General features: G+C 45.8%; 3 protein-coding genes, 2 non-coding genes and 3 pseudogenes across 5 annotated transcripts; 3 read left to right on the top strand and 5 right to left on the bottom strand.

Annotated features, from left to right (window-relative positions):
- Window positions 1-16437: 16437 nt before the first annotated feature.
- LOC123168830 (disease resistance protein PIK6-NP-like) lies at window positions 16438-22989 on the top strand (annotated as a pseudogene).
- Window positions 22990-23106: 117 nt separating this feature from the next.
- On the top strand, window positions 23107-24218 carry LOC123168831 (uncharacterized). The gene is made up of 2 exons (XM_044586696.1): window positions 23107-23360; window positions 23478-24218. Exon 2 carries the CDS (start codon window positions 23519-23521, stop codon window positions 23957-23959), a length of 441 nt encoding a protein of 146 aa, XP_044442631.1. The 5' UTR covers window positions 23107-23360; window positions 23478-23518; the 3' UTR covers window positions 23960-24218.
- Window positions 24219-24479: 261 nt separating this feature from the next.
- On the bottom strand, window positions 24480-29614 carry LOC123167966 (disease resistance protein PIK6-NP-like; annotated as a pseudogene).
- Window positions 29615-33052: 3438 nt separating this feature from the next.
- Window positions 33053-36084, top strand: LOC123167659 (2-oxoglutarate-dependent dioxygenase 33). Its single transcript, XM_044585490.1, has 12 exons — window positions 33053-33313; window positions 33600-33715; window positions 34093-34211; window positions 34324-34387; window positions 34477-34544; window positions 34788-34846; window positions 34930-35089; window positions 35173-35192; window positions 35354-35400; window positions 35516-35596; window positions 35697-35786; window positions 35865-36084. Exons 1-12 carry the CDS (start codon window positions 33163-33165, stop codon window positions 35991-35993), a joined length of 1104 nt encoding a protein of 367 aa, XP_044441425.1. The 5' UTR covers window positions 33053-33162; the 3' UTR covers window positions 35994-36084.
- Window positions 36085-36871: 787 nt separating this feature from the next.
- LOC123171620 (U2 spliceosomal RNA) lies at window positions 36872-37068 on the bottom strand. The gene has a single exon (XR_006485323.1). It is a non-coding gene; the product is annotated as a U2 spliceosomal RNA (small nuclear RNA).
- A 2371-nt stretch (window positions 37069-39439) lies between these two features.
- On the bottom strand, window positions 39440-39636 carry LOC123171621 (U2 spliceosomal RNA). Its single transcript, XR_006485324.1, has one exon. It is a non-coding gene; the product is annotated as a U2 spliceosomal RNA (small nuclear RNA).
- Window positions 39637-44030: 4394 nt separating this feature from the next.
- On the bottom strand, window positions 44031-44185 carry LOC123171644 (uncharacterized; annotated as a pseudogene).
- Window positions 44186-48213: 4028 nt separating this feature from the next.
- LOC123164877 (germin-like protein 5-1) lies at window positions 48214-49067 on the bottom strand. Its single transcript, XM_044582488.1, has 2 exons — window positions 48941-49067; window positions 48214-48856 (listed from the first exon to the last, which is right to left on the bottom strand). The coding sequence occupies exons 1-2, from the start codon at window positions 49056-49058 to the stop codon at window positions 48324-48326; spliced, it is 651 nt and encodes a 216-aa protein (XP_044438423.1). The 5' UTR covers window positions 49059-49067; the 3' UTR covers window positions 48214-48323.
- Window positions 49068-71283: the final 22216 nt, after the last annotated feature.

Raw genomic sequence — 71283 nt, 5'->3', positions numbered from 1 at the left:
TTCTACCTCAGATCCGAAGGCAAGATCTTTGTTGCCAAGAACGGGTCCTTTCTGGAGAAGGAGTTTCTCTCGAAAGAATTGAGTGGGAGGAAAGTGGAACTTGATGAGGTGATAGTCACCCCTTCCGAACCGGAAGTAGCGCAGCGCGGGAAAATGTTCCTGTGGTGCCTACACCGACTGGGGAGGAAGTTAATGATGATGATCATGAAGCTTCGGATCAAGTTACTGAACATCGTAGGTCCACAAGGACACGTTCCGCACCAGAGTGGTACGGCAACCCTGTCCTGGAAATCATGTTGTTAGACAACGGTGAACCTTCGAACTATGAAGAAGCGATGGCGGGCCCGGATTCCGACAAATGGCTAGAAGCCATGAAATCCGAGATAGGATCCATGTATGAAAACGAAGTATGGACTTTGACTGACTTGCCCGATGATCGGCGAGCCATAGAAAACAAATGGATCTTTAAGAAGAAGACAGGACGCGGATGGTAATGTGACCATCTATAAGGCTCGACTTGTCGCTAAGGGTTATCGACAAGTTCAAGGGGTTGACTACGATGAGACTTTCTCACCCGTAGCGAAGCTGAAGTCCGTCCGAATCATGTTAGCAATTGCCGCATACTATGATTATGAGATATGGCAGATGGACGTCAAAACGGCATTCCTTAACGGCTTCCTTAAGGAAGAGTTGTATATGATGCAGCCGGAAGGTTTTGTCGATCCTAAGAATGCTAACAAAGTATGCAAGCTCCAGCGCTCAATCTATGGGCTGGTGCAAGCATCTCGGAGTTGGAACATTCGCTTTGATGAGATGATCAAAGCGTTTGGGTTTACACAGACTTATGGAGAAGCCTGTGTTTACAAGAAAGTGAGTGGGAGCTCTGTAGCATTTCTCTTATTATATGTGGATGACATACTATTGATGGGAAATGATATAGAATTCTTGGAAAGTATAAAGGCCTATTTGAATAAGTGTTTTTCAATGAAGGACCTTGGAGAAGCTGCTTATATATTAGGCATCAAGATCTATAGAGATAGATCAAGACGCCTCATTGGTCTTTCACAGAGTACATACCTTGACAAGATATTGAAGAAGTTCAATATGGATCAGTCCAAGAAGGGGTTCTTGCCTGTATTGCAAGGTGTGCAATTGAGCACGGCTCAATGCCCGACCACGGCAGAAGATAGAGAAAAGATGAGTGTCATCCCCTATGCCTCGGCCATAGGGTCTATTATGTATGCCATGCTGTGTACCAGACCTGATGTAAACCTTGCCGTAAGTTTGGTAGGAAGGTACCAAAGTAATCCCGGCATGGAACACTGGACAGCGGTCAAGAATATCCTGAAGTACCTGAAGAGGACTAAGGATATGTTTCTCGTTTATGGAGGTGACGAAGAGCTCGTCGTAAAGGGTTACGTCGACGCTAGCTTCGACACAGATCTGGATGACTCGAAGTCACAAACCGGATACGTGTATATTTTGAATGGAGGAGCAGTAAGCTGGTGCAGTTGCAAGCAAAGCGTCGTGGCGGGATCTACATGTGAAGCGGAGTACATGGCAGCCTCGGAGGCAGCACAGGAAGCAGTCTGGATGAAGGAGTTCATTACCGACCTAGGGGTGATTCCCAATGCGTCGGGCCCGATGACTCTCTTCTGTGACAACACTGGAGCTATTGCCCTTGCGAAGGAGCCCAGGTTTCACAGGAAGACCAGGCATATCAAGCGTCGCTTCAACTCCATTCGTGAAAGTGTTCAAAATGGAGACATAGATATTTGTAAAGTACATACGGACCTGAATGTAGCAGATCCGTTGACTAAACCTCTCCCTAGAGCAAAACATGATCAACACCAGGACGCAATGGGTGTTCGATTCATCACAATGTAACTAGATTATTGACTCTAGTGCAAGTGGGAGACTGTTGGAAATATGCCCTAGAGGCAATAATAAATGGTTATTATTATATTTCTTTGTTCATGATAATGTCTATTATTCATGCTATAATTGTATTGTCCGGAAATCGTAATACATGTGTGAATACATAGACCACAACGTGTCCCTAGTAAGCCTCTAGTTGACTAGCTCGTTGATCAACAGATAGTCATGGTTTCCTGACTATGGACATTGGATGTCATTGATAACGGGATCACATCATTAGGAGAATGATGTGATGGACAAGACCCAATCCTAAGCATAGCATAAAAGATCGTGTAGTTTCGTTTGCTAGAGCTTTTCCAATGTCAAGTATCTTTTCCTTAGACCATGAGATCGTGCAACTCCCGGATACCGTAGGAGTGCTTTGGGTGTGCCAAACGTCACAACGTAACTGGGTGACTATAAAGGTGCACTACGGGTATCTCCGAAAGTGTCTGTTGGGTTGGCACGGATCGAGACTGGGATTTGTCACTCCGTGTGACGGAGAGGTATCTCTGGGCCCACTCGGTAATGCATCATCATAATGAGCTCAATGTGACTAAGGCGTTAGTCACGGGATCATGCATTGCGGTACGAGTAAAGAGACTTGCCGGTAACGAGATTGAACAAGGTATTGGGATACCGACGATCGAATCTCGGGCAAGTAACATACCGATTGACAAAGGGAATTGCATACGGGATTGATTGAATCCTCGACACCGTGGTTCATCCGATGAGATCATCGTGGAACATGTGGGAGCCAACATGGGTATCCAGATCCCGCTGTTGGTTATTGACCGGAGAGGCGTCTCGGTCATGTCTGCATGTCTCCCGAACCCGTAGGGTCTACACACTTAAGGTCCGGTGACGCTAGGGTTGTAGAGATATATGTATGCGGAAACCCGAAAGTTGTTCGGAGTCCCGGATGAGATCCCGGACGTCACGAGAGGTTCCGGAATGGTCCGGAGGTGAAGAATTATATATAGGAAGTCAAGTTTCGGCCACCGGGAAAGTTTCGGGGGTTACCGGTATTGTACCGGGACCACCGGAAGGGTCCCGGGGGTCCACCGGGTGGGGCCACCTATCCCGGAGGGCCCCGTGGGCTGAAAGTGGAAGGGAACCAGCCCTTAGTGGGCTGGGGCGCCCCCCTTGGGCCTCCCCCCATGCGCCTAGGGTTGGGAACCCTAGGGGGGAGCTTCCCCCTTGCCTTGGGGGGCAAGGCACCCCTTCCCCCCTTTGGCCGCCGCCCCCCCCCTTGGAGATCCCATCTCCCTGGGCCGGCGCCCCCCCCCCAGGGGCCTATATAAAGGGGGGAGGGAGGGCAGCAACCTACAGCCTTGGGCGCCTCCCTCCTCCCCTGCAACACCTCTCTCTCTCTCTCGCAGAAGCTCGGCGAAGCCCTGCCGGAGACCGCTACATCCACCACCACGCCGTCGTGCTGCTGGATCTCCATCAACCTCTCCTTCCCCCTTGCTGGATCAAGAAGGAGGAGACGTCGCTGCACCGTACGTGTGTTGAACGCGGAGGTGCCGTCCGTTCGGCACTCGGTCATCGGTGATTTGGATCACGGCGAGTACGACTCCGTCATCCACGTTCATTGGAACGCTTCCGCTCGCGATCTACAAGGGTATGTAGATGCACTCCCTTTCCCTCGTTGCTAGTAGACTCCATAGATGCATCTTGGTGAGCGTAGGAAAATTTTAAATTATGCTACGATTCCCAACATCGATCGCCATGCTCGTGGCTCCGGTGCTGCAAGCCATGCCCGAGATTAGGGGGTTATGTCTGAGCTCTGCTTTGCTTTTGTCAGTGAAGCACATGAAGGTGGACTCACTAGTGCCCTCGTGTGAGGGAGATGATTCATGTCTGTCATGTGAGCATCCAGAGGCGTCTTCTGAGTCCTTCGGGTCGGAGGTGCATGTGGTTGAGGATATTGATATGGCCGGTGTGTGCGCTAATGGGAAGGCGTCTGCGGTTTCTTGATGGATGGTGCTGAGTTTCTTGTGTTGTCGATGTGGCTTTGATTGTCCGAGTCATCGTTGTTGGTGTTCTTATGAGGGTTCTGTTGAGTTGTGCAAGTGTGGTGAGATACGATTGCTGTGTGTTAGGAGCATGTGACGGGTTGTCTATGTGATCACGGTGTTTCGTGCTTCCTGAGTAGCCTGTTTCGGGTCGTTTGTATCGGTTTTCGCCCAGTTTTCCGAAAATTAACTCGGCAATTCTCTTCTTCTTAATTAAGCGACGAGGCAAATATTTTGCCTCCGTTTTGAAAAAAAAAATTAATGTGATAAGAGGAATAATTTGAGTGGAGTTGCTGCGCTGAGGATGAACTTGAATGTTTGAGAATCCACTTTGGTATATGTGTGCCCCTTTTTCCTCATTGATGGCAGTTCATTCACGCTTCATACCCAAACAACAAGAATCCACCTCCGGCAGAGCTACTCGATCCATCTATCAGCTCTGCTTTGTAGAAAGAAAAGAAGAAGAGAAGGGTTGCTTCCATTCTTCCTTTCTATTACTAGCTTTAATGACGATTGCTAGATTTCGTAATTACCTTAGCCCAGGTGAAGAAGTGCTTGTCTGATCTATAACTGCTGGCTGATTCACCAAACCATCTTCCTTGGCAACTTTAGCATCTTGTGATGTGTAGCCAAGCCAGTGCCAGTGCCAGCCATCTTCCATCTCCATCCGGGCAGGTGCTTTTCTTCTCCTCACTTCTCTCCACAAGAAGAAAGGAGAGAAAAACATGATGTGGTTGATGTAGCAACAAGCAAGCAACAGAGTTAACATTATCACTTACCAAAGAAAACATTGTAAGTATGATGACTGATATATTACTCCATATATTACCTTAGCATCTTTCACCCACAGTCATAGCTCGTCTCTCACATACACCACACACACCGTTCCTCTCTCTTCTCTTGCGCTCTCCTCTCTTGCACTAGCTAGCTACGCAGCTCAGCCTGCGGTGCACTCAAGCCATCTCCATGTCCCTCATCACCGATGACCCCGACCGCGCCCCGAGGGACTGCACGGCGGCTAGGCGCCACCACTCCGGCAGGCGCCGGCGCCGGCTGCTGATCGCGACGGCGTCAGCGGTGGCGTTGCTGCTGGCCCTGGCCATCATGCTCTGGCTCACCCTCCGCCCTTCCAGCCCGCGGTTCAGGCTGTTGACCGCCACCACCACCACCAACGCCACGGGGGGCATGGGCACGGTGCTGCTCGACGCGTCCCTCGTCGTCCACAACCCCAACGCGCACGCCCTCGCGCTCTACGACGGCCTCCGGGCGCGAGCGTCCTACACGGGACTCCAGCTCGCCACCGCTGCGCCGATCCCGCCGTTCCAGCAGGCCCAGGGCGACGTTGTGCTCTCCGCCGCGCTCTCCTCGTCGTCCTCGGCGGCGGAGGAAACGACGGCGGGCGGGCGGTCGCCGGCGCTGCTGACGCTGCGCCTGGAGGGGCGGCTCCGGTGGAAGGTGGCCGTCTGGGTGTCCGGCAGCCGCATCCTCGCTGCCGAGTGTGTCGCCGCTGCGGTCTCGCCGTCTCAGCTCAGGGCCGTCGTCGTGCAGGACTGCCAGTGCGCCACCACCATCGAATGAACAAATCTGAACACCGAGTATATCTGCATGTATAGGTGGAGCTCAGGGCCGTCGTCATGCAGGACTGCCAGTGCGCCACCATCATCGAATTAACAAATCTGAACACCCAGTATATTTACATGTGTAGTCGTGTGCTTAATTATACTAGTAGTACTTCCTCCATGTTCTTGTACTTACTGTAGTCAGTAGTAATTAGGACAAGATCGACGGCACGTGCATGCAACCACTGCAATGGTTGCGTGCTGTCTCTTTTTCATGAAGACGAGCTTGCATATCATTCTGTTGATAGAAGGAGTCAAGAAAGAATACAAGGGATAATACAACACATAACACAAACGCAGGAGACGTGAGCATGGTGCCCAGAGCAGAGAAACATGAGATGCTTGGCCCAAAACAAAAAAAAAAAAGCACGGCCATTGGAGATGCTCTAAACTCGTTGCCCTGGCAAGCAGCCCAAACCAAACCAATAAGAGCATCTTCAATGACCGCACAAAACTCTCGCGCCCAATAAAAGTTATAGCGCGTCACTTTAGCACTTTTAATGCGCCTGGACCAACATTGTTTTAGTAGACGCTCAAAAACGCGCGCCCGAAAAGCACACAGTGCAAATTGTGAAGCGCGCGCAATCCGGAGCCCAAAATATGCTGCGCGCAATAGCGTTTTTCAGCGCGCGCCCAAAAACTTTTAGCGCTACAGCATCTGTTGGAGCTGTGCGGCGCCCAAAAAAACAAAATTTTAGTGCGCGGAGCTCTTTTTGGGCGCCTGTTGGAGATGCTCTAAGCTGACCTACGACATCTTCTTGTACCTGCTGTGGTCAGTAGTTAATTCGGAAAAGATCGACGACACGTGCATGCATTCAGTGCAATGGTTGCGTGCCTTCTCTCGCTATGTATTTTAAAATAACTCCCTGTATGTTAATAATTAATTAAAACATTATTACAGACCTTCGTTACAGAAAATGCAGCGCATGGCGGAAAACCATTAAGAAGTAGACCATCAAATCTATCAAAATTAAATTGACCAATTTCATGTGTCATCATATTGGTCTGCCTAATGATTTTAGACAACATAAAACTATCGAGAAGCTTGATGATGCCAAGCTTTTCCTTCTTCATCAATGAGCATGGATTTATTAGGACTTTCATTTGCAAAAACCACAAGCGTGTGCAATCAATTTTCAAAATAATAGCCGTGTGAAGACAAGTATCGATATAAAATTCAGCCAGGCATGCCCGAAGCTCCGCTTCTTTCTCATCGAAACACAACACAATAAAGTCCCAAGATGAGATGCATCTCCAGAAGAGTTCCTAGCCACCACACCAATGCTTGTTGCACTTATATATGCCCTCCACAAAACTAACGTCAACATTGATATTGATATGGTTAGAAGGGGGCGGCCGCCACACCACTTTATTCCCCAAAGCGGTAGTAACAGGTGTAAACCTAGCCACAACCTCCTTTCCTTTGTTATTGGAGGCCACCTCGGCATTAGCCTGGTAGGATGTAAAGAAAGACCAGTAACTATCCACAAAAATAGCAGAGCTATTGATAGATTATTTTCCTGTTCCAAAAATCAAATCATTCCTCACATGCCAAGATCAACAAAGAGGATATGCTCCCACTGAGTTGAGCTCAATTGGTCTCATAAAATAGGCAATCAGTCTAGGCCCGAAGACGTAAAAATCTCTTCCCGAAAATTTCCTACGTCCCTCGATGCCAGACACAACACACGAGGCTTAGGACAAAGTCACAAGAGCATGATAAGTACTCTCATCCTCCACCCCAGAAATAAAGAACAGACGAGTGGTAGCATGATGATGTAAAACTCTATCAACCTAAAACGCCAGGCTGTTAGTCGCTTCACGCCATCCAAAAATTCTAATCTTGTGGGATGCATGTTGGCCTTCAATGGTATTCCACAACCTCCTTTCTCCATTAATAGAGGTACTCGACTACCCTAAATTCTTTCTGATCCTTAAGCTTTAACCCTAGGTTGTACGCACTCTCCACATAGAAATAGCCCATTTTTTTCAAAATCACATGCTATGAAATCACCATCCCCTTCAGGATTGAAAATTCTCTTGTATATTAAATTGCACTTAGAATGGTTGTGGTTGAAAACAAAAGGCTGATTTTCCCCTCTTGTGGAAAGGTCGATTGTAATCCATGAGCTTTCTCTTGTAGTTCCTTCGGGTCGAAGAAGAGAAAGCGATCTTCTCCCGCAGCCACGTAAACAAAATCATACATGGACAATGATGAAGTGAACGTTGACATTACACCATTCAATGCGGGTCCTTCAGACTTCAGTCCTCTCTCATGATGCACTGTGGCATTTCTTCCGCTCAAAGGTTTTTCAATAAACAGACGTGGTCGGATTAATTGTGGCTCTTGTGTGGCGTGTCTAATAGTTTCCTTTTTAATGTTGAGTTGTGATATTGTAAGTAAAATGTGCATGGTTTAGTTCAAATGTGTTTTCTGCCTAATTTCAGTCAGACGATTAAGTAGTTTCATTGCAAAGTGCAATTTAAAAAGTCTAAAGATGTGATTTACACTTCTTGATATGCTGCCCCGATTAACTTGAAACAATCTCAAAACAAATTCGCAAACCATGAGTTCCGCAAAATTATCATATAACTTGACACATCAGAATTCCACAAAAAGGCTTACTTGAATTGCACAGATATAAAAAATAAAGACATGTGAAAATTTATAACAAAGAAACTTATGATTTATGTGAGTCCGTCAAACACAATAATTTGGCATCTCATATCATGATGGTGCACAGAAAATAAAACACATAAATTTGTGAGGAATGAAGAGACATGGAAAGTTCATTGGACTTTGAAAGCCGAAATGGAACGAGATATGAGATCGTCATACTAAGATTCAATTTGTATGACACCGATGGGTGATCAATAATGTGTAATTTACTCTAGTAGTTTTGTATGTGAGATGAAAGGGGCAACTTCATTTCGCACACAGAAACTCAAGCAACTTGCACATACTCCCTCCGTTTCTAAACATAAGCCATTTTAGAGATTTCAATACGGACTACATATGGATGTATATAGACATATTTTAGAGTGTAGATTTCACTCATTTGCTCTTTATGTAGTCCATATTAAAATCTCTAAAAAGTCTTATATTTAGGAACGGAGGGAGTATATAATTGCTCCTTCAGTTTTACATTTTTGGATGGATTTTCATTTCACATTTTTCAGTTTATTTCATTTTACATTTATTTTCCTGAGGGTATCATTTTTTCAGACAATCTTGACTTCCTGAGGGTATCTAATGAGCCAGATGGCGATGACAACAGCCCATCCGTTCGTCCGTCTAGTGAAGCAGTAGTGAAAGCGAAGATGCGGAAGCGCGACCTGGGCATATCCTCCTCCTCGCCACATTCGCCGTCTTCTTCTCGTTCCAAGTCAGCCCACTCATCTCCTCGATTGTCCTTCAGTTCCGGCCGCGATCCTCCTAGATGAGCCATTCCTCCGACTACGAGGGCCGGCCGAGCAGCACGAGGGCGACCTATCCTTCCGCGTGGCGTGGTACCACCTCTCGGACAACACTACAAGCACGACGCCGACTGCCTGCGGCTGCCGCTCGTCGCGGACCTCAACGGCGATGGCAGGCCCGAGGGCCGTGGTCCTCCTCCCCACGCACGACACCAAGATCCATGTCCTCCAGCTGCCCCGCCTTCTACAAATGTCATTTCACGATAAAAATTTGCAAGCGTTGAAACTTTTGTCAACATTTGTCACTAAAAAGTTCAGAATTTTTAGAAGTGTTTTTCTCTTTTTCTTTCAATTTTACTGTTCACCGAGCTCATATGAGCTCGGGCTAAGAAACTTCATGTCTCGTATGTAGTCCGTATTGACAGGGTGGGGCGTTTTGGAGGACGAGCTATCTGGCTCTCGTAATCTCGTCCAGCCGATTTGAGGGTGTGATGTGTACATAGGTTCTGTTGGCTTTTTTATTTATTTTGAGGCAATCATAGTTTATTTTTCTTTTGAGAAATAGGAAAACATAGTTTTTTTTAGTAACAGACAAACATAGATTTCGTTGGGTTTTTTTTTTGAGTGGTAGGTTTCGTTGGCTGCTGTGCCTTCTTTGTACGTGGGCCTCTGTTGTGTTTGATGATTGAGAAAACATGATGTGCCTCTTGGGCTACTTTGAAATTTGCACCATGTGTAACAATCGGTCAGCCCATCAGCAAAAAAATACCACTTTGTATTTATTGGCTTGGTTAGACCTCTATCATCACACTAAACCAATGTTGAGGATATCACTTATTGTTACCGTCTCAGTCAGCTATGGATTAGAGATTAGTCGGAAATCGGCCGATTAATCGATTTTATCAGTCGACTATTAATCGGCCATTTTTTGCAAATCCCAAGTTCCCAACACAAAAATATGATATATTCAACACCAAAACAGTATTCGACAGAAGTGTTACCTTGATTCCTAGCCTTTGAATCCTCCTATAATGACAAACAAAATAGGACAACAATACATATTGCGTAACAAGGTCACAAAACGGAAATAAGCATAGCTTTTGCAAACATAGTGCTATGAATAGGCCCGATTTATCGGTAGATTCCCGATAAATCGGTTGTCATAGTGATAAATCGGCCCTAACGATAAACGGTGAAGATAAGGCATAATCTTATCAGTCATCCCAAGAGTAGCGATAAATCGGATGATAAATCGCTGAATCGGAAATCGCAATTGATGGGATGGAGTTCTTCTTTTGAGGACTATATTCTCGATATATTCGTGAATACAAAAAAGGTTCGTGTATTCAAAAATTCTTCACGAACTTGAAAAAATGTTCGCAGTCTTAAAAATGTTCACCAATTTTAAAACTGTTCATGAATTTGAGAAATGTTTGTGAGTAGGAAAATATGTTTGCATATTTGAACACATGTTCATGAACTTGAAAATATGTTCGTGAATATGAAAACATGTTGTATTTTTAAAAAATTCATGAACTTGAAAAACTGTTTTTAAATAGAAAAAATATCCACGAATTTGGAAAATGTTCACAAAATTGAGAAATGTTCATGAGTAGGAAAAAAATGTTGTGTATTTGAAAAAACGATGATGCACTTCATAAAATATTCACGAGTTTAAAAATGTTCATGAAGTCATGTTCTTGATTGTGAATTGAAAAATTCTCTTGAAATAAAAATGCTTTCGAATATAAAAAAAATGTTTATTTCCATGAATTTTCACTAAATTCTTCAAAATGATAGGAGCACCCCCAGTGCAAGACGGTGGGTAAACATAACTGAATTCTGCATGTTTCTTGTTTGTCTGTTTCCCATGGGGTACCACATACATGATTACCAATTTAATTTTTTAGATGAACATTTTCTTAATACGCTATGAAAAATTTTGATGCGTGATATTTTTCAATACACAATGATTTTTTTTTTTGAAAAACACAAACGGACATTTTTAAAACACATGATAAGTATTTTTAATACACCATGGGATTTTTTTTTGAGAATCACCGGGGGGGAGTTTCCCCACCTGAATATATTACTCAAAGTGGCCAAAATGTCAGAATGGTGATCCAGTTTATAAGGAAAACCGGATCGAAAACCTTAACAAATTGACCCCGTTTATAAGGGAAACCGGGCCGAAAACCGTACAAGGCACGACCTAGCTGTCAGACGTAAGACCATTACCATGAGAGACACAAATAGATGTGGGGTGTCGTCGAAAGATCACAATACCAGGACTTTGCAAACGGCCGAACGCTTCGGCGGGCATATCAGCCCCATGGCACAACTCAGGAGCATCCACAACAACGAGTGTCATCTCAGACACGAACCTTGACTGGGGCTCCGCCACAGAAAAACGGAACGAATAGCAGTTTGAGAGGCATCTTGCGCCATCCTTGAGCAAAGATGAGTCGAGACAACACCAAGAGCACCAAGCTCGCCGCAACACAACGGTAACCATAAGAAGGTCTTGAGCAACTATTATCAACCTGAGCCACACGAGAACACCACCACCGTAGACGACGAGCTCCAATCAACCGAGACCATCCATGATGCCTCAAGGCTATTGGTGCAACCGAAAGACAACGAGCGACCGAGTCCACACCCGGATGAAGAGTCACACGCAGCCACATCATAACAGCGGCACCGCCGGCGAAGCCGAAGGGCATCAAGGAGCCGAGTCTACACCCGGATCGCTTCTCCGAGCACACCAGCGCTAGCCGGCCACGCCACCACCACCATCCAACCCGCAGTGAGCAGCCACCACACAATCCACCAAGTTGATGCCTTCAGGAAGGAATGTGACGCGAAAAGCGCTGCCATCGGCCGTTCCGGACGGACTAGAAACATGGGTTTCCCCAGGAGCCTCGAAGGGGAAGTCACCATGACAGCGATGCCTCCAAGGAGGTAAGCGGCACCCGCGGGCGTCACCATCGCCGGCTCCGGCAGGAGCAGTGGCTTTCGCCCAAGTGAGCAGACCACCTCCGAGGAGCACCGGTAGACTGCGAATCGCTGCTCCCTGCACCACCACAGAGCAAGGGTCACTGCAGCCCGGCGCCGTACATGACTAAATCCAGCCCACCGCAACCAACCGCACCTCGCGGAGACCACCAGCGGCCAACCACCAAAACGAGGCGACAGATCCATCAATGGCCTTCCGGACGCACAGCCACCGAACGCAGCGCAAGCCACCATGCCCTGCCAAGCACCATGCCGACAGGAACGGAGGAGCGCTGCCCGAAGCCAAGAACCGCCGTGGTTCCAAGCCGCGGCCAAGCAACAGAAACACCAGCGCGCCCCATGCACGCCAGCACACCGCCGGAGACCGGATCTGCCTCACTCGTAGCTGGGGCGCTCTTCGTCGACAACCCGGGCCCCCGACCCGCGCAGCACCACGTCCTGCCGCGCCCCTCGACGCCCTTGGCCGCAAGCCACCACCACCAACAGCAGCAGCACTGCTGCACCTCCACGCGCCGGAACCGGCCGCCGGCGCACCGGCCGAGCTCCACGCCGCCCTGCACGCACACGCTGTAGGCCCTGCACGGCCCAGATCGGGCCCGCAGCACCGCCCCGCGCCATGCCCTGCACTGCTGCCACCCCATGCTGCACCAGAGAACCACGAAGTAGGAGCCACCTCGCCACAGCCCGCCGGAGCGCCGCCCGAGGCCAGCCGCCACCGCGCCACGCAGATCCAGAGCAAGTTAACCACCGAGAGGGGCGCTCCTCCCCGCCGCAAGTGCACGAGGGCCAGGTCCCACCGCCGTCGGCCGCCAGCGAGCTTTGCCCGGTGGCGTGCGCCGACGGCGGTGAGGGGATGAGGAGGGGGAAGGGGACCAGCAGCGGTGGATGGGGTTTCCGCCCGAGCCACCCCTAGGAGGCGACGCGGGGGCTTGTACCATGGGAAATTTTAAGACACGATGAGCACTTTAAATATATGATGAACATTTTTAAGTACACGCAGACATTTTAAGACATGATGAGCATTATTTAAGTATACGATGAACATTGTTAAAGTACGCGCGAACATTTTTAATACACGGAAACTTTTCTAAGACATAATGAACATTTTTAAAGTACACGCAAACTTTGAGTACAATGAATATTATTTAAATCCATGACAACCGTTTTTAAAGTACATGCGGACATTTTGGAAAAATGTTTGCAATCTTAAAAATCTTCACGAACTGTGAGTTAGGAAAATGTTGTTGTTTGCGTAATGTATTGTGGATATCGGTCTAGTCGGTAATGCAGAGTCCTGTTTTAAAAAATTGCTGTCCTTTTTCTAGTACGGAAACACTAACGCCCACACATGTGGGCGTTTGCATCTCGCCCACATGCGTGGATCCGCGTTCGTTTGTGGGTGCACGAATCTTGGCATGTTTGTGGTGCCACGTAGGACTGGGCTAGTGTGTGGGCATTCATCCGGTCGCTCACACGTCCGTTTCAACACAGGGAGGGGCCGGTGTGTGGGCGTTTAGCAGTTCGTCCACATGTTTGTTTTCACTCACGCACAAGGGCTGGTGTGTGGGCATTTGCCATCTCGCCCACACCCTCGTCTCCTCTCCCACATCCAAAGCTTGTAAGCAGATGGCAACTCTCTTTTTTTTTACCCGAACATGTCAGTTACCATGTGTTTTGCAGGGTACACGGCAACTGCCTTAGTGTGCTTGTAAGCAGATGGCAATTCTCTCTTTACCCGAAACATGTTTTTTTTGCCATGTCTCTTTGTAGTGCTATACGGCAACTGCCTAGTGTTAGTAGGTGGCAACTCCTAAGGTTTTCAAATCGTGGCAACTGTAGTAAACCAGACCATACATGGCAACTGCCTAGTGTTATTAGGTGGCAACCCCTCAAGTTTTCAAATCATGTCAACTATAGTAAACCAGACCATACATGGCAAGAGCTGCAGTGTCCAAAATGGCATCCGACACTTGACCTGAGATGGCAATTGTAGTTGTCCGACATGGCAACTGTAGTTCAGCGACATGGCAACTACAGTTAAACGGACATTGAAGAGGGTCCGGACCATGGCAACTGCGGGAACGCGTGGTGACTGTCACGCGAGGTGTGCGGACCTTGAGGTAGGTGGCTGAGAGAGGTCGTGTGGGCGTTATCCATTTTGCCCACACGTAGGCGTGTGAGAGGGACCGCGAGGAAAAAAAAGAGGTTTGTGGGCGCTAGTTGTTTTGCCCACACGCTGTTCCTCTTAGACATCATACAAAACGTATGGGCAGACCTCTTAACACCCACACGTGTGACAGTTATCGTCGTTCTTTCTCGTAACGCCTTGATACATGCGTGTGTTGGATTCAGATCACGAAAACAAAGCACGTGATGATACATGCATGTGTTGGATTCGGACTGAGTAGGAAGAAGAAGCCATGACAGCGGCTGTGTTTCAGATTTGGAGTGGCTCGGATGCAAGGAAATCTGCTAGAAAAAGACTGTTTGTCAACGGCAGGGGCACAGGATGATGGGAATCCCAACGATCGATCAACCGGCTAACTGGTTCAGATGGGAACATGACGATCGAGTCAAGCTCATGTTCTGCTTTATAGTCCGATCCATGGAACATAAAGGAATTGTGGTGGCACATGTTCCCACGCTGCTTGACGACGAATCCTATTTGGTACTTCAGGCGTCCGTTACAGTGCATTTCGCAAAGGAATCGAACCCCCGACCCCTTCGTTACGAGCGGTCAACTCCAACCACAAGGCCATCCCCCCATCGGTGTACACGTACTTCGTTTTTTTTCTTTTAGTTCGTTCTTCAGTTCGGTTTTATTCTCTATATGTTTTCTTTTTCTTTTTTTCTCATTTTTTGTTTTCTTAATGCATATATTTTTTAAATTCGTGAAACTTTTTTAAATAGATGAATTTTTTTTCAAAATTGATGAACTTTTTTCAAATTTATTTACTTTTTTTCGAAATCAATGTATTTTTTAACCTTTTTGTGATTTTTTTAAAAATCAATCAACCCTTTTAAAATCTGATGAACTTTTTTTAATTGGATGAACTTTTGTTCAAATTTGATGAACTATTTTTCAAAATTCATAAACTTATTTTTAAACCTGGTGAACTTTTTTCAAAATTAATGAACTTTTTTCAGATTTGTGACTTTTTTACCTCTTTTTCAATTTTTTAAATAAATCTATGAACTTTTTTATTTTCACGAACATATTCAAAATTGCAAAAAACTAGAGGCCGGTCTTTTTCTTGAATCAGCAGTGCAGCACAGCCAACAAAAAAAAGCTAGCGAGGCGAGCGAAAGCGAACCCGAAGATAGCGATGGAGCAATTTTTTTAATGGGCCGCGACCGCTGCTGGCACCACTTCTCGAACGGGCGCCTACATCGCCCAATAGGAGCTCCCCTGCTTGACCTCCTCATCTTCATGTGATACAACTGTTCAACAGTGAACGGATATGGGCGCGTTTAAATGGTTCCTCACTAAAATGCGTGCCTGCTGCTGATCCAGGTATAAACGGGCGAACATGATAACGGCCTCCAGGTAGCTTGGCCACCAAACAGCATTTTCGGTATTGAAATCTTAAAAAAACATATTTAGAAATGAATGGAGTACGACGGAAACAACAAAAGATCAGCAGGATACATCACTGCTCAAGCCGATGTTGTTCCAGTGAGAGAAGCTGTTGATAGACCGTTCTACAACAAAACATGATCGTCTTACTCATACAAGCCTAGTGGCAGTATCCCTTCTCAGTTCATGCGTGGCAAATAAGGAGCACCCTGAGGAATAGCTTGTCTCTGACATTGAGGCCCATGCATAGTCTCCAGCCACCTTTTTTTTCTGAAACAATCGGCGCAACACCAACAAATTCCCGTCCGCTGTCGCCCTCCATCTCTGCTCCGCCGCCTGCAGCTGGCTTTGTGCTCCATGAGTCCGCTACCACGTTGTTCGTCGACCTACAAACACACAGAGGAGGAATGGGATTTTAAAACGAGACGGTAGGGTGAATTCGGCTAAGGGCTGAACACAACCAGGTCTCTTTGTTTAGCACATGTCCGTCACCACAAGACTAAATAACTAGCGTAGCGAAGAAGCTCAGTTCCCACCAATCAGGTTCAGACATTTTTTTTCTTTTTTTGAACATAGGTTCAGAGATTTTTTTCCCCTTGGAATCGAGAAGATTCACACCTACAGCAGCAGCCTAGAAGAGTAGGAAAAGAAGGCAAAAAAAGACACAGAACGATAGCAGCAGACTGAGTCAAGTCAACCAATTCTTCGCTGGCTTTCCACTCGCGTGCATGGCCCAGGAACCCAACCCAACCCACCCAACTCGGTCCGGCCCGGCTGCTCCACCACTCCCTCCCACTGACTTTTACCACCGCACACGCCGAGCAATACAAAAGCGGGAGGCGTCGGCAGCTTCCTCCTCCCCCCTTCCAAGCTGCCCACGTTCAAGTACGAAGAAATCTTTGGTGGGAAATGACAGAGCGCACAAGTCCACCTTAGTGCTATCTGGTCCGCCCTCTTCCACCCCGCCACACAGACCCCAGCCACCTCTGCTATGGCCTGATCCGCCCCTCTTCCCCTCGGCGCCTCCACTCCCCCATCCCGTCCAGCCCAGCTCCGCCGTCGTCTCCACTCCGACACCCCCTCCAGCCCCGCTCCGTCGCCGAGTTTCTTCATCTCCGCCGCCCCCTCCACCACCGCATATGCCCATCTCCGCCAACAGTGTTTGACGTGCAAGAACTAGACCAAGAAGAGAGAGAAGCGAAAGCCACCCTTCGGGCCATGGACCCCGCGACGGCGGCCATGGGCTCCCTCCTTCCCAAGCTGTTCGAGCTCCTCCACGGAGAATACAAGCTGCAGAAGAGCGTGAAGAAAGATGTAGAATTTCTCGAGAGGGAGATGAGGAGCATAGACGCCGCCCTCCGCAAAATGGCCATGGTGCCGCGTGACCAGCTCGATGACAACTCCAAGATCTGGGCCAATGATGTCAGGGAGCTGGCATACGAGATGGAGGATGTCGTTGAACACTTCATGGTGGACGTCCAGGGATTCGAGCCGGCCGCTAACCCCGACGGTTTCAAAGGGTTCATGAAGAAGGTGGCTAACTTGTTCACAAAAGGCAAGGCGCGCCACCAGATCGCCGATGCAATCAAAGGCATCAAGGATCAGGTCCAGCAGGTGGCGGATCGACGCGACCGGTACAAGATGGATGATGTTGAGGCAACTCTAGCTGCTTCAACCATCGTTGACCCTCTAGACCCTCGCTTGATGGTTCAGTTCAAAGATCACAGAGAGCTTGTTGGCATCGAGGGGCCAAGAGACGAGCTAATCAAGAGGCTGGCAGATGAAGATGATTGTGTGTCCAAGCAGCAGCTCAAGATCCTCTCGATCTTCGGATTTGGAGGACTTGGCAAGACAACTCTTGCCAGAGCAGTTTACGACAAGATACAAGCAGAATTCGTATGTAAGGCTTTTGTTTCGGTCGGTCAGAAGCCTAATCTGAAGAATGTTCTCATAGGTATTCTCCTCCGAATTGACAAAGCCTCTTGTCACAATGTTACACTGTTAGATGAGGTGCTGCTCATTGAGAAACTCCGAGAACTGCTTACGAACAAGAGGTACCACTATCATCCTAATTTGCATGCTGTGAGAGATTTTCCTCATTGCAAATGCATATTTACTACTTTCTCTGTAAAGAAATATAAGAGCGTTTAGATCACTATGCTCTTATATTCCTTTACAAAGGTAGTATATAGTTTAATTTTTAGCAGCCGTAATAAAAGGTGAGGCAGAAATGGGCGCTTCACTTTCTTGCAGATTTTCACATAGTTAAGATTCAGATAGTATCGGCATACACTTATGTGTTTTCAGAACATTTCATTTCATTTATTTACACGTAACTGAAAAATGCATGTTTACCACTGAAAAAAAAGCACGCTATAGCGTGTAGAGAATTGTCTCGCTAAATTGATCAATATACAATGTCTCGCTAAAAGCATACTATAGCGCGCTGCAGCGCTAATAGCATATTTTCAGGGACGACGCTATTTTGTATAGCGTGCTATTTTTTTCTTGATGTCTACTATAGTATATCCTTTAAGCCGGCCGTGATAAAGAGTGAGGCGGAAATGGGGGCTTCATTTTTCTGCAGATGTTTTACATCAATTAGATTTAGATTGCATTTGCATGTTCTTTATTTGACAAAGCTAATATATTAACATCGCAGAGACACCAATTACACCCAGCCTCCGCAAAAACAAAGCGTCCTAAAGACATTACACATGCACACACTCCAAAACAAATAGAAGAAGACAAAACGAAAGATCCCGCTACATTGATCGACTCCTTGTAACTGCAGCACCAACCACCACCAAGACAACACCCGAAGCCCAAATTCTCCAAAAGCGACGCCTCTTAGAAGGAAACAGTGCATAAGCGCTGTCGTCGTTCGATCATAGATTTTAGGTTTTCACCCTAAAAAAAATTCGCACTCTCAAAACAATGCCTTCAACAAGGCCACTGCTAGACACAACCAATTAAGGCCAGACCTTAAGTTTACGCCCTGAAAGCTAAGACTCTGTACTTCTCCTGTGGGCCGCCCCCACTTGTCGATGTCGCTGCTACGAGTCACGAATCACCAAGCAAAGTCCTCATCGCCTCGACTTGATCCGCCATTACCAGGCCTCAGACCTCAGCCGCCATGATGTTCTTCTCCACTGTCTTCACCATAGAAATCGAAATACCGGCATGTCCCATAATGTCAACAGACAACGAAGCTTCGGGTCACACCCTCCTGGAGCCACACGGCCTGAAATAGAGGCGCACACGACCGAATCCCATCCGATCCAGCAATCTACAGGCGTCAAGCACCCAATGGTGATCTCCGGCGGAGCCCTCTGGAACTCGTCAGCGGCCAGATCAATGTGGGCTGGCATCAAGCAGAGCATCGTCTTGGCAGGGAAAATTTTGTTTTTGCCACTCTAGATTTTGCCAATTTTCCTTATGCCACTCTAGATTTTGACATTTCACTTTTGCCACTCTTAGTTTTTGACAATTATCGCCATTATGTGGCAAAAGCAAAATAATTTTATTTCATTTTTGCCACTCTTAGCTTTTGACAATTATCACAATTGCCACTTTGAAAATTTTGCTTTTGCCACAGGAATGGCAATTGTGATAATTGTCAAAAACTAAGAGTGGCAAAAGTGAAATGTCAAAATCTAGAGTGGCATAAGGAAAATTGGCAAAATTTAGAGTGGCAAAAACAAAATTTTCCCTTAGGACCGCCGCCGGAGGGGAACAGATCTCGGCAGGGAGCCCCAGATCCGCCACCACTAGCCACCATGGCCGGCCCCCACGCTGCCTTCACAGCAGTGGTGGCACAGCCGCCGCCAGAGCCCCTGTGGCCGCCGCCCCAGCATTCCATCTCCGCCACCACGCCGGGCGCCCAGGGGCGCCGCCTCGCCTTGGCCAGAGGCCCCCACACGGGGGAGGAGGAGAGCCCGCCGAGCGAGCTTTGCTCGCCGGCCTCCTCCGGCGGCCGCGGGGAAGTAGGGGTACATGTTTTAAGCAAATTTTACCAGATTTACCTAGGGTCAAATGTTCTTGCCAATTATATGCACCTATAGTAGGAATAAATGTTTATTCATAATAAAAAATAAAAATAGATGTATTATATAAACTCTAATAGAATGGATTTAATCAAACCCTTGCGTGTATTTTGATAGTGTCTTCTATTCATCATTAATCATTTACTTATGTCTCAGTTGTCCTAAAGCACCTTGTCGTGAATTGAATAATGCCATTTTTAGTTCTTGGTTGAGACGCTTGCCATATTTTTTTATTTCCAGGATGATATTTTAGTTTTACTAATCCATGGATCTCATGCTGCCATGTCAATAGGTACCTCATCATCATTGATGATATATGGGATTTGAGTTCATGGGATATAATCAAATGTGCTTTTACTAATAGTAAGTGTGGAAGCAAAGTAATCACAACTACTCGTATCTTTGAAGTGGCAAAAGAGGCAGGTGACATTTACAAGCAAGAACCTCTTTCTCATGGTAGATCGAAGGAATTATTCTGTATGAGATTATCTATTGGCAAAAGCAAACGCCCTTATCATGAATCGGTTAAGATATCTGAGAAGATATTGCAGAAATGTGGTGGCATACCGCTAGCTATCATTACAATAGCTAGCTTGTTGGCTAGTAAACCAGTAACAGACTGGCCTGGGGTCTATGACTCTATTGGTTTTGGGAACGAAGATAACAAAGAAGTGGATACCACAAGAAAGATATTGTTATATAGCTACTATGATCTTCCATATTATCCACGGCTTTGCCTATTGCACCTAGGCATATACCCCGAAGATTATGAGATAAAAAAGGACACTTTAATTTGGAAGTGGGTGGCTGAAGGATATGTCCATGAGGAACCAGGAAAAGGACTATTTGAGGTTGGAGAGAGATACTTCAACATGCTCATAGATAGAAGCATGATCCAGGCAGTGGAGAGGCCATATTATAGCATCATATATGCTTGTCGTGTGCATGATTTGGTACTTGATATGATTCATTTTCTTTCAGAAGACGAAAGTTTTGTTACTGCATCGAACAGTAACAGGACATCTCCTCGTACCAATGCTCGTAGGTTAGCCATAAATAATGAAGTCGTAGAGCAGGATGGTTCTGTGGCTAACACGAGCATGCAACAGGTGAGGTTATATAGTGCCACCATGTGTCACTTTACTATGTTGCCATTGCTTTCAAACTTTAAAGCTCTCCGTGTGTTGGCTTTAGAAGAGTGCACTTTCATGGGAAGTGAGCGCTCTGTGAAGCTGGAAGATTCTCCTTATCATCTTAATTATCTTGGGAGGCTGATTCACCTGAGGTACCTTGGGTTCTCGGACCGGCTGGTTGGGTTCTCCCTGCCTGGGATCTCCATGCCGCTTATTTTAAAGGTCCCTGAAGAAATAGGGGATCTAAGGTTTTTGCAGGTACTGGACTTGGGCAGAACTGGCATTAAAAAACTGCCTCAAAGTGTTGGCCGGCTAACACAACTGAAGTGCCTGCGCTTTGGCGGTTCCAGTATGGAGGTGTTGGACTGCACGAATTTAACATCCCTGGAAGAGCTACAATTGCACCTTGTCTCTCCAGATTTTCTCAAAGGGCTTGTCAAGCTGAAGGAGTTGAGAAAGTTTAGCCTACACTTTGAAGAGGAGCACGAGAATATGTTGTTCAAAGATTTGATGGGACATGTTGCCAATCTGCAAAAACTTCAAGTCATAATGGTTAATTGTAGGTATTCAACTCAAAAAGAAAAAAATTGTAGGTATCAACCGCGTCCTAAGCCATGGTCCGATTACGCTGGCTCTGTGGCCCTTGGGCACCTCCGTCATCTGACAGTGAATGGCCTGCTATGGGCTGCCAGTGTGGATTAACTCCTCATGCCTCCCGAACCTCTGCCACTTGCATATGGAACTGACGGCTATGAAATCGCAGGATATGGAGATCCTTGGGAGGTTCTCAGAGCTCATTACTCTGACCGTTCTTCTCTATGATTACATGGTTTTTCCTAACGCCATGGAGGAGGGTGCATTTCCCAAGTTGAGATACTTGGAACTGAAGAATTCTAACCAGCCCAGATTTGTACAGGGAGCAATGTCCAGCCTTGAGTGTTTTAGGATAATAATCGGCCTAGAAGGGACCAATGGCTGGGACTTCCATAGCCTGGTGAACCTCCCTCGTCTTGAGAAAGTTGATGCTGAAATCCTAGGCTACACTGGCAGGGGTATCGACGGAGACGAGTTGCAGGCACATGAGTCGTTGAAGCAGGCACATGCGTCGTTGAAGCATGCAGTTGAGATCCATCCCAACCATCCCACACTCAAGGTACGTGCTACTAACATCGCAAATGTAGTTTCTTTCTCATGTACCGTACGTACTTGTAAAAGGAGAAGAGTTTCTTTCTCATTTCACCTTTATTTCAGTTGCAGATTTATCATAGTTGACCCGATTTCCCAGCCGTCTTGCACTCAATGTACCTGTTACGTGTAAGGTCAGAAAAGTAGTTTCTTTTCTCATATTACTTGTAAAAAGAGAGTTTCACTTGTTTTTGTGATTTACATTTTCATTGTCACAGTCCATGCGTATTGATAAAATTTATGTTTCTGTACCACAATCTTATAGTACATAGTTAATAGTCTCACTTGTTTTTGTGATTTCCATTTTCAGCTTCATTTTACAGAAGTAGGCCTTCATGCAGATATTAATGGAGATGGAGTTTTAGATCATGTTCAGGTGTGTTGATGCGTCAAAATTACAGCTGCAAGTCACTTTTTTCATCCGCACCACATTTTTTGGATCCAGAGAATACTATTCAGGCCACTGCCGCTCGCATTTTATGTCTGTAATTTCCAGCAGAGCTGTGGATTTGTTTCCCGACTGCTTGTGTCACAAGGTGTTATGATGTACTGTAGCTTTTAGGCTGTTTCAGTCATTCGATAAATAGTTCAAATGATTTTACAGCACTTCTAGTTAGTTTCTTGTAGAGGGAGAAATTGAGCTTTCTGCTCAAACATGGACATAGATGATACTGAATATTGCTTGTTCTCTGTATTATTATTGCGTAATTTGTGTTGCTATCATCTTATCCTAGCAAGTAGCAAATTACCTTTTCATGAAATCATGTCTTGTCTTCATCATAAATGATTTGCCAAAAATTATGCAATGCTTGCACCAGTGCTATGTTATCATGATAAGTGCATTCCCTCATTACCTTTTCACCTTAAATAATCAGAGTTCATATTTACCATGGAATTCGAGGTCTCCTAATTTAATTTGGACATGAGAGAATTAGCATACACTGACCCAACTTAGAGCCAGTATCATATATTGCACCTCAATGTCTCAGTGGTTCTTGTATGCGTTAATCTCTATAGGCTGGGATGGGCAATTTCATTGCTCCATTCTCCTAATGAATCTGTGGGTGTCAGATATGACTGCTTTGCCAATGGTGCTTTTTTTTATTAATAATTGTTACCAAAGCTGTTGGTCCATTCTTCTGTAGGTTGTCGGTGCAAATGGTGCTGAGCAAACTGTTGTTACCGGGTCCATGGAAGTGCTCAACCCTGTTGGGCAGTTGCCACATCTGGTATACCGGTGCAGGAGCAACTTTTTAATGTTCCTATTTGCCACTACAATCATCTCAATCTGTTCCATCATGGTGACTTTTCAAGAAGTTCTGGGAGGACATTTGATCCATCTAGCTTAGAGGTGGCGGCACCAATTCTGCTGGAGAGAGACGATAGTCATGTACACAGAAGAGAAAGTCATGGCGATATCATCTTTCTAGCAAGTCGGTATATTTCTTTAGCGATTTTGGACGCATCAAGTCGATGGTGCTAGCTTGTCTCTTCTGAAATAATGAGCAGCGGTTTCTACAATACCCTGACTTGTTTGTCTATCATCATAGGTGAGCTCATACTCTCCAGGCTTAATTGGTCACGATATGACATGGAGGTGGCAAAACTATCGACAGGCGCGGCATGGACAAACCTTCCATCCCCATCAGGGATGACGGAGAACACCGTGATCCCCACTCTCAAGGCCTTCTCCTTGCGAGCCTATGACCCAAAGCAGGTGATCATTGCTGGCGGCGATCAGGAGGTTGTGGTGATCTCTCCTTCTGGTGGCCTACTGGCGTCGATCGACCTCCCCGCGCCGCCGACTTACGCACTAATCCTTGAGGATTTCTCCGGGGATGGGCTGACTGATTTCATGCTGGTGACATCCGGGGGAGTGTATGGATTTGTGCAGACGAGGCAGCCTGGGGCGCTCTTCTTCGGCACGCTCGTCGGCTGCTTGATCGTCGCGATCAGGGCGATTCTTGTTTCTCTACACCTCAACTCGTCGAACAACGGTAAACCAAGGTCTTCTTCGACCGACTACAGGTGACTGCGACAGCGGTATTCTGCTGAGAGGATCTTGTGAACATCCCCGGCACGCAGTGAGGAGATGTTATAGTGTTGAAGCAAGACTTCTATTAATTATAGCTGGCTGGAGGTGTTTAGCTTGTGTCTTGTAAGTATTTGGGTTGGTGAACTTTCGTTGTTCTTCAATATAATCCTTCGCTAGCATAAGTGTATATACCTGAAGACCCCGCAAGATAAAACACACCTGAAGCTCTCGAGTGTATATGCTCAGGCTGCAGCGTGTCTCCGAAGCCAAGGTTAAGGCAGAGAACAGTGCAGTATTTAATTAGAACTTGTATCCAATTAATTAATCCATGCAAAAATTTCTTCTAACTAAAAGCCACCAGTTCGTGGGCCACTTAGCCGAGGCGTGCCATGGATTTCAAATTTGTATACATGCACAAATTTGTGAGTAAAGCTAGCTATTGATAAAATCTTAGGGAATCTTTTCTGCCATGAAAGAAATGAGAATCTTCTGCTGATTAGAAAAGTTTCAGGATTCGTGCAAAGAATGTTTTGGAAAGCATAGAAGTGAAATAAATATAACACAGTACTTTACACAGGCCAGGAGATACTAAGAGCCTGTTTGGTCCACTGGTTGATGGCTAAACATTGCCACAAATAAAATAATACAACCGCGTTTGTCTCAAAAAAAAAAAACAACCGCGTAGCTACCACAAAAATGTGGTGGAAAAAATCAAGGCACGGAGGCTGATTACAACCAAATCGGATTCCAAGCCTGAGAAGAGAACCTCGCGATTTTATTTACTCCTGTAGCTTGCTGATGGCATTGCCTCAATAGGAAGAGCAAGACTCACCCACACAGCCCTGGCTGGCCTGTAGAATTTTAGCCACATAATGTAAGCGCAGTTATTATACATAAGTGAGCAGCAGATCAGTGCCCGTACATATGCGTACGTGCTGTACGCAGAAACATTTTCTCTCAAAATTTCAAATTCGCAAGGGATTCGTACCTGAAGATTGATTATAGAGCACAGTTAGCTCGCCTCCTGAAACAGATAATAGGAAGCCATTAGTAACTAATATACGTCTACAGAATGCAGTAACTAGTGAAAATTATATCCCTGCGAATAAAAAAACATAGTGGAAACATGTGCACAATCTAAGAAAAATAGTAATAATAAATTGCTGAATTGTTTCCTAATATCCAGTGGTCTGAAATTTCAAATTTCCAAAATGCAAACAAAAGTTTTAACGGTCTGTCAAAACTGATTTCAAAATGAACAAGGTGGGGGCATAATGTTTTCAGAAACTTAGTCCAGAACCCTGTTGTCCTCAGCAAAACAATAAAGAAAGTATATTACTACTACCTCCGTTCCGAATTATAAGATGTTTTAGAAATTTCTGGGCTGCATACGGATTGAAACACGTCTATATACATCCGATTCAGAAAAAAGTTAGAACATCTTATAATTCGGAACAGAGGGAGTAGTATGTAATACGTTTTTTTTTCTCAAATTGAAATCCAAACCCCCCTGGTAATAGCTGCATAAAGTAAATAAGAATACTCCTACTTTCTTTGCGAAAGAAATAAAGGTGACGTGAGAAAGAAACTCTCTTTTTACAAGTACATGAGAAAAAAAACTACATTGTGATATTACACGTAACACATACATTGAGTGCCAGACGGTTGGGATGAATCTCAACTGCATGCTTCAATCATCCATTTGACTGCCGTGAATCTGCAAAAGAAAATAAAGGCAACATGAGAAAGAAACTCTTTTTCTACAGGTACATGAGAAAGAGACTACATTTGCGATGTTAGTTGCACGTACCTTGAGTGCGGGATGGTTGGGATGGATCTCAACTGCATGCTTCAACGACGCATGTGCCGGCAACAGGTCGATGCCCATCCTAGTTTCGCCTCTGATTTGAGCATCAACTTTCTCAAGACGAGGGAGGTTCACCAGGCTAAGAAAGTCCAAGCCATTGGCCCGTACCAGGCCGGTGAACTCAAAACACTCAAGGTTGGACATTGCTCCCCGTACAAATCTCGGTTGGTTAGAATTTTTCAGTTCCAGGTATCTCAACTTGGGGAATGCACCCTCCTCCATGGTATCAGGAAAAGCAGCGCCATCCTTGCAACAAATGCACAGAGTAATGAGCTCGGAGAACCTCCCGAGGATCTCCATATCCTGCGAGTCCGTAGCCGTCAGTTTCACATACAAGTGGCAGAGGTTCGGGAGGCATGAGGAGTTAATCCACACTGGCAGCCCAGGAAGCAGGCCACCCAGTTTCAGATGACGGAGGTGCCCAAGGGCCACAGAGCCAGCGTAATCAGACCATGGCTCAGGATTCTCTCCATACCAACCAATAACCATTAGGACTTGAAGTTTTTGCAGATTGACAAGAAGTCCCATCAAATCTTTGAACAACATATTATCGTCCTCATAAAAGAGTATATTCAACTCCCTCAGCTTCTTCATCTTGCCCAGCCCTTTCAGAAAGTCTGGAGAGGCAGGTTGCAATTGTAGCTCTTCCAGAGATGTTAGATTATTCCACTCCAACACCTCCATGCTAGAACCGCAAAAGCGCAGGCACTTCAGTTGTGTTAGCCGACCAACACTTTGAGGCAGTTTTTTTATGTAAGCTCCGCTCAAGTTCAGTACCTGCAAAAACCTTAGATCCCCTATTTCTTTAGGGACCTCTAAGCTCCTAAGCTGGTCCGAGATCCCAAGGTACCTCAGGTGAATTAGCCTCCCAAGATGCTTAAGATGATAAGGAGAATCTTCCAGCTTCATAAAGAATTGCTCACTTCCCGTGAAAGTGCACTCTTCTAAAGCCAACATACGTAGAGCTTTAAAGTTTGAAAGCAATGGCAACATACTAAATTGACACATGGTGGCATTATATGACCTCACTTGCTGCACGCTTGAGTTAGCCACAGATCCATCCTGCTCTATGACTTCATGATTTATGGCTAACCTACGAGCAGTAATACGTGGAGATGTCCTGTTACTGTTCGATGCAGTAACAAAACTTCCGTCTTCTGATAGAAAATGAATCATATCAAGCACCAAATCATGCACACGACAAGCATATATGATGCTGTGATATAGCACCTCCACTGCCTGGATCATGCTTCTATCTATGAGCACGTTGAAGTATCTCTCTCCAATCTCAAATAACCCTTTTCCTGCTTCCTCCAGGACATAACCTTCAGCCACCCACTTCCATATCAAAGTGTGCTTTTCTATCTCAAAATCTTCAGGGTATATGCTTAGGTGCAATAAACAAAGCCGTGGATAATACGGAAGATCATAGTAGCTATATAACAATATCTTCCTTGTGTTATCCACTTCTTTGTTATCTTCATTCCCAAAACCAATAGAATCATACACCCCAGACCAATCATTTACAGGTTTGCTGGCCAATAAGCTAGCTATTGTAGTGATAGCTAGCGGTATGCCACCACATCTCTGTAATATCTTTTCAGATTTCTTAACTGATTGGTCATAAGGGTTATTGCTTTTGCTAATAGATAATCTCATACAAAACAATTCATTCGATTTACCAGGAGAAAGGGGTTCTTGCTTGTAAATGTCACTTGCCAGTTTTGCCACTTCAAAAATACGAGTAGTTGTGATTACTCTACTGCCACATCCACTATCAATGAAAGCACATTTGATTATGTCCCATGAGCTTGTATCCCATATATCATCAATGATGATGAGGTAACTATTGACAAGGGAAAGCGGGAGCCATACATTAGTAAAACTAAAGTGTCGTCCTAGAAATAGAACAAATATGGGAAGCATCTCAACCAACAATCCAAAATGGTATTATTCCATTCACGACATGGTGCTTTAAGACAACTGAGACATAAGTAACTGATTAATGATGAATGGAAGACACTATCAAAATACATGCGAGGGTTTGATTAAATCCATTCTATTCGAGTTTTGTAAAGTTAACTCCACAATCAAATATAATTTTTTTATTCTGAAGTAATATTTTCCTATTAGGTACAGATAATTGCCACATTTGACCGTAGGTAAATCTGGTAAATTTTGCTTAAAACATGTAAGAAAATGCAGATGCAATCTAAATCTAATTCATGTAAAACATCTGCAGGAAAATGAAGTACCCATTTCTGCCTCACTCTTTATCACGGACGCTTAAAGGACACTATACTAAACATGCATTTTCAAATTAGGTGTAAATAATTGGAATGAACATTTGATAATATGGAAGAAAAAAAAAATCTGCAAGAAAGTGAAGCGCCCATTTCTGCCTCACTTTTTATTATGACCGCAAAAAATTAAACTATATACTTCCTCCGTTCCTAAATATAAGTCTTTGGAGAGATTTCATTATGGACCACATACGGAGTAAAATGAGTGAACCTATATTCTAAATGCATCTACATACATCCGTATGTGGTCCATAGTGAAATCTCTACAAAGACTTATATTTAGGAACGGAGGGAGTAGTAAACATGCATTTGAAATGAGGTAAGTTTCTCATAGCATGGAAATTAGGAGATAGTGGTACCTCTTGTTCGTAAGCAGTTCTCAGAGCTTCTCAATGAGCATCACCTCATCTAACAGTGTAGCATTGGCACAAGAGTCTTCGTCAATTCGGAGGAGAATACCTATGAGAACATTCTTCAGATTAGGATTCTGACCAACCGAAACAAAGGCCTTGCATACGAATTCTGCTTGTATCTTGTCATAAACTGCTTTGGCAAGAGTTGTCTTGCCAAGTCCTCCAAATCCGAAGATCGAGAGGATCTTGAGCTGCTGCTTGGACACACAATCATCTCCATCTGCCAACCTCTTGATTAGGTCGTCTCTTGGCTCCTCGATGCCAACAAGCTCTCTCTGATCTTTGAACTGAGCCATCAACCGAGGGTCAACGATGGTTGCAGCAGCCAAACTTGCAGCAAGATCATCAATCTTATAGCGGTCACGTCGGTCCGCCACATCCTGGACCTGGTCCTTGATGCTCTTGATCGCATCGGCGATCTGGTGGCGCTTCTTGCCTTTCGTGAACAAGTTGGACACCTTCTTCACGAACCCTTTGAAGCTGTCTGGGTTAGCGGCAGGCTCAAAGCCCTGGACGCCCACCAGGAAGCTTTCAACAAGATCCTCCATCTCGTATGACAGCTCCCTGACTTGATTGGCCCAGATCTTGGAGTTGTCATCAAGCTTGTCACGCGGCACCATGGCCACTTTGCGGAGAGCAGCATCCATGCTCCTCATCTCCCTCTCGAGAAATTCCACGTCTTTCTTCACACCCTTTTGCAGCTTGTATTCTCCGTGGAGGAGAGCTCGACCAGCTTGGGGAGGAGGGAGCGCATGGCCGCCATCGCAAGGTCCATGGCTCGAAGTGTGGCTTTCGTTTTTCTCTCTTGTTGGTGTAGTTCCTATCTTTTGTGTATAACAGTACGAGTGTAGTTCCTAAGTACACTCAAAAGTACTTAGGCCACCTTTACTTACTGTACTACGGCTAGCTAGCCAATAGACTGTACAAAACTAATCGCCAGGTTAACCGTGCCCAATGCATATGGCCTAACGTTCATATCACGCAGATCCAAGCCTGCGCTAGTAAAAAAGAGGGTTTATTTTTGGAGAATTGGTCAGTTCTCATATATTTGCTCGCTGTGACCCGTGGAGAATCATCTTTCCGCCCGGCCACCCCACGCCGGCAAAGCAGGCAGAAATGGCCAAATGGGTACCTGAATTGTTAGCTCGGATGTGCCTGGAGACATCTGCGCGATTAGCCATGCCAAATGCACATGGCACAACGTGCATACCACGCAGATCCAAGCTTGACTAATCACGCAGATCCAAAGCTTGGCTGTGTTAATTAGGTGCACACATGGTCACAAGAATACCTCCTACGAGACAAAGAAAGCGAATAGCTGACAATGCAAAGACCAGGCTCCGAGCAGGTGCACATACCACGAGCACCGTTGCGGAGATGGGCATGAGCGGTGGCGGAGTTGGTGGCTGGAGGGGGCGGCGGAGGTGAGGAAACTTGGCGGCGGAGCAGGGCTGGAGGCAGGGGCGACGGAGGGGCGGGGCTGGAGGGGGTTCCGGAGTGAAGGCCGCCGCGGGGGGGAAAGAGGGCCGGAGGAGGCCGCGGGGGAGGTGCCCATGGCCCTTGGGGTGGGGCGGCACGGCGGTCTGGTGGGCTGAACCGCTGAAGTCACGCCGCACGCCGCACGGGATCCATTTTTTGGCCTAGGGTGTGTCCGTGTGTGGTCTTTCTTCAGTGTTCCACATTTAGGAACGTGTAAATTCCATTATAAACTGATACTTTTTCCAACAAACATTGACAAATATTTTGATTGCTTACAAAATCATAAAAATCGATCCCGAAAAATGCTATTTGATTTTTTTTTCAGGATGAAATTTTGCAAGCAAGCAAAACATTACTGCAGAAAATATCAGATAATTACTGTTCATTAGAGCTCATATGAGCTTGAGCTTAGATTAACTGCTTTCATTCAGGAAATCATAAAATGTTTGCAGATACAAAAATGTTCGTGATTTTGATAATAAATATTCAAGGTTTAAAAAATGTTCATGATTTTGGAAAAAAGTGCTTGTGTATTCAAAATAAGTTCAAGAATTTGAAAAAATGTTTGCGAATTGAAAAAGTGTTCATGATTTTTTTAAACATTGTTTCAAAAATTGTTTCCGACATTTAAAAAATGTTCATTGATTAAAAAAACACGAGTCCCAAAAACTGTTTGTGCATTTGAAAAATGCTCATGATTTCAAACCTGCTCACAGCAGTTTCTAAAACTAGGAACTGACGTTTGCCAGCTGGAACCGCGGAGAATTTTCAGGAATTTGTAAAAAAATGTTCATGATTTCAAAAAATGTTCACAATGCTTTCTAAAACTAGGAGGAAAACTTACGTTTGCGAGCAGTAACCGGGACGATTTCCACCGCTTTGCTCGAGTGATTATGTCGCCGCCAGCCCAGACACCCACCTTCTTCTCCCTCGTGTCGCCATCGATGCGGCAGGTGCGTAGGATGATCGTGTCGCTCTCACTATAGTGGCCAACAGCGGAGCAGCACGCCGCCCCAGCCCTGAGTGTACTCGGCGGCGACCGTCGGGAATCACGGAGGTGTGTCTCCCCCAGTCCACCGGAATTAGCTGGGGATGCAGAGCTGGGGCCCCTACTGTGGTGGCATCGGCCCAGCCTCGGTGGCTCATGCCGGGCTATGAGTGAAAGATGTGGACTTTCGCTCTTCCTACCGTGGTTGGTACTCTGTGGTGTGGGCGGTGGTGACGTCTTGGACTTGGATGCCGGAGCGGCGGCTCCGGATGGTGGGTCGCATGGTTGGCTCTCCGGCGGGCACCATGTCAGCAGTGGTGGATCACTTCTTGGTTGTGCGGGCGACGAGAGGGGTAGCGGTTGGTGGCTCGGGCACGTCCTCCGAGATCTGGATCTAGGGTCTGGGCACACCGCGTTTGCCCTAGGGCCTCGTGACTTAGGGTGGGGTGCCGAGCGAAAGCTCCGCGCTTTTGCGTTGGTGATGGCGAAGGTTGCGTGCATCGTTCTCTTCTTGAAGATGTCGGCATGGATCTCCTCGTCGTGTCAGAGTTCCGGGTGAAGACCCTTGCCCGATGGGGCTAGGCAGCGATAACGCTATGCGCCGTTCTCTCTCTCTTGGGGGCGTTGTCTAGGAGCTTAGGTGTCCTAGGGTGTTTCATGATTGTGCTCCATTCTCCCTGTGTTCTCCTTCGGTAGCGTAGTTGCTTGTCTGCTTTGCGATCCGGGTATCCTAGGATCTGCTTTGTAAGAGGGTCACCTCATCACCATGTATCGTTCGGCCGTGTACCTTGTTCGGTTTGTGCCTTTATTTATAAAGGGGGGCGATAGCCTGTTTCGAGAGGAAGGATCTCCATACTCTAATGTTGTTGGTTTGCTGGGAGGTTTTGAAACATTGCAACGTTATTGTCTTTGACAATGCTTTGTCGGTCATGAATGTGGTGATGAACTGGATCTACAAGGAGGGCAAGGCTTGGCAGAAAGTCGGGTCGTTTAGGAGTGACATGACCTTGTTCTTTCTTAGGTTGTTTTAGGCGGAGCCACCACAAGTAGTTATGTTGTACTCGGCCTGAGGCCAACTTTGTAACATGGTGGATGGGGTTTTTCCCCGTTTTCTTCTATGAATATAAGATACACATGCTTGTGTGTATTCTAAAAGAAGAAGAAAAATATCATATATGAGCAGTTTATCAAATAGACAATATAAAAGCACCACCAAACAAAACTTGCAAAGGTGATATAGAGTATACTAAAGTATCATCCCCCCCCCCCCCCCCCTCCAAAAGTATAAATGGGTACTCTTCAAGGAGCATTGTTTTCAGACGAAAAAAAGGCACACATATCTGTCAATGTTCGTGAATTCAAAAAATATTCAGGAAACTATAAAATGTTTGTGAATTCAAAAAATATTCAGGAAACCATAAAATGTTTGTGAATTCAAAAAATATTCAGGAAATCATAAAATGTTTGCAGATACAAAAATGTTCATGATTTTGATAACAAATATTCATGGTTTAAAAAATGTTTGGGAAATAAAAAAAAGTTCATGATTTTGGAAAAAAGATGCTCGTGTATTCAAAATAAGTTCATGAATTTGAACAAATGTTTGCGAATTGAAAAAATGTTCACGATTTTTTAAAAAAAGTCATTGTTTCAAAAATTGTTTCCGAAATTCAAAAAATATTTGTCGATTAAAAAAATCACGAGTTCCAAAAAAAATGTTTGTGCATTTGTAAAATGCCCATGATTTGAAAAAATGTTCGAGAACGGTTTCTAAAACTAGGGTGGAACCACGGAGGATTTTCACGAATTTGTAAAAAATGGCCATGCATTTGAAAGTTGTTGGTGATTTTAAAAAAATGTTGACGACAGTTTCTAAAGCTAGGGAGGAAAACTGGCGTTTGCGAGTACGAGCCGGGGACGATTTCCACCGCTGAGCTCGGGTGATTCCGTCGCCGCCATCACAACGCCCTAAAACACCTTCTCGTGCCTCGCGTCGCCATCGATGCGGCAGGCAGGTGCGTGGGACGATCGTGTCGCTCTCACTACAGCGGCCAACAGCACAATCGCCCCCCTACACGACACACCAAAACCGAATCAAACCCGAAAAAGGTGACCTGCACCGCATCGCAATAGCGCCATGATATGGATGCATGATTGCTGATCCTGCCGTCACGCCACTCACCTCATCTCACCTGCCATCGCCCTCCTTATCCCGAACCCCAAATCCCTCTCCGGTCTCGGGTCTACCTCTCGCCTCGCCGAACATCATGGGCTCCGACTTCAAGGCCATCCCTCTGATCGGTATGTCATCTGTTAAATAAATTCTTTTATTTGTGGAAAGTTGTTGCTCCATGCAAGATTCGGATTCTGAGAATCCGGGCTCCATTCCCCATCCCTTCGGAAATGGAAATTCTGGCATGGGCCGGAATTCAGAATGAATCCTGCCGGCACGCAGTCCCGGCCGTAGCAACAGCCGAGTGATCGTTGGTCATTCAGAACTCTGCATCCTGTCTGGAGCGGAGAAACAGAAATATCTCACTTCTAAATCAGATGATGAAAGGTTGCGTTCTCCTCTTTGCATGATCAGACATCAGCCCGCTCGTCGAAAAGATCGACGACCCTGCCATGGCCGGCGACGAGGGTCTGCTCGACGTCGTCCGGATGCTGGACGACGCTTGCAGGGAGGCCGGATTCTTCTATGTGGTAATAATCATTCGTTCAACTTTGTGATGGCAATTGATTTGGGCCTCTAAGGAGACTATATAAACTGGAAAGTGATTGCTTATACTCTGTTGTTGTGTTATTGTGGTACCTCAACTGAATATGGAAATAAATAGTTTCATTAAGTGGTGGCTAAAATGGTGTGCTGCCATCAATAAAAATGTGTGTGTCATGTTCAGTTGTTTTCTGTAGCTGGTCTTTCCCCTTCTGTTTAATGAACAAAACTGGTTCTGGATGCTGCTCAACTCATCGGTTCAGTAAGGCCATGGGATTTCTGGTGTATTATTAACAGAAAGGCCATGGCAAATGATGTCTTTACTAACTAACCATGGCAAATGATGTCTGTGTATTATTAACAGAAAGGCCATGGGATTTCAGAGCCGCTAATGACGGAAGTCAGGGATGTCACACGCAAGTTCTTTCAGCTCCCTCGCGAGGAAAAACTGAAGATCAAAATGACACCTCAGAGTGGATATAGGTGTGACTGCATACAAAATTTGACCTTCTCTTGTTTCTTTTATTTATAGCTCATTGTTTGGTCCTTTAAGTCTTCTGCATACAGAAATGAACTTCTTATGGCTTATTTTCAGAGGATATCAGAGAGTGGGAGAAAATGTTACCAAGGGTAAACCTGATATGCATGAAGCAATTGACGTGAGTTCACCTCTGTCCCTGAATTTCTTGTCATGCTTGTTTAAATTGTTCTGTTTTTTAAGCTAAACCATTAGAAACAAAAATTGCAGTGCTACACGCCTATCGAACCGGGGAGATATGGTGATCTAGCTAAACCAATGGAAGGATCTAATTTGTGGTGTGTTTTCAACTTTCCTTCTCTGTTTTTGTTCTCAAGGTTTATCTGAGAATACCTGAGAAATGGGTTCAGTACGTCCTCTTTTTTTTGCATCAGAAATTGAGAAAGATATGATAGGAAGCACTAGCAGTATGCATGTATTATTGCTTAACTGCTCCGGTAACATCACCTTTAGTAATGTAAAGAATGCTCCTTTAGTACGTCCTATGCTTTTAAGAACTGAATTCTTTATCTTCCATGCAGGCCAGATTATCCATCGAATTTTAACGCGCTGCTGGAAAACTATATAAGCCTTCTACGAGGTCCACTTATCTGAATCACTTTGCTTTCTTTTATGCTCGTCAATCGTCCATAACAGTGTTTATCATGCCATTTTTCATTTCAGATCTTTCAAGGAAGATCATGAGAGGCATAGCCTTGGCACTGGGTGCGCCGTTGGATGCTTTCGAAGGCGGAGTGGCGGGAGATGCTTTTTGGGTTCTCAGGTTAATTGGCTATCCAGTCTCAGATGACATCCCACAAGAGGAACGCACTGATATTGGATGGTAAGCACACATACACCCTAAAAAGGAAGTTATCTTGTGGCATATGTGGATACATCTCACTCTGTTTTTCTTCGCTTTTCCAGTGGAGCTCATACAGATTATGGTGAGCACACCTCTCTTGGTTTTACATCATTGTCTTGTGTTTAAGAAAATTCAATACCAGTATAATCTGCTTGCTTCTTAGAAAAACCATCTATAGTATTCTTAGGAAAATTATAGAAAAATCCTGCAAATATTTTTTTTCCTCATTCTGCTAAACTGCAGGTCTTCTGACATTGGTGAATCAGGATGATGAAATCTGTGCTCTTGAGGTACATGTTCCTTCACTAGCACACATATCTTGTATTATCCATTTATGCCCTCTCCTTCCTCTATAATGAAGCAAAGGAATTGATCTGCTGAAACTCTTTGGCAATTGGGTATCAGGTCAGAAACCAGTCCGGTGAGTGGATATACGCCAAGCCGGTCCCGGGAACCTTCGTTTGCAACATCGGGGACATGCTGAAGGTTTCTATATTTGCAACTACACTAACATTTTATCTATTTTGGCATTGATTATTTTCTTTTCGCAACCTTATTAATTATAAATCATCTTATTTGCTTTCAGGTTTGGTCGAATGGGATATACCAGCCCACGCTCCACAGAGTCGTCAATAACTCCCCTCGCTACCGTGTATCTGTCGCCTTCTTCTACGAGGTATATGCAGCCGAACTTCGACTGAGTTGCTTATACTTATTTTCCCTTTTTCCTGAAACAATTTGCACGTATATACAGTCGAACTTCGACGCTGCGGTGGAACCTGTAGAGTTCTGCCGGGAGAAGACGGGCGGCGTTGCCAAGTATGAGAAGGTGGTGTATGGGGAGCACCTAGTGCAGAAAGTCCTCACCAACTTCGTCATGTAACAGTTTGGGGAACAAATTTCTGTAGCTGTACTGAAAATGATCCATCAATAAAACCCTTCGAAGCCCTCAAAAAATAAAACCCTTCGACAAATCAGCCTCCTTTTCTGGTCGGACAAAGTAACTGTCCTGGTGTATCGTGACCAGGCAAGGCAGCGCATGATGATTTCCTCTCATCTGGCTTTCTCCCTTTGCTCGCGTTCTGCGGATCGAACCCGCACAACTGGTTCACAAATCCATAAGCACACAATCCTTCGTGTAATTTTGTGACGACAATGAAAATGCAACCACCAATATGTCTTGTTATTACTCCACTCTGCTCATCCTGAAACGCTTTCAATCTCTGAGTTATGTTTTGAGTTCAGAAACAAAGTTCAGAACCAAATCACATGACGACATGCACAAGAAAAAAAAAGTTGCACATTTGTGCTAGTGAGATACCGAGAATTCAGACAACATTCAATTCCATATTGTTTGTTGGGGACCGACAGATGTGCTTTGGCCGCGGTACAGTACCGGACTACGGTGGGTGGCCGTCATGCTGCATACCAACTACCACATTCAACATGAACAAGGTACATTTCTCCAGGGATTCAAGTAGATTAAGTTGATGCGCTTCGGTTAATGCATCTTCCTGTGTTTTATTTGGGTTGCTGATATGATGTTTCTTTCGATGGACTGCCTGTCTACCTTCCATCTTCGTCACTGGGGCATGTATGTGCTCTCTAAATAAATCAAATACAGTTGCGCTGCTCCTGACCTACAAACAGTTTGGTAGGAACAAATTGTGACATCTTCTTGGCAACAGGATGCTTCACCAGAGACACTGATAGAATTACAAGCATCTCATCTCAAGAAAAAAAAATTTCAAATTGTTTTGGTTGGGGTGCGCCTGCCCAGGCAGTAGTGCAACGCACTGGGCGACACCTGAGGGTCCCAATGGCAAGCCATTGTGGTGGCCCCTCCCCCATAAAAAATAAATTTAATATCGTTGTGGGCACATGGCCCACATATCAGATATTAAACTGATAAGAACAGATACTACACTTGATCTTAGCCAAAAGGCCGAGAAAGGTATGATTTGTGACATTGCCCTGCCCCTCTATTTGTACCCTCCTCACCCTCCCGTCCTCTCCTCGCTAAGCGAGGTGGTACTAAACTAACGACCTGCGGTGCGGAGCGTGGACGTTGCAATGCCACCAAACCAGCCTCTTGCGTGGGCCTAAACAAAGAAGGCCTTTCGGCCGAGGCCTGTATAACCGGCCTGATTTGTGCGCCTGGATTGCTGTTTTGCGATCAGAGTTGGCGAACACTGTCGGACTGCTGACAGTCACGGGAGGAATCCAGGCTGAATTCCCCATCCTTTCTGATAGAGAAATTCTGCAGTGCTTTCATGAGTTATTCAGAACATAGGTTGCTGCAGACTGGATGTTGGAGTGTGACGGAAGAAGTTGTTCTCCTTGAGCACATCCGGCTCTGATCGATACATGCTTATCCATGGAGATTTCTATTTTCCGTACCAATCGTGTCACAAAGATTTCTCGCTCTAGGCAGGTGATACAGCAGATGCATTGTTTGTTTATATGAAAAGTGAGCTCTCTTTTCCACTTTGCATGATCAGATATCAGCCCGCTCGTTGACAAGATCGACAACCCTGACATGGCCGACGATGAGAGTTTGCTCGACCTCGTCCGAATGCTGGACGACGCTTGCAGGGAGGCCGGATTCTTCTATGTGGTAACCGCTCGTTCAACTTTATGATTCCAAGTAATTTGGACCTCTAAGCAGACTATATAAACTGGAACAGGCCTGTTTATACTCATTTTTATGTTGTGGTATCTCAACTGAACATGGAAATAAACAGCATCAACAGTTTACAAGCAAAATGTTGTGCTGTCATCAATAGTAGTGTAAAATGCTGTGTGTTGTGTGTGTGTGTGTCAGTGTCATGTTCAGTTGTTCTGTGCAGCTGGTCTTTTCCCTTCCGTTTTATGAGCAAAACTAGTTCTGGATGCTGCTAAACTCATCTGTTGAGTCCTAATTAACCATGGCAAATGATGTCTGTGTATTATCTACAGAATGGCCATGGGATTTTGGACTTGCTAATGATGGAAGTAAGGGACGTCACACTGAAGTTCTTTCAGCTCCCTCACGAGGAAAAACTGAAGATCAGAACGACTCCTCAGAGTGGTTATAGCCTTATAGGTGTGATATCTAAATAAAAACTTAGCTTTTCTTGTAGCTTGTTGTTTGGTCCTTGGAAAACCTCTACATATGTAAATGAACTTTCTTATGGTCAATTGTCACTTCGTCAGAGGATATCAGAGAGTGGGAGAAAATGTTACCAAGGGTAAACCTGATACGCACGAAGCAATTGGTGTAAGTTTACATCTGTCTCTGAATTTCTTGTCATGATTGTTTAAATTATTCTGTTTTTTTTAGCTAAACCATTAGAACAAAAAATTGCAGTGCTACACACCTATAGAACCGGGCAGATACGGTGATCTTGCTAAACTAATGGAAGGATCTAATTTTGTGTGTTTTCAACTTCCTTTCTCTGTTCTTCTTTAGGGGTCCCTTGTCGGTTCTGTGTTCTGAAGGAATATCTTTTTGTGCATTAGAAAATCGTTCACTACCAGTTATTTTTTGTGCATTAGAAAATCCTGTAATATTATTATACACCTATCAATATTTATTGATGTTAATGTTCACAATGCAAAGAAGTACTTAATTTTTTTCGACCAATACGTACTTAATTGATGTGCTTTAAAGAACTGAAATGTTTATCTTCCATGCAGGCCAGATTATCAATCAAAATTTGACGCACTCCTTAAAAATTATATAAGTCTTCTACAAGGTCGACTTATCTGAATCACTATGCTTTTTTTTTAGAGGAATCTGAATCAGTTTGCTTATTCTTTTATGCTCATCAACCGTATCTAACAATGTTGATCATGCCATTTTCATTTCAGATCTCTGAGTTATGTTTCGATTTCATTTTAGACCTCTGAGTTATGTTTCGATTTCTGAAACAAGTTCAGAACCAAATCACATGATGATATGCACACAAAAAACAGTCAGACATTTCTGCCAGTCAGATGCCGAGAATTCAGACAGTATCCAATTCCATTTTCTTTGCTGGGGAGCCACAGGTTGGCTTTGTTCGCACTACAGCTACGTACGGTTGGTCATGTGTTCTCTGAATCTAATAGCAGAAGATGAGGGGCTGACGATGTGTTGTGGTCATCGTCAGGTCCTACAAACTGGTTAAACCTCAAAGGCTGAAACACAGATTAAATTTCAGGCATCTTCGTCCCAAGATATTTAAATTTTCAAATTGTTTGGGTTGGGGTGCGCCTCTACAAACTGGTTAAACCTCAAAGGCTGAAACACAGATTAAATTTCAAGCATCTTCATCCCAAGATAATTAAAATTTCAAATTGTTTTGGTTGGGGTGCGCCTGCCCAGGCAATAGTGCAACGCACTGGGCGACACCTGAGGGACCCAATGGCAAGCCATTGTGGTGGGCCCTCCCCCACAAAAAATAAATTTAATATCGTTGTGGGCACATGACCCACATATCAGATATTAAACTGATAAGAACAGATACTACACTTGATCTTAGCCAAAAGGCCGAGAAAGGTATGATTTGCAACGCTGCCCTGCCCCTCTATTTGTATCCTCCTCGCCCTCCCGTCCTCTCCTCGCTAAGCGAGGTGGTACTAAACTAACGACCTGCGGTGCGAAGTGCGGACGGTGCAATGCCAGCCTCTTGTGTGGGCCTCAAACATGGAGAGGCCTTCTTGGCGAGGCCTGCATTACCGGCCTTATTCGCGCGCGCCTGGCAAAACGAGTTGCTCGCGTCTCTTGATCAGAGAGTTGGCGAACGCCACGGAACGGAGGGGCAGCCTGCGGACAGAGAAAGAGCCAGGTGCGCACGGGCGGAGTTGTGTATCCATCCAAGTGGGTTGTGAAGCTTGACGATGCATGCATATGCATGGCCGAGGCGCTGCACGGTGCGACTGCGACGGGACGCAGCCTCGATCGATGGGGAAACTCCCAGCCAGAGGCAGAGGTAGGCAGCTTCTGTAACTAATTCTTCTCCTCGTTGGCTTGCAGGATGTATGTTGCTCCACTCCGAACAACTTGACGTCGCAAACTCGCAATCTTGTGCGTGATGTCTATCAGCGTAGCCACGTAGATGTGAAGAATGAATATGGTAGTGCTAGTATATATATATACGCGAGATCAAGCACATCCAAAGCCTATGTTCCTTACCCTACGTTCTGATTATACGCGGTTGCTAACTTGTCTCTTCCTCTGGTGTTTAATGATGGCAAAGGATATTCCGAAAAACACGGGAACGAATCCTAGCCGCCCCCAGCGTTGCACCTCACCATCCTCTCCTTCCTTTGCCGCCGTCGGACGGCGTCGCCGGGCAAAGCTCGCGCGGCGTGGTGACGGGGGCCTTTCCTCCTAGTGCTCGGGGTTGAGCGGCGAGGGCCGATCTTTTCGGTGGGGGCTCCGGTGTGTGCACTGGCTCGGGGCGGCGCGGCGAGGCGGTGCAAGGTGGCGGCGCATGGAGGCGCGCAGGAAACGAGAAGCGTGGATGCACATGAGGGCGTGGGTGCGCTGGGTGTGGCACGGGTGCATAAGGAGCAGGGCGACGTGGTTCTCCTGCGTCAGGGTCACACGTTAGCACGCAGCTACGTAGGAGGGCGTGCCGCCAAGAGGTCGCGTGGTGGCACTGTTGCTCAAACGGCACGACTCGATGGCCCGAGATGGCACAGAAGAGTGTCACGACGGTTCTTGGTCTCGCACAACGCTTCACTATTCCTTGTCGGCAAGGTATGTCGGCTCGTGCTGCGTCCAGTGGACCTGTTTGGTTAGCTGTGACGACTATCTGTGATTTGCAGTTGATAGGTTGGTGAAGTGGTGGTAGTCTGGTGGGCTTGTCAGCGCTGGTGCATATTGACCTATGGTTGATGGTGTAATGGGAGCTTGGGTGAAAACCCTGTTTCGGCTTCAGGCATGTGACCAGTGATGCGGTGACAGTGGGCATCATTAACCTTTTTGGAGGCATCGCTGCATTGTTGTTGCACCCCTCCCGCATGAATCTAATGGCGCTTCAGCTCTGGGAAAACCCTAGATCTTCGTCAATTTGGCTGCAATTGATTCAAAAGAAACTGGGAAAATTCAATTGTGAATCGTTCACATTGTTTATGTGTACGACTGTTCATTCGACAATTCTATATTGTGCAGCAAAGTTTCGCTCTGGTTGATTATTTCGATAAGTTTGAACTTATCATAAACCATTTGAGCTCATATTCAGAAACAATTCATCCACACTACTTTCTTACTCATTTCGTGGAAGGATTGCAGGCGGACATAGGGGCAGCCAAACTCCTTCAACGTCCTTCTGATCTCGACACGACATGCGCACTGGCATTGCTTCCGAAGGAGGTGGACGATGGTGCCTACAGTGAGCTTCCCCGACAACACTTACCACGGCCGTGTGAGACCCCAGCCTGGGCGGGTGCATCTCTACCATTGCCTACACCGCCGACATGCCTTGCCGCACCATCGTTTACGGCAGATTGGCGTGGTACCGAGGGCGCGCGAGGCGAATCAACCAAACTCAAGATGGTGTGGCACTACCAGCGCGCCCGTGGCTATGCTTCAAGTGTGGCGAATGATGGGGGCACGACCATGTTTGCCCTAAGTCAGTTGAGCTGCACGTCATGGAGGAGATTTTGAGTTGTTCACCGCGACATGGTCTTCGACACGCCGGCGACACCAGGCAACCATATACGGTTGACGCAGTCATGATGATATCCTGCTCGGCTATCTCTGAGGGAGTCTCGTCCAAGGATTTCCAGCCACGTGTCTGGATTCAAGGCCCGGAGGTATTGATGCTAGTTGATTTCGGCGGCTCAACTTCCTTCATCAACCAACAGTTGGCCAACTACATCAACGACATCCAACCTCTCCAGAGGGCATGCATGGTGAGTCTGGCGGACGGCGGTGAACTCATTTGCTCATCCGTCGTCCCACAATACATTTGGTGCTTGCAAGGACACGAATGTGCCACCGACATGAAAGTGCTCGCACTCGACACCTAGGACGCAACACAGGAACGTGTTCTTGAAGATAGTTATTCCGGTTTTTGTGGCAATTCCATGGAGCCATAGAGGTAGGTGTAACCCCACGAGTTTATGTGTCATGTTACTTTTGTTAGTTTGATTATTTGTGGAGTTGGAATTGTTTCTATGTTATGGTTAAGATTTTATGGTTCGACGACCTGCACTTCTAGGGGTTCGTCCTCGACCCAAGTACATTCATTGCTGATGGCTTCCCATCATTTTGGATGGACGACTCAAGGGGATTTCAAAAACCTTTATTGCTAATCAAGTTCGTGCAAATGAATGAATGACAATATCGGTGCTCGAGCCCAGCTGCAGTCTGAAGTCTTGACAATTTTTCGTCTTACAAAGATTAATGCTACAAAGAAGATATGTCTAAGATTTTTTTTGTAATTCTTAGTTGTGGGAGTTAGTAATTTTTTGTGATCATGGATCCCAAGCAATATACCTATAATGATTGTGAGTATTGATATGTGTTTCTACAAAAAACATCACAGCTCATATTTGGCGTTTTCTTTCTTGGTTTCTTCTTCTGGTTCTTCTTTTTGATTTTTTTTTCTCTTTCTTCCTTTCCCTTTTTATTTTAGTTTTTCTTTTTTCTTTTTTCTTGAATATTTTTTGAATTTGCGGACTTTATTTAGAAATCATGAACTCTTTTTAAATACATGAACATTTTCACAACTTCGCAAACATTATTTTGATATCATGAACATTTTTTAATTTTGCTAACATTATTTTATGGATTCGGTTTTTTTTTGGCAAAATAGTGGTTTTTTTTTGAATCGGCAAACTGGAAGGACATAAATTTCAAACTATCGCAGGTTGACTTGTACCCTCCATGGACGCAAGCATACGTACAGATGGAAGAAAACCCAAACACGATGGGAGCGGACTACTTAAACCGACGCTAAGCTAATCAAAAGTTGAGCAATCACAATTCACACATAGCCTGGCATGTACCCCGAGCCACTTCAAGAGTACATTGCAGCAGAGGCAGTGGATCACATGGGAGTGTTAGCTAAGGTAATGGTGTGGGTAGCACGTAGATTAGTAGACACACAGATAAATCCGGACCCAATCGAGCCAAGAAGACTCTAATAGCAAAGGACAGGAATAGCGGGAGGTCGTTGCTCGTGTCGCTCTGCTTCCTCTGCCTCGTCGTGCTGCTCCCCGGCACGCTGCTGGCATTGCCGGCGACGGGGAGGAAGCAACGGCAGGCCGTGTTCGACCACTACGTGCTGGAGCTGCAGTGGCCGGGCACCGTCGGCCGACAGACCAACCACTGTTGCCGGTCGGTGCCCACTCGCTTCGCTTCCTCTCTTTATGCACGCATTGTCCCCTCCCTGAGAATTTCCTCTCATCTGGATTTCTCCCTTGGTGTGCGTTCTGCGGATCGAACCCTCTCAACTCGTTCACAGTCCCTAAGTGAACGATCCTTCCTGTAATTTTGTGATGATGAAAACGTAGCCACCACTCCTTACTCCACTCTGCTTATCCTGAAGCGCTGTCAGTCTCTGAGTTATGTTTCGAGCTCTGAAACAAGTTCAGAGTCAAATCACATGAAGATACGCACAAGATGAAGAAAAAAGTTGCAAGTTTGTGCCAATACAGAGAATTTAGATAGCATCCAATTCCTTTTCTGTTGTTGGCGACCGACAGATGGGCTTTGGCCGCAGCAACTACGCCCTACGGTGGCACAGTAGCAGTAGAAGAAATGCATAGGCTACCACAAAGCTTAGTAGTGCAGACCATGCCAATGCCAATGAATCCTATTTGCACAACATACATGCAGAGAGTTGCAGATAAAAACATTTCTTTCCAAACCCATAGGATCGCCTGACAACCAAACCTAGTTTTAAATCATCTGAAGACAATAAAAATTTAAACTTTGATTTGGTTGGGGTGCACAAGCCAGGGCAATAGTGCAACACCCAAGCGACGCGCATGGACCCCAGTAGCAAGCTACTGTGGTAGGCCCACCCCCATAAAAAATAAATTTAATATCATTGTGGGCACATGGTCCATATATCAGAAAATACTTGTCGAAGAAATGGATAAAAATGTATGTATCTAAAACTAAAATATGTTTACATACATCCATTTCTCCAATAAATATAGACGGAGGGAGTATGATCATAAGCTGTTGCGGGCTTGTCTCTTTTGCTGGCGTTTAATGGCGGCAAAGGAGCGAATCCTAGCCGCCGCTAGCGTTGCACCTCACCATCCTCTCCTTCCCTTGCCGCCCGTTGACGGCTGCCCTGTCTCTTTTGCGGTGCTTAATGATGGCAAAGGAGTGAACCCTAGCCGTCGCCAGCACTGCAGCTCACCATCCTCTCCTTCCCTTGCCGCCGTTGGACGGCGTTGCCGGGCAAAGCTTGTATGGTGCGGCGACATCACGGCCCTTTCCTTCTCGTGGGCTTGAGCGATGTGGGCCATTATCTTCGGTAGGGGCTTGGAATCGGTGCTCGAGCGGGCGTGTGTGTTGGCTCAGGGCGGCGCTTGGAGGCGCACGGGCATGCAGGGGGGTGGGCGGCGCGGTTATGCCATGTAATAGTCACGCGTTGGCATGCAACTGCGCGGAAGGGCGCGGAAGGGGTCGGGCGGCGTGGTATGCTGCCTGGAGTTCGCACGGTGGCGCCGTTGCTTGGGCAATGCGGCTCGATGGCTCAAGATGGTGCGGAAGGGCGGCTTGATGGTGCGAGTGTTGCGAATGTGGTACCCAACGGGTGTGCGGTGGCGCACGTGGAGCGCGTCGGCGCGTCTGGTGCATGGCCGTGACCCAGAACCATGGCGGTTCTTGGTCTCGGGCAGCGGTCGCCTGCTCCTTGCTAGCATGATCCTCGACAAGGTACGACGGCCTGTCCATTGATGGATCAGGCGGCTCGTCATGAAGTTTGGCCGTCGGTGGTCCCTGCGAGGTGCGGTTGGCTGCGGTGACTATCCGTGCTTCTTCGGAAACAGACTGCTTAGATGGTGGTACTAGTTGGTGGGCTAGTTCCCACCTATGCATGTTGACGTGCAGTTGAAGCTGTGTTGGGAGCTCGGGTGAAAAGCCTATCTCGGCTTCGGGCCTGTGACTAGTGATGGCGACGGTTGTGGGCATCGTTGACCTTCTTGGAGACATTGGTGCATTGTTGTCGCACCCCTCCTGCATGGATCCGTATGTCGCTGCAGCTCTAGGGGGAACTTGTTGGTGCAATAATTTGGCTCCTTGTGTTTTGGATATTATTTTCATAAACAGTGTGAGACTAATGTGTTTGTTAGTGCACACAGAGTGATAAAGTCCCTGGAGTCAGGTGGAGTTTTGAACAGACTCCGAAGATAATCTACTACAAGGCAGCGAAGATTATCACTGAAGATTATGTGTGACGGAAATAAGCCCCAAAAATTCTTGACGCAAAGCAATTGGTTCGGTGCACATCCGATAAATTTGACTGTTGCTGAGAAGTTTGAAGACGGAGAGAAGGCGTAGTATTTTTTCGTTCGTCTTCTTCTTCTCTTTTCTTAAGTCATAGGACCACCGCACTATTAAGAGGGGTATATTGTTCGAAACTGATGCTAAACTAAAACCTATGAGAAATGAGAGAAATTTCTTTGTGTTCCGAATAAATACTTGTCAGCAAGAGACATAGTTCTTCTTCGGACCGAGGAGTTAGCATTACTTGTTCCTCAAGTAATGTCACTGTTGTGCTCAAAATCCGACCGTTGGATATGCGTCAGTTGGGCATTGGCTAGCTGTTGTGTCCAAAAATGGTGTCCCCCCAGGAAGACCACGGCTATAAATAGCCACCCCCTTCCAATGTGATTCGTTGGCTGCTCCATGTGATTTCAAGAAGATTGTGTGAGCACCCCTCTCACGAGAGATTGTAGTTTAAAATCCAGCGAGAGAAAAGCTTCAGAGCCGAAAAAATAGATAGTGATTTAGCATCACTGGAATCTAAGTCAAGTACAGTCCGCCTATTACTCTTGAGAGCTACCAACTCTCTAGACAGTTAGGTGTCAAGTCTTCAGTGACCAAGAGTAATTATGGTTCAGCTGCCAACATTTTTTTGTACATAGGAATTCTTTTATCTTTTTACCGAGGGTACCTCAAATGTCAATTTTTCACGGAACTTCGCACGGGAGTAGATTGGGCACCCAGTTTGATCTCCCAAAATCCAAGATTTTTTTTGTTTTTTCTAAATATTTTTTGAATTTAATGTTCATATAAAGGGGTGGAGCACCGAGGAGCCAAAAATCCACGTCCAGCTATATTGCGCTATTTAAAACCATGGTTGTTCCCCACACATCGTGAACAGGGAGGCGTTGGGCCGGAGATCGAAGGGGCATAGACCCAATTGACCACACGCTTCGGATTTTTCTTCCAGAGAAGCAACCCTTTACGATAGGTGGCCCAATTCGCGAGATGCAATCGATCAAACGGCCGAAAAAGTCCGAACATCAAGATCTAACGGCTGAGATAACTAATTACGTGAGAGGCCTCAAAGTGGTTCAGTTTACTGTCTTAAAAAATGAATGTCACAACCATCATAAGAAAAGACAATGGAACGGACGTTTGCCTAGATGGCAACATACAAGAACGGCTCAGGCGGTGCGGCAAAGGGCGCACCAACCCCCCCTAGTCTTTGTTATACTTGACTACGATGATGTATCCATCATGTTGGTTCATGCGGTCACACACGAGCAATGCAATTTTTTAAATCAGTCAAACCATTATATGCACAATAATTTATTCTGCCACCACATAATAATCTTTCTCCTTTTTAAATCTTGATGATACCCGACACTTTGTTGCATGAATTAGTTACAATATATATTCGACTAGATTTAGTTATATGAACTTTCTTTTTGCGGAAAGTGAAGATAGTATTAATCCATCATTCTTACAGAAAGACCCAGAAGTAAAAGAAAATTACACAGAAGCCCTTCTTCTAGATCCCGACTAGGCCGACGAACTGGAGCCGTCAGTGGCGCGCCGCTGCCGCTGCTCCGCCTCAGGCCTTGGATTGGAGCCAGCCCCGTGGCAGCCGGGAAGTCGCCGATCGCCAGATCCACAGATCCTACTCGCAGGAACGCCGTCTTCGTCGCGATGGATGCCAACGTCATCTTCACCTTCGTCTTCAACCTCCGGATCCTCCACCACCCAGGATCCGGCCGGGGCACGACAAGCGCGCCAGATCCGTAGATCAGCGGGCTCGGGGAAGTCAGCCGCCGCGCGATGGAACTCCAGGGAGCGTCGTCGCGAGAGGGGAAGCGAGCCGACGACAAACACCGCACTAACGCCATCTCCACCTCCATGGCGACGCCGGCCGCGGCCCTACCAAGCCCTACGCTATGTACAAGCCTAGAGCCACGGTTTCCCCAACCTACCGCCGCTGGAGCGACCGCCGGAGGCGGAGGAAACCGTAGATCGCCGGCGAGTGAGGTGGGTTGACCGGGAGTTCTCAGAAAATCGCCTCTCGCTACAGTGACGGGAGAGAGGGGAGCGTCCAAGTCACTCCTCAATGCCAGTGAGGTGGGTTGACCGGGAGTTATATGAACTTGAATATGAGAATACTTAGTGAACATACATATGCTATATTATATAGTTATAAAATATAATTAGTATAATAGAATGGTAATGGATTTCACAGCAAAAAAAAGAGAGAATGAAAATGGACTTCACCGGAACAAGAAATGAAAATAGATTTTACCGCAAAAAGACAATGAAAATGGATTGTTAAGTACTCCTTAATGGGTTTTAAATAATCTTTTAGAAATAAACACAAAGTTTTTTTTTCATGAGTACTCCCTCCGTCCGGAAATACTTGTCATTGAACTGGGTGTATCTAGGTATTTTTTAGTTCTAGATACATCCATTTTAATGACAAGTAATTCCGGACGGAGGGAGTATATAATTTCTAAAGATTTTCATATCGAGCATACATATACTTCTGTTTTAGTGAATATATGTTACTTTCCTTTTTAGAATCAAAATGAATGTGATAATTTTGTTCGAGTCAAATCATAACGGTGTTCAAAAATCAAATCAAATCGTAACGCCTTGTATACGCGATCGAGCACGATCGAATTGATATTGCTCCAAATATTTCATGTTTATTGCAAAGCAACAGTTGCCATGCAAATTACCGTGCCCGCCCGCAGAAAATACAAAGAATGCAGATCGGGAAAAGCACGGCGTGGCCATGCATCAAGACCGCCGGAAGTTTGCCTTGATGGTCTGCACGGTGTGCTGGTCCGTGAGCAGCGTCTTGGCGACGAGGTTGTCGGGGAGCGCCCCGGCGAAGAGCGAGTTGCCGAGGAGCACCAGTCCGGGGTTCTGGCTGCTGAGGGAGGCGTAGAGCGTGGCCGGCGTGGTGCCGTTGTTGTGGAGGAAGTGCACGAGCCCCTGCGGCACGGCGAACACGTCGCCCTTGCGGAGCACCTTGGCGTAGAGCTTGTTGTCCGGGTAGGAGGAGACGAAGCCGAAGTAGACGGAGCCCTCCAGCACCAGCGCCGTCTCCGCCGCCCTCGGGTGGTAGTGCACCGGGAAGACGCCCCCCGGCGCGACGTCGAGGCGGACGTGCGACTCGCCCAGCGTGTTCAGGCCCGGGATCTGCACCTGGTTCGCCGTGAACCCGAAGCGCTTGCTCGTCGTGCCGCCCGGCTTGTCCAGGCCGCCGAAGTGGAAGTCCTCCGCCACCACCGCCGCCGGGTCCTTGCAGGCCAACCCGTTCTCGTGCACTGCAGGTACGCGCATATCACCATGGATGATGATCACATGGAAACTGAGGAGCTGCCACAAGCACGGCGTTTATTTTTCCGTACCTTTGGACGTGGGGTCGGTGACGCAGAAGTCCTGGAGAGGGTTAGGGTCGAACGCGTCGACATGGCCGGAGCCGAGGGCAACGACCGCGAGCGCCAAGAGGAACGTCGCAGCAGCCATGGCGAACCTTCTCGACCAGCAAAATGTGCAAGGAGCGACGAGTGCAGGGTATTGACTAGAGAGGACTCCACTATATAGTGCAGGGACATTAATGGGCTTCCATGAATGCGCAGGCAATAGTTTGGTAGTATTTTATATCATACCAATGCGATATTCGCACACTTATGACCTTCAATTTATAGGAGGGAAAATTAAATGAAGAAAGATTTAAATCCTTAGGCCCCGTTTGATAGCTCTGCATTTTCTAAGTATTTTGTGAATATTACAGTTTTTTTAAATACTATGGTTTTAATTACTTTGAGCTGTTTGGTCTCCACAAAAAACTGTAGTATTAATACTACAATATTTCTCAAAATGCAGTATTTTCTCTGTCCAATAAAAAGAACCCTAGACCTCTTTTTTGAAAGCAGAGCAGACGAAAAAACGAACACGTTTCTTCGTCCTCGCTCGTTCCCAGGCCACCGCCGCTCGCTCGTCGCTGGAGATCGTCTCTCCCTTAGGTTGCCGTGGATAGATAAAGAGACGACCATGGAAAAACGGCTAGTACGCTTAATCATCTGTTTCCTTCTCAAGGAGGCCCGTGGCATGGAGCTGGCAGGCCTTGCTTTCTGAGGAAGAATCCTCCCGCTGCCTCATGAAGATTGCATCACCGCGCCTCCTACTTCTCTTCGTGTGTCTGCTACGGTGCCGGCCAGCCGACGGCACGTCAGAGTCATGGCCGTAACTGAGAGGAAGGAGTTGATGACTAGCGCACTGCATGGTTTTTCTCATCTTTGTAAGCTGCAGGACGAGCTTTGGGCATGGTTGTTGACAGTTTGGCTGTGGACTTTGTGCATATGGGTGGCCTTTTGCATGGCCGTTGGGTTTGGGTAACAGGGTAAGCAAGTAGAAAACGGCTAGCTAGTTATTAGGCGCGTCAATATATACAACACTACCAAACAGCTCAAAGTATTCCCGATACTTCAAAATACTGTGGTATGTCAAAACTGTGGTATCTTACACCTACATGCTAAAATGTTGTAGTTTTCAATACTTTGGTTTTCTTAATACTTTACTATCAAACACAGCCTATTTTTTGAAGAATATTTAACTCATTATTTAGCTTCTACGATTGCTGTTCAAAGGATTTCCAACAAATCGGACCAAGTTGATCATCTGTTTCATTCTAACTCATTTTTTTTAGAAATGGAGGAGGACCCCTGGCCTCTGCATCTGGATGATGCATGCAACAACTTTATTAATTATTCACATAAGATCTTACAAAGTCATACAACAGTAAGACTAAAGCCACCATCTAGGCAACATCTGTCGCTACTCCTATCCAGTTGATGAAGGGATGCCGATGAAGGGATGCTGATAGTCTGGGCCTAATACCAAACAAACCTCACAGCCAAATCTAACATCTAAGACCTGAGGTCCCAACCAGGACGCCTGCCGGGTATGGGGCACCCACCAGTCCGACGCACTCCTCAACCAGGACGCCTACCGGGTATGAGGCCGCCGTAGACACCTGCCACCAATCCATCTTCAGTGTTGTACTGCTGCATCTACCTTGTCCGGTCTAGCTGCCGTCGATGCCACCACGACGCTAGACAACGTCACCCTCCTGCGCGAGTCCATCATCGCACATCAGACGCCTAATCTCCAGAGCGCCAAGCCATCGGGATCTGTCACCATCAATGTGCATGATGAAGCACCGCTCCACCAAACACGTCATCCACTGGTCCCTCGAGCCCGCGTACACCTCCAAGAAAGACGCCCCCAAGGGGGAAACGACACAAACGCGCCGCCGTCTTCTGATCTATCGATCTAGGGTTTCCCCCGGAGGTAGCAGATCGTAGTCTAGAACTTCTCCACGGCGATGCCTTCAAGAAAGGAACGACACCGTAGAGCGCCGCCATCGCCGGCTTTGGCATCTAACCAAGAGCAGATTTTCACCCAGATCTGTTCGAAGAACTCCATCCGCTTCTTGTGCTCGGACCGCCGCCTTCTCTGTCGAAGACTAGACCAAGGGTCCAGCCGTCGCCTCCAGATCCATGTAGCCAGCACCGGGAGATGACGACTATCTCCCTGTACCGGATCTAGCACGAACCGAAGCAGATCGAGCTGGAGACGATGATGCCCCTGGATCTCCGGCAGACCAGCGAGCCGTCGGCCCAACCGCATCCAGATCGCCGGCCACGCCGGGCCGCCGACACCCCCCCGCGCCGTCCGGGTCGGAGAGGGAGCCGCCGACCGTGCACAGGGTCCGCCGCCGCTTGCACACGCCGAAGCGCCGCCACGAGCCCAGCGCCCGCCACCACCTGCCGAGGCCCGCCGCCGCGCGCCCCACGCCCCGCCACTGCTCGCCGAGTGCCGAGCAGGAACACCGCCAAGCTCCAGGGCCGCCACCCCGGCATCCAGTCGCTGCGAGAACCGGCCGCCCCCCCCCCCCTCCAAACCGCAGCTGCCAGCCTCCAGCAGCGTTGAAGGCGACCCCGGCACGCGAGGTAAGGCACAGGATCGCGCCCTGCTCCTAGGCCCGCACCGCCAACGTACACGCATCAGCTGCCGCCGCTCGAGATCCGTCGAGGCGCACGAGAGAAGACAGCTCCGCCGCCGCCAACGCCGTGCGGGCTTTGCCCGCAGCGCCCTATGGTGGCAGTGAGGTGGGGGAGGAGGCGGGAGGGAGCCGGCCGCGGCGGCATGTAGGTCCGCCCGAGCCGCTCCTGGGAGAGCGACGTGGGAGCCTTCTAACTCATACTCTGCCGCATGGTACATGTGTTAGTCGTCCAAGATGCATGCCATATCTAGCTTCAACTATCTGAAAACATCCATGTTTCACAGATTTTGCAAGTACAGGTGATAAAGATTCACGATTTGGCTGCTCACATGCTTGCTGGCTAGAAGGTACTTGCAGTGATAAAGAATCATGATTTGGCACTTACTAAATTCTTGGGTCTAAACACTTTTGATGTTCGACTGTGCTCTATAATTATAGGACTATGATTCATTTCTTGATGGTCTCAAAATGGATACATGATCCATTGGAATCAGAAGGCGTTAAGGTGGCTCACTTGATCTACTTTAGCTCCATGCTTTATTAATGACCACTTTACGGTGATATATAACCCTTATGTGGATTGACATCAATTCCATGACTCACCTAGCATAGTGATGTTATATATTCATGCAGGCTGTCAAAATTGTACAAAAAGGTATCAAATAAATGGGTCTGTGTCGAAACTTGCAGCACTGCTACTTACTTTGTTAAGTCAAACGTTAATGTTGACGCACATGGACTGTCCATTGAAATGCACTTCCATAGCTGCAGCACTGTTATTTCCAAGATGTAATTCAAGAGCTCCTTTACTGTACCCCGAAATGATTAGGCACAGTTCATTTTACTTAATCCAACGGACTGTGCGATCTGGTACTCCAGCAGCAGTCCCATGGAGTACTAACCGGGAAACAGATGGAGTACCTCTGTGACAGGGGTAAAAGGGTAATCACCACCTATTATAATTATCTTTTTTTTATAGGACCGAACCTAAACTTTCGCCCTAATCCATTCGTACGCTCGCCCCTCGTCTCCACCCCGCTCGCCCCTCGTCTCCACCCCTTCTCCATCTCCCCTCGTCTCCACCCCTTCTCCATCTCCGGCGGCCCCTCGTCTCCACCCCTTCTCCATCTCCGGCGGAGGGCGGCGGACGCCTCCGTCTTCTCCAACTCCGGCGGAGGCGCCTTCTCCAAATCCGGCGAGAGCCACGGCGGACGTATTTGGCGAGGTTCTCCATCTCCCCTCGTCTCTACCCCTTCTCCATCTCCGGCGGCCCCTCGTCTCCACCCCTTCTCCATCTCCGGCGGAGGGCGGCGGACGCCTCCGTCTTCTCCAACTCCGGCGGAGGCGCCTTCTCCAAATCCGGCGAGAGCCACGGCGGACGTATTTGGCGAGGCGCCTCCGCCTTATCCATCTCCGGCGTACGGCTCCGGCGAGAGCCTCTCCGGCGGCGGATGGGCAGCCACCGCGGCCGTATTTGGCGAGGCGCACGCCTCCTCCTTCTCCACCTCAGGCGTTGTCCTCTCCCTCAACCACGTGGCTGCGCCGACCGGCTGCCCTCCACCCCTCAACCTCCGCTCGTCGTGCAGCTGCTCCATCGAGGTGCGCCGGAGTTGGCTCCACCCCTCAACCTCTGCTCATCCAGCAGCTGCTCCATCTAGGGGCGCCGGAGCGTGTAGAAAGGGGATTTTTCTGTCAAGATGATGGCTTTTTCGTAAGATCACCCAGCCCTTCTCATTATCTTTGGTAATTGCTTTAGCATGGATGAAATCAGATAATAGATTATGATGTTGAGTACATGATAGACACCATGTTTTGTCCATTTTTTTTGTAGCTCAATGTCTCTAACAAATAAGAACTTGCAATGTTAGAAAATATGTTTTCTCCATTATTTTGTAGCTCACTGCAAGGCCAGAAAACAATCCTTCATTTCTTGACGTATTGGATATGTTGGTAGCATATTTGGTCAGTGTCCAAACATGAGTAGTAATACAAGATACCGTGTTAACTTAAAGAGACTCATGAATACAAATAATGAAGTCGCACACCAAGTGCCGGATAAATAACATCAAATTGTTGCTTACAAACTGAATTATTGAGCAAATTGTCGCACACCAAGTGCCGGATAAATAACATCAAATTGTTGCTTACAAACCGAATTATTGAGCAAATGGGAAAACGTCTGATTTAAGACGAATGTCTATGCGAAAGCCATATCTACTGTGTAGATATATTCCTGGTGCTCGTCCTGGACCTCTTTCTTTTTTTGCTAGAAACTCCATCTTCAGGAATTGCCTTTGTCTGGTCTGGCTGCTGTTTTTTCCGGAGTGAATTTTTGTCACTGTTGAGTATGTCATGTGCAAGTTGTCTCCTGTACAATCTATATCTTTCTGCATACAAATGGTGAACAGTTAAATAATCCTGGAATGTACGCCATCTGTATGTAAAGTACTTCCTTAACCAAGGAAGTAATGTACAGTGCACCCATGAAATAGTCTAAATATGCGCACCTTTGAAAATGTTTTCGATAGTTTGGATCCCGTCCAAAGCATTATGTACTTGAGAAGGTAGAGTCCACAAGAGCTCCTGCAAGTATGAATTAGGATTGAATTGCCTTGGTCGAGTTTACAAATTAAGAACATACTGATGAACGTGTGTACCCGTCTTTCTGGGTTGGCAGCCCTTTGATTGTCGTCTTGTTCCATGAGGCCACGTTGAAGTCTGGCCAGTTTGTTGGGTTTGGAAGTTGTTTAATTCTTTCTTCAGCCTTCTGGAACCACGCCGTTATCGCTTCCAACTGAAGAGTGTTTGTTGGTATTCAGTAATGCATATAACCTATAAGTTGCACTAGTACTAGGAGGACAAAAGGATATTCTCACCGCATGATCCAGTTCATCTGTTGGACCAACACCAGGGGCTGAATTGAGAATCTGAACTTCTCTTTCTGCCGCATCTAGGGCTGCCAGATACCAGTGTAGTCCAGAGTTCAAGGGTAAAAAAATCTGCATAAACATATATGTTAGAGCAAGGACCAAACAATTAGTAAATAAAATTCAGCAGGTAGTTATTGTGTTGTACCATGTCATGATCAAGATACGCAATGATCCTTTCAATCGAACGAGCCTTGTCAATTTTTGAACTCCTTGCTATACAGTGATTTTCTATATCTGCAACGAGCTTTTGCACATTAATTGTGCTCTCAACAAAGATTTTTTTGCCATCTCTTATGTCAAACTCTCCCTCTGGTGGGCGATTGATATATATGCTAGCATCAATGGCCTAGTATTGCAAGTGAGCACTAATTAGTGCATATTTCAGTGCAGATGTAATAAGTGAAGCATGAAATACTTACCAAGGAATCCACATATCTGGCATCGTTGTCCGGCAACTTATTGGCTGTTAGGGAATGCAGGGATGATTTCTTTAGTGTTATTTCAGCAATTTGGGCCAAAGGCGTTTTATCATCTTGTCTGTTTACCCATTGTAGTGTTTCTTTCAGACCTGCAATTAGTAGGTGGATTTATCTATGTTATAAAGAAAGCACAATGGTATACAACTACATGACAGGCAACGATTTCTGCGACATACCACGAAGTTGCCTCTTTTCGTGGTCATAGTATGAATACTCGTCTTCTTTATTGGTCTTTGATTTCCTGTTTGACCGACGCACCGTCCCGTTGGCTTTACTGTTTGTATCATCCTCATCACCTAGATTAGTGCCTGAAAGCCCTTGCTGCCGCTTGGCAGGTGTCTCGCTGTCATGTTCACGAGATTCTCTTTGCTCTTCATCATGTTCAGATTCTCCTTCGTCTTCATCATGTTCAGATTCTCCTTCCTCATGTCTTTTGTGTTGTCCCTTGTGCCATGTGCACTTGTTGCCCTTCTTACAAAAAGGCTTGTACATAAAGGAGAATGAGAGTTTAACACGCAATAAGACACACAAATAGATACGTAAACTATCTTTTAAATTACCTCAATTTCTTCATCTGATATATCGGGGAGAACGAACTTATTAGCCTGCATGGGAAATAAGTGGTGCTTGCTATCACACATCATTTTGCAACATAAAATTGTGCATTAGTGAATAAGACTTTACCTCCAAACACTTGACAACACGAAGCAGGGTTCTGTTGGTCAGGCTTGTATTGTGTTCAACGTCAGTTAGACCGTCAACAAGTGGCTTGAAGTACTTGTATTCGTCCGTGTATTCTTTCTCAATGACTTTATTCTCTATTACTTGCACAGTTCTATGAATTTGTTGCAACGTCCGGCCCTGCATATACAAGGATGAATATAGTTAGAATACGTTTTGTAGTATGAAAATGCAGTAAATATGGTTCTGATTGCGCGTACTTCATTGCTAGCATAGACAGGTCTGTGTAGAACGTACTCCACGTCACTCATGAGGTGCTCAATAATCTATTTTGAATAATATAAGATGAATAGTTAGTACATGATAGTAAAGAAAGTAAAACTCAATTATGTGGCACGATCATGTACACAATCCTTTACTTACATCTCCCTCGCGAAGCTGGCATGTTCCCTCTTTGCCACCTTCTCCTTGTCCCACGATTGTATCAAAGGCTTCTGTCGAGGAGAGTAATCTATATCTATATTGTGCTTAACTTTGTTCACATAAAATTTCTCCCAGTACCACACCTTGCATTGCAACATAGTCAAAATAAATGAGTCGCAAAACCGTAGCTCAAGTACATTGTTACGCGGAAATAAATAGTCATTACGTATTACCTGTAAGAGAGCGAGGTTGCCAGCAAGATTTGTTTGCTTATTGTTCTTGTACTGCTTCAAGCTCGCAATGAGGTGATCAAGTGTCAGGGTTGCCCAATTTATCTTATTTACATCACCATCATCCAACATAAGGTTCAAATATTCTGAACTGACTTGTGACTTTGTACTTGGACATAGCAGTCGACAAATTGCACACAAAGCAATTCTCCTCAAGAAGTGTTCGTCCGTAGATCCTTTGCTTTCTCTTATTTGTTGCACCAGACCCTTGTAGGTGATTGCTTGCTCTTTTGGGTCTACGTATAATCTGAACAGTTGGGCTTGTTTCTGTTTTCTTTCGGACTCAAGCTTCTTGTCTGCATACCTAAGTTTAATATCAGGGATCCCCCCTGCCGAAGGCAGATCCATGATATTAACTACATCTTCCAGATGTATCTTTAACTGTTTGTTGTTCACAATGAATGCCTCAACTTCCGGATCGAAAGTATCAGCTAGTTTTTTTACTGTTTGGCGACGAATTTGAATATCACGTAGATGTAGTAAGCCATGTAGACTAGATTCTGCAACCTTTTTCCTCTGATTATCATCGCAAACAATCCAAAGAAGGTCATAAATAGCACCTTGACAGCAGGACATTGTATCCTGTACGTAAATATCGTACTAATTAGATAAATTGATGAAAGATCAAGAGAGGCTTTGTACTGTCAAGTTATTATTATGTGTGTTGTTCCAATTTAAAAAAAATACATACCTTCTTCTCTCTAGTCGTTGTCGCTTTGTTTACAGAAGCTTTATTTACAGAAGCCATGGCGGGTGATGCATCCTAACATTAGAAGATGACGAAATTAGAAATTCCATATCATACAACATTTTATTTTTCGGCATATATTAGTACATACCTGTGCTTTCTGCAGCTTGGGTGTGGTAGGAGTCTGTGAATCGGTAATCCCACTTTTCTTACTGGAAGAATTTGTGGCAGGTGATGCTTGCTGATAAAAGGCACAACAACATAGGTACATGTCATTCATATGGGAAAAATTTAAAAAAGAGTCAAATCTATGTTTGTATTCCACCCTACTAGGCCTAACAAAGTTTTGGTTGATGGCGATTATTGGAGGCAAAAAGAAGCCAGATTCTTCTCTATACATGATAGATCTACCAAACTTGGGGCCTAAGCCAAACTAACAAACAGTAGGAAATAATCTAACTTGAGAAATATATCTAAGAGATTGAAACTTGGTAACAGATAACTAGGGATACTCATCTCTTTAAGCTAGCATAAATTAAGTAGAGCTTTGTAAACAATTATCTGAAAAAAAAATGAATCTAGGTCCGTAATGTACCCTTGTGCACACGTCCTATGAAAAAGTTTGTGTGATGATGTTTGCCTAACCTGAACCTTGCTTCTTCCATCAGGATATGGCGAAGCTGGCGATGCTTTAGGTTGTGCCGATGCCATCGAAGCTTTTCTTGCCGCAGGGAAATAGCATGGTTCTTCTGCCATCAAAGCGAAGTAAAACGACGGCGGCGGCGGATGAATACGAGCGCAAGGGTTCGCTATGGGCGTGTGTATATATAGATGTTTTTTTTTTGAAGAACTCAATCTGCAACCATATATATCTTACTTGTTACGAATGATGTTTTTTTTTTTTTGCAAAATGCAATCTGCAACCATATATATCTTCTTATTGTTACGAATGATGTTTTTTTTTAAGAACGCAATCTGCAACCATATATATCTTCTTGTTGTTATGAATGTTTTTTTTGAAGAACGCAATCTGCAACCATGGTAAAAAAAACTAATCTATTTCTAAAGGAAACTCGCTATAATTCTATTAAAATTGACACCGTTTATCGTGACGAACTTTGGATGTATTCAGCATGGCACGACAATATGAAGAACACAGAATTAATAAAAATGGGATTTCTCCGGTGAAAACCCAAAAATACTGACCGGTCGTGACACAACGTGCGTTTGGTGTCAGAATTCATTCATATTTTGCAGCGGGGCCTACGACGTGCATGCCCACCCGCTGCCAAAATTACGTTTCGTTTCGTGCATGCCAACAAGTACACCATGTTCAACCGGGACCGTTTGGGTGGGCAGCTACGGCAATTCTAGAAGCACTTTTGCCCACATCCATCAACCTGACCCAAATTTTCCCAGACACTGGAGTCATCATGGCAAGCACGCATGCCAAGTTTCGGTGATATCTGACAATCTATGCATTTTCTAGGATTTCTCCGGTGAAAACCCCCAAAAATACTGACCGGTCGTGACGCAACGTGCGTTTGGAGTCAGAATTCGTTCATATCTTGCAGCGGGGCCTACGACGTGCATGCCCACCTGCTGCCAAAATTACGTTTCGTTTCGTGCATGCCAACAAGTACACCATGTTCAACCGGGACCGTTCGGGTGGGCAGCTACGGCAATTCGAGAAGCACTTTTTCCCACATCCATCAACCTGACCCAAATTTTTCCCAGACACTGGAGTCATCATGGCAAGCACGCATGCCAAGTTTCGGTGATATCTGACAATCTATGCATTTTCTAGGATTTCTCCGGTGAAAACCCCCAAAAATACTGACCGGTCGTGACGCAACGTGCGTTTGGTGTCAGAATTCGTTCATATCTTGCAGCGGGGCCTACGACGTGCATGCCCACCCGCTGCCAAAATTACGTTTCGTTTCGTGCATGCCAACAAGTACACCATGTTCAACCGGGACCGTTCGGGTGGGCAGCTACGGCAATTCTAGAAGCACTTTTGCCCACATCCATCAACCTGACCCAAATTTTTCCCAGACACTGGAGTCATCATGGCAAGCACGCATGCCAAGTTTCGGTGATATCTGACAATCTATGCATTTTCTAGAATTTCTCCGGTGAAAACCCCCAAAAATATTGACCGGTCGTGACGCAACGTGCGTTTGGAGTCAGAATTCGTTCATATCTTGCAGCGGGGCCTACGACGTGCATGCCCACCCGCTGCCAAAATTACGTTTCGTTTCGTGCATGCCAACAAGTACACCATGTTCAACCGGGACCGTTCGGGTGGGCAACTACGGCAATTCTAGAAGCACTTTTGCCCACATCCATCAACCTGACCCAAATTTTTCCCAGACACTGGAGTCATCATGGCAAGCACGCATGCCAAGTTTCGGTGATATCTGACAATCTATGCATTTTCTAGGATTTCTCCGGTGAAAACCCCCAAAAATACTGACCGGTCGTGACGCAACGTGCGTTTGGTGTCAGAATTCGTTCATATCTTGCAGCGGGGCCTACGATGTGCATGCCCACCCGCTGCCAAAATTACGTTTCGTTTCATGCATGCCAACAAGTACACCATGTTCAACCGGGACCGTTCGGGTGGGCAGCTACGACAATTCTAGAAGCACTTTTGCCCGCCTCCATCAACCTGACCCAAATTTTTCCCAGACACTGGAGTCATCATGGCAAGCACGCATGCCAAGTTTCGGTGATATCTGACATTCTATGCATTTTCTAGGATTTCTTCGGCGAAAACCCCCAAAAATACTGACCGGTCGTGACGCAACGTGCGTTTGGAGTCAAAATTCTTTCATATCTTGCAGCGGGGCCTACGACATGCATGCCCACCCGCTGCCAAAATAAAATTTGTTCTATATTCTCTCCCAAATAAATCTCAGGTATAAACATACGAGGACCACCAACATGGCCGCCTCCTCGTAAAAATCAGATCTACGAAACAGATCGTCGGATATCTCGTAATCGGATCTACAAAGCTGATTTTTAGACTGAACACAAATTTGTGCTTACAATTCATTAAATAAGCTGGAGCCAATACATAGCAAAACAAACCGAGCAAATATGAAAAAAAAATCAATAGTCGTCAAGTATCACGACCAAAGTGATAAGAGTCTGCAAGCAAACAAAAACAACGTTCATAAACTCTGTCACGCCAACAGATTTAACAGGTCCATAAAAATGTCTACTGGCAACATAGTTCTCGATCTTCTTGGGGCTCAGTTGGTTGCTGTGACAACACTTGTGCCAGCTGAAATAACTTCGGTGCAGGCGTGTATACCATCTGCATATAAGTTAAAATATGATATTGTATGATATATAAAAAAGAAAAAAACATACTTCAAACCCAAATCCATAAATAGGCCATGAACATCAACTTACATTTGGTACTGTGCTTATATCAATTTTATTTCCCTAAATCTGGACATCTGCGCCTGTCATGTTCGGAACTTTTACATTGGCCGCATCTTCTAGTTCTCTTCTTCCGCCCGTTCATTTCCCTCAACGTCTCGTGAAATGGCTTCATTCTCTTCTTGCATGGAGCACCTTTTGTGTCGACTATTTTTGGATCAAGGACTCTATCCGCTGAAGCATGGCTTGCGGCAGAGTAGTGAGAGGGTATAGGACCAAATGTTGTCTCCTCGGTGTTATCATCATTCTCGATGGGCCCATCGATGATACTTTGGAGATAATCTTTCACCTCCTGCGAACGCTCCCCGCTTTTTGATACTTTGAATAGAGCAATACTAGCTATGTTTCTCAGTTCACGGTAACGACTCATCTCTTTTGACCACACATGTGTATTTGCATTTCTCACTGACACGAATGCAGCCTTGGCTTCCATTGTCCACCTTTTGCTAACACAACATGGAGGAATGGTCGCTGCCCGTACGAAAACCAGAACAGCGAAAATGTGCGCGCAAGGGATGGCTTCGCACTCCATCTTACGGCAAGGACAGAAGGCACCATTCATCAACGAGCCATCAAAAGAACACTCTACAGAGAACAAACGTCTGCTCCCTCCTTCCGCTCCATCTTTTAACACAACTTCATACCTGACCAAGTCATTTACTGTTGTTTGCTCTTGAATCACCCATGCACATGATCTCCGGATACAATCTCTTACCATCTTGAAAAATTTTGGTGTATAAATACGAGCAGCATTTATCTCCAACAGGCAAGCATCTATTCTAGTGAAAGGAACTGACTGCGAACATATTGCATCCAACTCGGCCTCGTTCCTCCGCATACGTGATATGCAGTGCTCAGTGTGCTCCACCACATCAACCAACGACATTTTCCGGTCCAGATGATTGTGGAGCCTAGAGTTCAGACTCTCACTACGCTGGTTGCTCTGCATACCCAAGAAATATCTTCCCTTGGTATAAGCTGCGGCCCACTTTTTCCTAAGTTTGTACATTCTGGACATCCATTCGTTCTCCTCTTCGATCTAATAGTTCGCCTTGAACTCAGCCCATGATTTCTCAAACTGGTAAACTCCCATTCGACAGTATATGAGTTTTCTGAAGTCATCAAGCATTGGATTACGCAGGTGGCGTATCATGTTCTGCTCAATGTGCCAACTGCATAGCCGATGGTCTGTCCTTGGCAAAATCTTCCTAATTGCTTTTCTCATTGCCGAGTCTCCATCTGTGATAACAGATATGGGCTCCTTATGACCCATCGCCTCTACAAAGGTCTGAAGTAGCCACTCGTATGACTTGTGGGTCTCATCTGAAACAACACCAATCCCGAAAACAACAGTACTACGATGATGGTTCAGTCCAACAAATGCAACAAAAGCGAGATTGTAGCGGTTGACCCGATAAGTGCTGTCAAACACAACTACATCTCTGAATGCTTCATAATCAATCTGAGACTGTGAATCTGCCCAGAATAAATTTCGAAGATGTCCTTCATCATCCGTGGTGTATTTGAAGAAAAACTCAGCATCTCGTTCTTCCTGTACTCTCATATGGTTCAGCACAAAGTCAGCATCCCTGCCTAAGATTCTTTTTTTCTTGTACCTGGCGAAGAAATTGTACAGGTCTCGGGAAATATACCCAACATGAGGATAGCCACCATGCTGTTTCTCAGCCACATTCATGATTTGGAACGTACGGAGACCACCAAGTCCGTATTCCACTGCATCAGCCTTGTGAGCATCGTTCATCCGACGGTGAGACCGTAGAAAAGCAGATTGGTCCGGGTCGGCTAGCGGGTGGTTATGGACATCAACAAACTTCTTAACAAACCACTGACCCCTGCCTGCATCATGTTGGATCTCAAGCATAGCTTTGCAACCACAACGGGTCAGCGCCCGTGGCTCCCTTTTTTGGTCAGTCGCTTGAAAGTACTTCTCCAATCGGTGCCCTTCTTTAGAGCAGCAGAAACGTCTTGCTTTCACCTCTCTGGTGCCCTTCACGTACTCCTTGTCATCCAATCTGACACTAAAACCTTTTGCTCTTGCATATCTGTTGTAGTGCTCGTAACCTTGGTTCTCGCTTGCAAACATCTGACTAACCATCATGTGATATTCTTCTATCTCCTCCAAGCTAGCACTATGACCATCCATCCTCCAAACCTGCCATTATTAAAGCATCATACTTAGCGCATTTATTCTATCAATGTCATACAAACTGTCTGAATTTAGGTGATTCTTCAGATAAACAGAAAACTAACACAAATTCTAGAGGAATTATAACCTGTCTTCTATATACATTGCAACATTCATTATATACAAAATCTGAAGGATAGGTTGTGCTGTACCAGTGTCACCCTTTATGACATTCTAGTTGATCTGACGCAAATCGAAGGTGATCCACGATTTCAACTAGTACGAGTGACTGTATAACTGTATACTCTGATAAAGATCAATTTATTGGTCATGTATCCATACAGATTGCAAGATATGGCTGGAGAAAAACGGGCGACGAACCTGTTCTCTAATTATCCGGCGGGCGATTGTCGGCGTGCGGGCGCGTCGGTAGGTGGCGGCAGCATGAACCGCTGGAGGGATGGTGAGGGCAGGACTCGGGAAGCGGGGTCGAAGAACGTCGAGGCAGGACTCGGATGGCGGGGTCGAAGAACGTCGATCTGGACGGCGAACGGCGGTGGCGCGCGGTGGTGTCGGACGGCGGCGCTCGGGGTCCGACGGCTGGACGGCGAACGGCGGTGGCGCGCGGTGGTGTCGGACGGCGGCGCTCGGGGATGTCGGACGGCCGCAATCTCCGGACGGCGAACGGCGGTGGCGCGCGGTGATGTCGGACGGCGGCGCTCGGGGTGTGGACCGGCGCACGTCGGCCCCGAGCGGGGGTGTCCGACGACGGCACCTCGGCGCTGCGCGGCCTTATCGCGACTGAAATGGATTTAGATCGAGTGTTTTTTTCCTTCACATATCGACCGTGCTGGGCTTTCGACTGACTGTGCGTGCAAAAGTCAAAACTGCCAAGCGGACTGCACTTTGGGAAATGACTTCCTTGCCCCTCCGTGCGGACGGCCAGATCTGCATGGTACTCCTGGGTGTCGTTTGGGAGTACCAGGGTACCGTAAAAGAGCTCTAATTCAAATGGTTGTTTGATTCCGTTTACATGATTGTTTGATTCCATAGCTGCATCACTGCTATGGTTCTTTCACGTGCCCAACTTTAGAATTAAGCCTTGGAATTGCGATGCCCTTCCAATTTTATTTTATTTTATTTTGCTTTCTAAGATCATGCTAGCTTTGCCCTGTCCTGGGCTCCTGGCATATATTAGTACCTCCGTTCGTAAATAGCAGACTCTGATTTAGTATAAAGTTGTACTAAATCAGCGTCAAGTATTTCCGAACAGAGGGAGTATTAGCATAGGTCCTAAATGCATGTCCTTGCCTATCTGTTAAATTAATTTTAGTTCTTACTAGTATTGTTTACTGATATCTTGCTAGTGTTTTTTGGAAGTTACTTATGAGAATGGGTGCACACTTTACATTTGTCTTTTGCGTATGGGTCATGGCTTCGCAGTTACCCCACCGACTGGGGACTTCCTCTGACCTTTTTAGTAGTCGAATGCCAATGTAGTTACTTAGATCTGTCTTCCTTTGCGACAATTGTCAGTTTGTATGTGTGTCATTTTCACTGACAGGAGGCCACTGACTTGAGTATTCAACTGGTCGTCCAGGTCATGGATGTTGTAGTACTCATTTGTATATGATATGATCATTTATCTGGCACTCGAAATCGGAATGATACATATTCAGGAAACATGGAGATCGTGTATTCTCCTGGAGTTTAGGGGCAGTTGGCAACACAAGGCCTCTGGAGATGGCAAAGTTGACTTGTATTGTCGACAGTTTTTGTGCCTATTTAGGCGTCGGTTTTGATGTGTAAAGAGCTAATGCTCTATGTGCCCACGATGACCGATGCACAAATTAGTTGAATATATCAAATTTGGTTGTCCGCGTGTTACCACTAGTAGAAAAAGAGGCTTCCATACGCCCCATTAGTCCCCAAAATAATCGAACCGCGACCAAATGGGTCTTTAGTCGCGGTTCGGGAGGAGACCCGCGACCAACTATCTGAGCCCAGCACGCTCGGTCGACAGCTGGCGGACGGGAGGGGCTTTAGTCCCGGTTGGCCTGGCCAACCGGGACTAAAGGTCCTCAGGCTGGCCCGAAGGCCTTTAGTCGCGGTTGGCCAGACCAACCGGGACTAAAGGTTAGTCCTTTAGTCGCGGTTGGCCAGACCAACCGGTACTAAAGGGCCCATCAAACTCCCCCCCGGACCGCCTTTTCAGTTTTAGAAAAACCAAAAGAAAATGATGGAAATGTCAAAAAAATAAAAATAAAATAAGTTTCTCATGTGATATGTGGTCTAGTTGTTGGGAAAATTAACAAATATGAATTTCGACTTTATTTGCAAAATCTCTCTGGAATTTCTTAAAATGGGCATAACTTTTGCATACGAACTCGGATGAAAAAGTTTTTTATATGAAAAATCATCTACTCGAAAAGTTACAGCCGAATTTAATCGAGGGAACCCCGTCAAACATTTTCAAAATCCTCAAAAACCTAACAGAAAAAAAGATACGGGGCTTTTAAGATCTGGAGAGGCAAAAAAATTCAAAACAAATTCAAATTATGGTCAAACTGTGGTCAAACAATGGTCAAACTAATTATTCTAGAATATTAGTGTTACTAAATAATTATTTCAGTTTTTTAAAAATTTTTGGTCAAATCTGGTCAAACTGTGGTCAAACTAATTATTCCAGAAATATTAGTGTTACTAAATAATTATTGTTTTTTAAAACAATAGTTTCAAACTCAAACAGTGAAATGTGTCACTTCATGCTCAAGCTAAATTCCTGAGGGTTAATAGAATTGACATCCTACTATTGTCAGGAAAACAACAACTGCAGACTTGGAAACGAGGGAGAATAGAACCCGGAAGTTAAGCGTGCTCAGGCTGGAGTAGTGAGAGGATGGGTGACCGTCCGGGAAGTTAGATGATTTGGAATGATGAGGGGTGATTAGAGATTAGAGGATAAATTGAGCAGTGATGAGGGGTGGTGATTAGAGATTAGAGGTTAAAATAATTCAGAAATTTGAAAATAAAAAAAAATTAAAAAATTCGCAAAAAACCAGGTTTAAACCTGCGGAGGAGGCCTTTAGTCCCGGTTAGCCACGAGAACCGGGACTAAAGCCTTTAGTCGCGGTTCGTAAGAGGGGGGGGGGTCTTTAGTCGCGCATATTTAGTCCCGGTTGCACAGCCGGGACTAAAGGCCTTTTTTCTACCAGTGTACTTAGGTGATGTTCTGTTTCTGTCTTTAGGAGTGTAAGTCCTTCTTTAGATACTTTCACTTCAACCTCTTTCCTTTAAGGCATCATATCAACTTGTAAAGTTTGTAATATTTTTTTGTGTGCATTCATCAATCTTTTGTTGTAATACTTGAAGTCTAAAGTTAATTGTTTTTACATTTGCAGTTTAATTCTCAGGATTCCTCTATCTCTTCTCAAGGGGAGCCTTTGGCTAGGTGTTCAGGACCAGGTACCCCTTCTGCCTTCTCATCTCAGCTACAACCTCATGAATCCCAAATTCTCGAGCGTTGTAATGGCATGCATTTAGTTTGATTACATAGAAATTTGGAGGCTCATAGCGTTTGACCACTAGTGTGTCATGTGCATTAAAAATGTATCATTATATGCAGACGATGGGCGCACAAAAAGTGACGAGCAATAAGGTTTGGCTGAAGATGCTAGTGTGGAGTGTGCTGCAAAAACTGGACCGAATAAGCACACCAATGAAGATCACAAGAAAGTATTATCAACTTCATATTTTGATTTGGTAGGCTGATTGAACACTATTTTTAGATGTTGTATCATTCTCAAGTACACAAACCTAAATCCTTGGAGGACTATACGAGCTCATTGAGAAAACGTATAATGTTTCTTTCAATTTCTAATATTTTGTCATATGTCATTATGTAATTTGGTCCATTTTGAAAATTGAGCTCCGTTTTTTCAAGTTTCACTATTTTTTAACAGTCCAAACTGATGATCATTTTTTTAACTGCATGACTAATCTTGGCATAGCTTATAGGTTCTTTCCATTATTAGTATCATCCAATAAAGTACGTTGTTATCTACCCTATCAACTAGAATGAGAGTATGGAAGAGAAGTTTTCACAACGATCGTACTAATTTCTCAGCAATTTAGTTGCCCTCTTTCTTTAGTTGGAAACTTTCAACTAGTGTAATGCTGCTTGCTTTAAATCTTGTAAATACATGAAAGGAGGTTATTTTTAGGACAGGACCATGTTTGCCTATTGGCTTGCTTTAAGTTGTGTGTCGTGTTTCTGTGGCAAATATTGTTAGTCTGTGTCGCCCACCTGGGCCAGGACACCTCCTTGTTGTGTTCCTATATATACTCATCCAGCCACTTGACGCTATTGTGTTTTGCTGCAGAGATAACCAACTTGACGAAGCAGCAGGTTAGTCCCAGGATGGGGTGGGCCCATGATAGCGAATATGATGACGAAGGCGAATGGGTCCTGGTGAACATACCATGATCGACGCTGCTTCTGGGACCGCGGCGCTGTCTGGCACAAGTTTGGCGGCAGAGCAACTCTACCTGCTCTGGCGCGCACTCTGATGTCTCCTGTCCTGCCCCCCCGGTGGCCGCTTCCTCTTCGGTTCTGGCATAGGTAAGCCACCGGTTCCTCTCCTTTGCTCTCCTCATGCTCTTTGTACCCACGACCATCAAGCCATGGTTAATGAAATGAATAAAGGTCACATACCATTTTTATAGTACCAGAAAGCTTGGCTCTCTTTAATGAATAAGTATTGAAACAATAAAAGTTATCAACTTTTGTTTTTATATGCCCTCAACAAGCCGTGGGCTGACATCTGTCTGTGATGCTGGCCATTGAGCCAATGATTTAGTGTCCAGATCTTTGGTGGTGGTTTTCCGATCACCACAATCAAGTGATTATTACGATCTTGCTTGTGACAGTGGTATGATTTTCACTTGGAAACACACTATCCTTCCATTGAAATATCAGATTATTTATCCCTATGTTATTGCATGTCATGTGATTCCTCAAAACCATTCTTAGAATTAGGATTCATGTGGTACTTGGTAACATTAATCCAATCAAATATCAACTAGAATGAGAGTATGGAAGAGAAGGTTTCACAATGATTGTACTAATTCCTCAACAATTTCATTACCTTCTTTCTTCAGTTGGAAACTTTCAACTGGTCTAGTGTTGCTTGCTTTAAATCTTGTAAATACATGAAGGAGGTTATTATTAGGACATGACCATGTTGGCCTATTTGTTGTTTGCTTTTAAGCTGTGTGTAATGTTGATGTAGCAAACATTGTTGTTGTGCTCCTTTATATAGTCACATTGATCCTGTTGTGTTTTGCTGCAGATGAGCAACTTGGCCAAGCAGCGGGCCAACCCCAAGGTGTGGTGGGCCCCATTATAGCGAAGATGGTGGCGAAGGTGAATGGGTCCCGGTGAACATCCCATGATCGACGTTGCTTCCAGGACCATGGCTACATATGGCACAAGTTTGGTCGGCAAAGTAGCTCCGCCTCCTTTGGCGCGCGCACTGACGCCTCCCGGCCTACCCCTCTGGTGGTTGCTTCATCTTTGGTTCCGGATAGGTAAGTCTTTTCTAGATTAAAACCTTTCTCATGGGCCGTGTTTCCTGTCATATGCTATGCATCTTACGGATGGATCCGGTAAACTCTGGGAGATCATGTTTCCTACCTACAGTAAATGCCACTACTTTGTACCCTTCTTTGGTCTCCATGGCTTGTGGTTGGCATGTCGTTGGTGTCACACGGTCGGTTGAGCATATGTGCAAACTTGTAATATCCTGGAGATTTTCTTAGTGCCTGCTTTAGGTTTGGATTTTGGTACATGGGTGGTTCTGAATCGGCCATCTATCACCATGCAAATCTAGCTAGGTATGCACACTATGGTTTCTGCAACCTAAGTTGATCTTTTTTCTGGTACATTTGGCATGGTTGCAGTAAGACCAGCAGATGTTCTTCTTGATATCATGTAGTTACGCCATTCTAGATCTCTACTGTTGATCTATTGGTCTTTTGATTCGTAGAATTTTGTTTTCCAGTGATCCATTTACACGCGTACATGTGCACTGTCGTTTCGGTTGAACCTTCGAAGATTTATTTCTACTGTCCCGTGATGCTTGCAAGTGAGATTTGTCTTGGGTTAGTTTGTCATTTTTCTAGTGGGAAACAAATTAACCAGTGTGCGTCTTGTATTGCATCTAGGGGTAAAAAGGTATAGGAAGTTTCCATCCGATCTTGAATGGTATGTCATCTTTTCCTTGTGCATGGCTCAATATTAATTTAGACAGAGGTTGCATTTGTAATATGGGCTTTGGTAAATATCTGAGGCTTGTTATGTTGGCACAAGTGCTAGCATAGCGAAGCCAGCATGAGGTAAAACGTATAGGTGATCTTAAAAATATTGTAAATACATTAAGGAGGTTATTATTAGGACAAGACTATGTTTGCCTATTTACTGCTAGCTTTAAGTTGTGTGTAGAGTTGCTGTAGCAAACATTATTGTTGCGCTCCTATATTAACTCATTCCAGCCACTTGACCCTGTTGTGTTTTGCTGCAGAGATGAGCAACTTGGCGAAGCAGCAGGCCAACCCCAAGGTGGGGTGGGCCCTATGATAGCGAAGGTGATGGGGAATGTGAATGGGTCTCGGTGAACATCCCATGATCAACGCTGCTTCTGGTAACATGGTTTCATCTAGCACAAATTTGCCCGGCGAAGCAGTTGTGCCTGCTCCGGCGCGCTCTGCCCTGCCCCTCCCATGGCAGCTTCCTCTTTGGTTTCGGCAGAGGTAAAGCCCCCGGTTCCTCTCCTTTCCTTGATCCAAGTTCAAATGCAGGCTCATGTCCTGTTGTTGTGGCTGCTTCGTATGGTTACCGGATGTTTCCTAAGTGTCTGTGTATTTCAGTTTCAACCATGTATGCATGTAGTCATGTACAGTTCAATTAGCGGTTTAAGTTGTTGCCATACAAAGTGATTTATTTTGGTTTCAACTATGGATGTATAGTAAGGTGGTACTCCTGCTCAAACCCCTATTTTATTCCCCCCTATTGCTGTTAGTATAAGGGGCAGCTGAACCCCTTTGTGTTTTTGTTGAACTGGAGTCCATAACCATGCATGATAATTTTTGGTCACTAGAGGCCACTACATGCGATATGTTTGAATGTTGATGTCCTTGCACTACATGAGTAGATAACCTAATAATTCAGGGTAGTATTGCATGACTAAAAATGTTGCCCTTTTATACATCCAAAGAAGTACATAAGGCTAGGAGAAAGTTGGTCTAGCCATTGTGAGCACTAAAAAAAATACACTTCCGTGATGATACGTTTTTTTTCACAATAGGTCACGTTTTCTGTCATGCATGTACATCCATGACAATTTTATGACATAATCAACATAGTCATACCTGTGCTGTCGTAGAAGTGTTCCATGAAATTACCAAAATTATCATCACGGAAGTGTCCACTTCCATGACGATAAATCGCGCGTCATAGAAGTGCTTTCATCAAGGGTGACCAACACGTGTCATCCACCGTAAGGGAACACCGTTAAGCTATCGGGTCCGGTTTTGGATCCGATAACCCGTTAACAGCCCGGACCAATGGGGATTTTCCATGTGTAAAATACTCATTGGCCGGAGGAAACACGTGTTTGCTCACCGTTGGGACAGATGTCATCCACTCATTGGACAGGAAGCGCCTATGATACGTCAACACGTGGCACGGCCCAACAGAGGTCCATTCCGGTGAAAAGGCTGGCCCAGCTAAAGGCCCACCATGTTTTTTTAGGCACTAGTGGGCTGGCTCGTTAATAGCCAGCCATGTTTTGGGCCAAATTGAGGCCCATACCAGATCAGGCCCGTTCACAGCCTGCCGTGTTTTGGGCCAAATTACGACCCATATCGGATCAGGCCCGTTAACAGGCCACTGTTCTTTTGGGCCCATTCTAAGATAGGTTTGTATTTCAGCCTGTTAAATGCCCGTTTACCAGTTCGTCCCGATAATAGTTTTGGCCTGTTAGCGGCCTGTGGTGCATCTGGGACGTTGTCGGCCCGGTTTAACTTTAGGCCATTTAACGGCCCATGCAAACACTGGGCTATTTCTTGGCCGAAGTAACTTTAGGCCTCTTAACGGCCCGTAGTCTTCGTGGATAAATTTCAGCCCAACTGGCCTACCGGCCTGTTAATGGCCCGTGTAACAGTTGGGCCTAATTATAGCCCGCGTTGAATACGGCCTGCTTACAACCCATCTGATAATGGCCCGTGACACTTTTAGGCCTATGGCCCGCGTAGATACCGACCTGCTCAAAGCCCATAATTTTATTGGGCCAAACGGGCCCGAGATATATTTTGGCCTGTTAACTGCTCGTCCTATTTGGGCCAAACATGGGCCTTAGGCAGTTTCGGCCTGTATTGGCCCGTGAATTTTTTGGCTCAACACTAGCCCAATCTAGGTTTTAGCCTGTTAAAAGCCCATTGTATTCTCTGGCCCAGCTGGCTAGAACTTTACTCGGCCTATTAAAGGCGGGAAACAACCATAAGGTTTAGACCTGCTAATGGCCCAAGATGATTATAG

This window comes from Triticum aestivum, chromosome 7D, assembly GCF_018294505.1.
Source record: "Triticum aestivum cultivar Chinese Spring chromosome 7D, IWGSC CS RefSeq v2.1, whole genome shotgun sequence".
NCBI lineage: Eukaryota > Viridiplantae > Streptophyta > Magnoliopsida > Poales > Poaceae > Triticum > Triticum aestivum.
The sequence above is the reverse complement of the archived record's forward strand: the minus strand, read 5'-3'. Positions and strand labels throughout refer to the sequence as shown.

Coding starts and splice junctions, on each gene's coding strand:
- LOC123168831 (XM_044586696.1), top strand. CDS start 23,519: ATGGAGGTGGCAAAACTATCGACAGGCGCGGCATGGACAAACCTTCCA.
- LOC123167659 (XM_044585490.1), top strand. CDS start 33,163: ATGATTGCTGATCCTGCCGTCACGCCACTCACCTCATCTCACCTGCCA. Junction 34,388..34,476: donor ATATGCATGAAGCAATTGAC/GTGAGTTCACCT, acceptor CAAAAATTGCAG/TGCTACACGCCTATCGAACC. Junction 35,401..35,515: donor ATGAAATCTGTGCTCTTGAG/GTACATGTTCCT, acceptor ATTGGGTATCAG/GTCAGAAACCAGTCCGGTGA.
- LOC123164877 (XM_044582488.1), bottom strand. CDS start 49,058: ATGGCTGCTGCGACGTTCCTCTTGGCGCTCGCGGTCGTTGCCCTCGGC. Junction 48,857..48,940: donor CACCGACCCCACGTCCAAAG/GTACGGAAAAAT, acceptor GCGTACCTGCAG/TGCACGAGAACGGGTTGGCC.